Below are 72089 nucleotides of genomic sequence, written 5' to 3' on the forward strand. Positions count from 1 at the left end.
CGCTATATCATCAAGGATTTTAAAGGAGAATATTGATGTTTTGTGTGGTTCCTTATGCCATATATTTAATCATGCATTTTTCTCCAAAACTTATCCTAGTATACTTAAGACCGCCAAAGTAATACCAGTGTACAAATCTGGTGATCGAAATCTTCCGGACAGCTACAGACCAATATCTGTCCTGAGTAGTATTAACACTACGCTTGAAAAACTAATTTCGTCGCAATTAAGGCGCTTCCTGGGTGAACAGAATGTACTTTGTCCCCAGCAACACGGCTTTGTTGCAAACAGGTCCACTTCAACTGCTGTTTCGATGCTTACGCAATATATAATTCCGCGCTACATGAAAACAACATAGCAATAGCAGTGTTTTTAGAAATACGAAAGACATTTGATGCTATTAGCCATTCCATTTTACTGGAAAAAATGCATTCCTATGGGATAAAAGGTAACTCGCTTGATTTTTTTTCTAGTTATTTATCGGCACGCAAACAAAAGGTAGTCATTGGTGACATCAAGTCATCTTACGGTTATATTAAATGCGGGGTGCCACAGGGTTCAGTTTTGGGCCCTATATTGTTCTCTCTTTATATTAATGATGTCCCGCGATCCCTACAGAGGTCAAAGGCACTGATTTACGCGGACGACACTGTTTTAGTTTTCACAGGACACTCCTTAGCAGATTTACAAAATGACGCGATGACCGATTTATCGAACATTTCGGAATGGTTTGCCAGAAATCAGCTGACTGTTAACTGTACTAAAACAAAGTACAAGGTGTTTCACTCTCGTAGGAAACATATTGACGCTGAATCTCTTAACCTAACAACAAACAACGCTCCTATTCAACAAGTTCCTTGTTTTAAATATTTAGGCGTCACTTTTGATGAACATTTACACTGGCATGAGCAAGTACAGAGTGTGTGCGCAAAGGTAGCCTATGGCTGCTATTCTCTAATAAAAGCTCGCCAATATTTTCCACAAGCTATACTTCGCACACTCTACTTTTCATTGTGTCATTGTCACATAAGTTACTGTCTGGAATCGTGGGGTGTGACGCACAACAGTTATCTAAAAGTTCTTGAACGACTTCAAAAGCGTACACTGAAAATCATAAGCCAAGGTGAATCAGTAAGTAATATTTTTCAATCACAACGCATTCTCTCTGTTCCGATGTTGCGTGACTACAAAATTGCCGTTTTAGTAAATAACATAATTAATAGAAATCCATCTTTGCCTGCTGATCTTTTTTCAATTCCTAAACGCAATACGCGACATGCTTCGAATGGTTATTTCAATCTGCCCAAATGTTTTAATGTTTACGGAGAAAGACTGATACAGTTTAATGGAACAAAAATATGGAACACGGTTCCCCTAGAGATTAAAACGGCACGTAATTTCAGCATGGCACGTAAATCATTTTTTTCTGTGGAGTCAAGACATATAAGCATGTGAGTGATTCGATTTTCATTGTATTTTTTTTAATAAGTGCCTATCTATAGAAACTAGCTGCATGCTAATAAGTATGCATATCTGCAGGAAAAAATGTATTACTGTGTTATCTGTATTATATGATTGTTTTTTGTTTTTTGTTTTTGTTTTTGTTATCTCAGAGCTGACCTGTACACTTTTTTATGTTGCACATTGTATTGGACCATCCACTAGCCACTTTAGGCTATCGGTCCAAATAATCCCTGTAATTACATATATCTATTCATGAAAATAAAGTTTCATTGATTGATTGACTGATTGATTGTGTCCGCCTAGCAGACGAAATGTTTGCGGAGCAGCTGAGGCGGACGTCACTCTTTTCTGCGAAGAAGTGGTAAGCTGTGGCTTGATCTGGAGGGGACCGCGAGGTAGCACTACTGCTGGTGCTCCCAGCGGTGAAAATGGCGCGATTGCCGGTCGTTTTTGAATAGTGCTATCATCAGTTATACAAATCGATAAAAGTGATAGTTATTCATCCCCAAGTTACGTTTTAGGTCTCAAATCGCGGCTACAGGTCTATAGCTAAGCGCTGACACAAAAATGTGTGCATGGGTAAATTTGATGTCAGTGCTCCTTTAATTGACAATTGCACAAGTCTGAACGATGAATCTTGAGCAGTATTGGTTGGCGCTGTGGATAGGGTCGGCTGTTTGGAGTATCATTTCACCACTTTGGTGCCGTTTAGGGTACCTTGTTAAAGGTGATCAAACCGACAACTTTACAGACAGACAGACAGACAGACAGACAGACAGACAGACAGATCAAAAGTTTTGCGTCGAAGGTCTCCAAGAAAGACAATCATCTTTAAATATCACAATTGATCGATCTCATTCAAGTTGGGATATAGTGAATATACATTATACAAGAGCATACATTATCTTAAAAGTGCCACGAAGCATTTTGCAAGTATTCATGAAGTTACCTCAAAATGGCAGTTCATTATTGACCTCACGAGCCTATTTCCGCAAAATTTCTCGAATCAGTCCCAAACGAGCGGAGTTGCAGGGGCTTCTCGGGCGCATTAGGCATTTCTCCAGTCTCTAGGCTCATCAAAGCAGATTTGAAGCATGGGCGAAAACGTTAGGCGAGCACGCACCCTGACCTTGAGCGGCGTGCGATGAAACACTTTCGCTATATTCCACTGTCATGCCTGTGCGCGATTGTGACGCACTGTGTAACGTCAGAATAACATGGAGAGCTGGCATGTATGGGGTGGTATGCCGTGGCAAAGAGCGCACCTGACAAAAGCGCTGCCCTCAATTTACGCCAGATATTGTCTATTACCATGCTGTCTCCTGCTAAGCGTCAAACAGCAGGCGCTGGCAGACCCGAGAAGAGCGACACACAAAAATGCTCGCTTGTCTTGTACTCATTATACTATGTAGAAAACAATTGCGTACAATAAATTTAGGAGAAAAATGAGAAGATGCTTTACGTTTTCGAGTCATGCTAAGCGAAGGCATAAAAAAACCGTCAGGCCTGCACATTCACAGCGAAAGCGTGAAAATGGGCCTTTTAGAGCCTTTTCCAAACAATTTTCGAGTAACTGCTTCAAGCACATTTGCTGGGCAACCACTACGCTATAAATAATCATAATTTTTGTTTAGTAGGCCGGCACTCACTATGCTATCCATCGACATTATTGGGGGAAGGGTGGTATCCACTTTACAATTGCAAGGAATTTTGTGCCCCCCCCCCCCCCCGCCGCGTTAATCAAGTGGCACAGTACTTGGCTGCTGACCCGCAGGTCGCGGGATCGAATCGCGGCTGCGGCGGCTGCATTTCCGAGGGAGGCGGAAATGCTGTAGGCCCGTGTGCTCAGATGTGAGGGCATGGTAAAAAAACCATGTGGTTAAAATTTGCGGAGCCCTTCACTATGGCGTCTCTGATAATCATATGTTGGTTTTGGGAAATTAAACCTCACATATGAATACATTTTGTGCAAATTTTTGATGCAGTGGCTGACGATGACAAAGAATTATGCCAGAAGAGGCAATCCACCACAGTTAATAGGTGATCAAGAACAAGCTTTTGTAATGCGTTGGAGCATTCGACGACCAACGCGTTACGCAATTCCCAATATGTGACACCTGGTTGTTCCTTTGTTGTTCTAAAACACTTTATTAATCATACTAGCGCAAATTCTTTTCTGACACCGAGCCTGCCACAGGCAGGTTTGCACTAGAGTTCAAAGCATTTCCTATTATATGTGGTAGTGCTTACGTACACCGGTGGTGGTAGTGGCAGAAAACTACGGTGTGTAACGCGACCCTTGCGATCTCTTAACAGTTTTATATGTAATACTATAAGGCTATTGTACTATCACCACACCTGCGATACAGTAGTGAAGCAGGTGGGCCCTCCATGGCCCTTTTACATTCTGCACTATCACCGCAACGCTGACTATGAATTTTCATATGTAAGGTTTCTATATTTTTTGTTTAAAGTATAATAACTCACGCACCTTATAACGAAGTGTTTCCGTAGTGTCAAAAACCATCACCTTCAGCAGATTGTAGGTTTTGCCCAGAGTGAACTTGCAATGAAATTTGTCGTCGTCGAGTATTCGATATTTAGAATCAGTGCAAACCTGTGTGTTGAAAAAATACCACTGAATTGAAAGTTAATTTGGCGTCAATTATGCCTAGGAAAGAGCAGAAAGCGACGTCGCCATGCAAGTCTCATTAGTAAAAAATGAGGGGACCCTAGTGCTCCGCCTTAGTAGTTGAACGCGATAGCGATATCCTGATCCTATTACTTCATTTACTTAGTGCATGAAGCTTTTTTTTCCCACTTGCTGTGCACCCACTACGTGGCCTTAAGGAAATAGGCGCAAAAGCGTTCGTGCCTTTTGTAGTGGGTGACCGGCTTTAAACAACGAGCCTATTATGATAATCACACGTTATGACGCACCCTGGCAATGGGCGCTTGTACCATGCTATATTATGCAATATTTCATGTTGCATTTTCAACGATGTATACAGGGCGCGTGTGTTTTTAAAGCATAAAAGCTACATTCAGTGCATTTACAAGCGGAGAAAGTTGCTTTCACTGTGTTTGCAAGATTACGCGTGGCCGTGTGGTATACCATCCCTTTGCCACGCAAACGACCCGGCTTCGATCCCCACTACGGCTCATATTTTTTTTAATCTTTTTTAATCAATTATTTTATCTGCGATGGTCTTGATTTTTCGGTCACGCATAAGATGGTGAGTTTTCTCTCACAACCAACGATGCCAACGCCGGAATTTCTGCGAAACGAGCTCTTGAACGCTAATGCGTTGATATGTGTATCGACGTTGGCAACATAGCGGGTTTCTCAAACAATCATACTAAAGGTCCATTTTGATAAATTGTCCTCCACTAATATTTGCGAAGATGTTTTCAAAAGTGGTGACCCATGGTTAGAATTATAGTGAACTAGAATTACAATTAACGCGTGAGCTACAATTTATAACCAGTTGCAGCTCGTAGATTGGAGATAAGGCGTGGCCATATTTGTTTTAAACGTAGCGCTTTCTCTCAGAAATTTCAGTCAATCATAGCCACTCTAAACCGACAATGAACAGCACTGCTCTTAGGTGTTTGTTCAATGTGATTTTAGGCCATGCTCTAGCCTTTAATATGATTCCATGAGCACCAGCTGTTTCCTCCGTGTCTTTTTCGTCGTAGTTGTTTTCAAGATCAGTGTATATGACCACAGCTATAAACGACATGAAATAAATTATCTTAAACACTCGTTATTTTTTATATTTAGTAAACTGCTATGCAGTTCTGCAATTTGGTTCCTATGAGTACTTCAAGGTGGTAGAATAGTAATGAGAAAAAAAATGACATTCTTTGCGTTGATTTCTACAATTTTATATCGTACATGTTCCGCTACATGCAGATATTAACTAAACACTAGTGAAATGTTCGCCCTATAGTAAACTAAAAGCCTCAAGCTTATACTGAAATTCATGCATGTGTGTCACGTATCTTTCCATTGTTCATTGTTACATTCAGTATCTCATTGTGATAAAGTCTTGTTGGTTCCTCTTGCGTTTGCAATACGCTTCATTCGATCAAATATTCATTTCAGTAAGTTTACGCAATCCTCACGTGCTAATTGTTTCAAGAATCGGGTTACGTGTAAAAATGCGGCCAAAAATTATCTCACTGCGGATACACCCATTCCATTACGTTTGTTTATTCGCTCAGTGAGACATCCGCAACAAATCTTCTATTAATCAATACTTTCAACTTTAAATCCTATATAGGCTGATTTTCGCGCTGCATAAAAACACATTCAAAAGAAAGCTTTAGTGCATGGCGTCAGATGTGCTGCTCTTTTATAGCGGACAACCTAGAATTTGGTAGATCTTCCAAGAAACAAAAGTCACATGCAGCTTTGTCGCAAAGGCGAAGCAATGAGCGCGATAGCAACAAATTGAAAGATCACGCGCAGAATGGAGAGCCAATAGAAATGTGCCCCGGGTTTCTCACGCACAAATTCCACACGAAACGTACTCACAGGTTCAGATGCACCCGAATAAGCGTCTCAGTTGTTACTTTTCTGCGTCTGAAAAGCGCGCGCCTTTTGCAAATGGAGACATATGTGCGCCGGGTTACAACAGAATCATGCCAGGTAAGTCCCGAGGCGAGACAAGGGCGCGTGAGAGAACATCGCTCACCCTTCTCTAAGAGGGGCAAAGTACACGTGAGAAATTTGAGGGCGCGCCGCCGCGCGCTTTTTGCGCCATCTTTTTGGTAATGCTGAAAACACTATAGTTCCCCCGAGACGCCCGTGAGCAGTGGTAAGCGGCAGATATAAATAGCTTGCCATCTGAACATTGCAGGACGTGCTCCTCGGTGGCGCAGTGGTTAACGCCTCGCACTCACGATTCAAAGGACCCAAGTTTGCTGCCGCGTGCCGCAGTAATTTTCTGTGTTTGTTTATGTCTTGCATATATATATATATATATATATATATATATATATATATATATATATATATATATATATATATATATATATATATATATATACATATATGTATATATGCGTAAACTATGCGGTGAGTGATGGCGACGCCAACGTCAACATTTACGTCGGCGAAATCCAGCCGAGAGCGTTCATATAATTCATATTGGAATAAAATACAACCAGTACAAGCAGTTCTAGAACAAAAATAAGTAGACCATATATACCATATATACCGGGTGTAAGAAGAAATGCGCTAAAAATTCTCAAAAATCAAGATCGAAAATTTGTTTGAAAACTTCAAAATTATTTTTGCTTTGTCACCTACGCACATTAACATTACTCGACACTAGATTTCGGACAGTATTTAGGTACTTGGAATAACTAACGTTTTCCATAGTGGAGAGAGCCATCTATGTGAAACGAGAGCATAGAAGTTTCTCGGACAAAGCCTCTATGAAGGTTTGAGATCTCAAAAAGTAGTTTCTAGTAATAGCTGTGAAGTAACAAAATTCACCCAAAGTTGGCTACCAAGCAGAAACAAAAACACGAACGAGTGCAACTGCCATGTTCTTTTGAGACGTCCAGAATACGCGAGCGTCGTTACATGTATAAACCATCAAACGGATTGATTGTGTAGGTATGTGGAATTCGCATGTAATTATAGCACCCGCATTGAGCATTCGTTAACAAATGCAGCAAAACTACACCCCTGTAATTGTTGTTTTCAGCAGCAAAATCAGTCTCATCGTCATACTATGGCTCATCGGTGCTTTGGTTTCTCAACCGCCATTAAATTTGGTTTAACTTTGTTATGGTTGAATTAGACGATAACTAATAGAGGCCGCTTTTTCTGTATCTCAAAGCTGCAAAGGATTCCTCGCATGAACAACCTCAATTATCTAGTTTGACACAGCCGCCTCACTTGACCACTTAGCCTGTTATATACTGTCTAGACAGTTATATAGACAGTTATATACTGTGTGTGTAAGTAGACAGTTATATACTGTCTGGATTGATATCTTGATATATCAAATTCTCTGGCGACACAGAAAATGCAGTTGTGAAGGCAGCGAACAAATATCACACATTCCTGATTTTTGAGAGTCCAGACACATTACTTGTGAAACCTCTTATGCTCATGCGTACCGATATCAAGAAGTTTATTCATTAAACGGTGATTATCCGGGAACGAGCACAAACAAGAGAAAGAAAAACAGCATGAAGTGTACGAACTTGTATAGAACATACGTTCGCCGCCAAACTCCACTGAACGCGAATTCAGGTTGCATTGCATGGGGTCGTACCCTGAACCGATCACTTCAGTGACGGTGCTGCATTGCGTGACATGCGATCTCATTTGCACACTGACTGAACCGACGGCTTCTTCGCCTTTTCTTAGCCTGCCAGCCAGCACGCACTAAAAGCAATGTTATGGTGAAACCTCCAACTGAAAATACGGCACCTCGTTAGCACATACATACGACGAAGTTCACCAGGCACTCGCGCTTATTCATCACACAGACCTCGTAGATGCCCGTCTTTTGAGTTTTGGTCACCACTGGGCGGCACTGCGATCCCGGTCTGTGGTCCTCTAACTTTGTGCCCGCTTTGCTGTCCACGTAGTGCCAGCGACCATAGAGTCCCACCGAGACGGATAGGGAGGGCGCTTCCACACCCTTGTCGCGAAGCTTGTCGATGTCCGTGACATGCTTTGTTGCAGATTCCTGCAAGTAAACGAGCAGCGTGTGTTAGGAGCGAAGCGCCTTTGGTCCACGCTCCACCGTCGCCGTCGAAACTGCACCACAGAAAACAACACCGAGAAAAGTGCACCCTCGATAGAGGAATGAATGAGAATCCTGGTACAATTTCAGCAATTAAAGCATTAAAACAATAATGGAAATAATAAAAACCATAACTGAGCTCACGCCACTGCAGCTGCGTAGGGCACTGGAAAACTCAAAATATTTCCATATGTAACTACTCTTCCTACAGCTGTCGTCTGTTTCTGTTTTTACCTTCCTATTCAATCGATTGTGCCAAACATGACATGCCCAACAGCAACCCTGTGCACAGTCGGGAGGCCCCATTGCACGCGTAATCCAGAAGCGGGCAAGATTTGCCATTGCACCCGCTTGCCAGTCTTTGCGGCAATACGCGGCGGCCCTATTTCTACGACTAGATGTCGACGGGGCGCTGAAAGGCTTAAACTTCTTAAAAAAACTCTTCTCCTCCACACACACACAACGAAAGCCAGAGCCAAGAGGCGCCATCTGGTCGGAAATAATGCGTTTGTGAAAGGAAGGATACACAAAGACCACAGACACCTTAAAGATGAAAATTAGAAAAGGGAGAGAGATGGAGGGGGAAGGGAAAAGTGAAAGGGGGCGCCCGGGAGAACTCACCTTACATTCGCCTTTTTTTTTCTTCTTTTCCTTTTCTTCTTTTTTTCTTTCTCTTTCTCACCCTCTGATTTAGGATTGTATAAATCTGAGCACCAACAAACTGTATCCTCAATCCTGATGAAGGCCAGACTCTAGGCTGAAACGTCGAAATAAACCACATTGTGACCGCTCACGAAGGATCTACTTGACTTTTTGCAACGCTACGGTCCTTCAACCACCATGCCTGCCTATATATATATATATATATTGTGAGCATTATTCATATGAGTCATCTTATATGTACATACTCATCATCATCATCAGGGCAGAGGCTCGGCAAGTAAATGTGTCTTGCAGCCAAAACGTTGCCTCAAAAGTGGTGGAGAGTGCGTTCCGGTCCACTGGTCCTCTCCCTGCAGCACTTTTTCCTTATCTGCAACTACGAACCATCCCTGGAGCTCCGGTCGGGTCGCCTTCTGCGCAGTCAGCCTACGGTCATGTCGCAAGACGAGCACAACAACACGGCTCCATCCACCGTGCCTGCACCCATGGGCATGCCTTCTTGGACTGTCACCGCACCTCAAAAAGATCCACCGATGTCCACCGGCCTTCGCGGTGAAGACGCTGAAGACTGGTTAGATGAGTACGGCCGTGTGAGTCCGCTTAACTAATGGCATGATTCTGTGAAGCTGTCCCGCGTACCATTCTATCTGACGGGTGTCGCTAAGACATGGTTTCTCGACCATCAGCTGGATTTCCCAGACTGGCCTACCTTTAAGCAGCAGCTCCGTCAGATATTTTCTAACCCTTTTGTACGTGCAGACATCGCCAAACGGAAGCTTGCTGAACGTGTCCAGCACTCCGGCAAGTCCTATACTTCGTACATTGAAGATGTCCTTGCCCTATGCCGTCGCGTCGACAGCTCGATGGCGGAGCATGACCGCGTTCGCCACTTGCTCAAGGGCATAGGCGCCGTCGCATTTAATGCTCTGGCGGCAAGGAACCCGACCATGGTCACCGATATCATCAGTATGTGTCAGACACTCGATGACCTTCAACTGATACGTTTATAACCTCAAACAGCAGATATCAGGCCAACGCATGACGGTAGGCTCCGTGCGCTGATACGGTCCATGATCCGCGAGGAGCTGCAACTCCAGACCACCTCGTCATCTTGTGAGCTCCGCATGACAGCTTCTGCAGGCAACCTCCACAACCTTGTGAGAGAGGAACTAGCGTCCATGACGTGTGAGAACGTCCCGATCTCTCATACCACTCCAAAACCGACGTACTCTCAGCTGATTGCAGCGTCACCTCCTCAGCAATTACCGCAGTATGGGTCAACTATGCAGCCTTCACAAAATGTCCTCGCCCCAAGAGCAACGCCTCCTTCTTTTCAAGCCTGGCGTCCATCTTGACCAATTTGCTATTATTGCGGAATACGTGGCCACGTCTCACGGTTCTGCCATCGACATCAAAAGACGAAAGGCGTGGTTATGGTGACTTCGAGAGGGATGAGTTTGTCCCCTCTCCACAACATCGCCACCCATACCAACTGTACCAACGCCGCTCACCCTCTGCAAAGCACTTCGATGCAGCCAGTACCTGCTGCTCCTCGGGCCGTTGCTCCCCGTCACCTATGCGCCGTTCCTCGTCACCGCTTCGTCCGGCTACCACGGCGTCTGATCATCGCCCGGAAAACTAAACAGTGCAGCTTCAGGAGGGAAAGCTGCATTTCGCGGACTGCATCAACTCCTCCGGAACGCCCCTCAAATGTACTTTAGGTGTGTGTTGAGGGTATATGGACTGAATCCTTGGTGGACACAGGTGCATCGCTCTCAGTTATTAGTGTGGACTTGTGTTCCCGATCGCGCAAAGTGAAGACACCGTATGATGGCCGTACTGTACCATACTGCCTTCGCTGTGTGATGGCCGTACTGCCTTTGCTGTGCTAATGCGGTTTTGTTCAGCCTTCTGGTGTTGGCACAGCACGAGTTTTTATTGCGGGCATCCTTCACCATATACAGTTCCTCGTTCTGTCATCATGTACCAATGCGCTCATTTTAGGATGGGACTTTCTCTCCTCAGCTTCAGCCGTGATATCTTGCCGTCAGATGATCATTCGCATGTCAGATATTGCACCTTCGTCTGATAACTATGCCGATTGCCAGCGTTTCATCACCGCTGATGACTGTTTTATTCCTCCAGGTAATGAGCATATTCTGACCCTGACATCAGATAAGATCGGTACTAGTGATGTGTTCCTAGCACCGTGTGAAAGCTACTTCTCTGGTGGACTTACCATCACTCCTAGCCTGGTGCGCTTTCGTGATGGCAGAGCATTAGTTACGGCAGTTATCCCCACCTCATTGCCTGTTGCACCACCCCAGGGCACCAGCGTGGTTTGCTTCACAGATACCGAAACACTTTCCCTGGTGCCCCTTCACGCAGACTCGCCATCTCTCTCTACGAGTACTGATGACGATGCTACAACGGCTGCTTTAATGGCCACAATAAATCCCGATCTCACGTCAGCACAAAAGCAAGAACTTTTGGCTATGCTTCAAAAACACAGCGCTTCATTTGATGTATATTCCAATCTTCTGGGTCGCACTTCTGTCACCGTGCATCGAATTGAAACGAAAGGCAATACAATCGTACGCCACCGCCCATATCGAGTGTCGTCCGCAGAGCGGAAAATCATCGAGGACAACGTTGCTGATATGCTCAAACGAGATGTTATCCGGCCTACGTCCATACTCGTGGTCATCACCTGTAGTGCTAGTTCGAAAGAAGGATGGTACGGTGCGATTCTGCGTCGAGTATCGAGCACTTAATATGATCGCGAGCAAAGACGTCTACCCGATGCCACGAGTCGACGAGGCACTTGATTCTCTGCAAGGCGCTGAATTTTTCTCAAGCCTCGATTTACGGTCTGGTTTTTGGCAAATACCTATGCACGAAGCCGACAAAGAAAAAACTGCCTTTGCAACACCAGACGAGCTGTACGAATTAAACGTCATGCCATTCGGTTTATGTAACACTCCTGCCACGTTTGAACGCATGATGGACACAGCTCTACGCGGCCTAAAATGGAAAACATGTCTCTGTTATCTAGATGGTATTGTCATTTTCTCCTCTTCTTTTCGTCAGCATATTGATCGTTTGGACGAAGTTTCGACGTGTATTTCTAGTGCTGGACTTCAGCTGAACACAAAAAATGCCATTTCGCCAACAAGAACATCAAGGTGTTGGGCCACCTTGTCAGCAAAGATGGCATTCGTCCGGATCCTGACAAGCTTGCTGCCATGATACGCTTCCCTCGGCCAGAAAATCAGAAACACCTACGAAGTTTCCTGGGCCTGGCATCCTACTTCCGCCGTTTCATTAGTCATTTTGCTGCCATCGCGTCACCACTGCACAAGCTGCTGACATCCAGATCAACTTTCGCTTGGAACGACGACTGCGAGCGTGCTTTTTAAGCCCTCGAAAATGCTTTAACGTCCTACCCTGTTCAGTGTCATTTCGTCGAGAACGCACCTACATGTCTGCACACCGACGGGAGTGGTCATGGCATTGGTTCAGTTCTACAGCGGGATGCCATTTCACGGGAAAGAGTTATAGCGTATGCTAGTCGTGCTCTTACGGCTGCTGAACAGAATTACTCCATAACTGAGCAGGAGTGCTTTGCTGTCGTTTTGGCCATACAAATATTTTGACCGTATCTTTACGGACGCCACTTCACGTTTATTACAGACCACCACGCCTTGTGCTGGCTCTCGACACTGAGAAACTTGTCTGGTCGCCTCGGTCGTTATGTGATCCGCCTACAAGAGTACAATTTTGACGTCATCTATAAGTCTGGCAAAACACACCAAGATGCAGATGCTCTCTTTCGCGTCCCCCTTCCACTTTCATCATCAAGTACGTCAGCTTATTGCTCGTCTGGTGGGCAAGGCACTGCGTCACCTCTAACAATATCACACCTTGCGGTAATCGACATGCCGGATTCAAATCGCTACACCGAGTTCGCCAAACGCCAGCGTGATGATCCATATTGAAATCGCATTATCCAACGTCTACAGGGCATATCAGCTTCTCCGAATGCTAAATTGCACCGACAACTACAGCAACTTAGGCCCGAAAACAATGTGCTCCATCGTTACGTTTACACTTTTGATGGTCACCGCTGGGTTCCAGTACTTCCACGTTAATCATCAAGTACTCGAAGCCTTTCACTACGACCTATGTGCAGGACACTTTGGATTTCACAAAACACAAAGCCGCATCAGAAACCAGATCTTCTGGCCTGGCATCTCTACCTTTGTGGCCAAGTACGTTGCATCTTGCCATCTGTGTCAACGGCGGAAGCGACCAACTTCGTCTCCTACTGGCCTTCTGCAACCTATTCCGTGTCCCGAGACTCCATTTGCCATCGTTGGCATAGACCTATTTGGACATCTCCCCATCACGCCAGCAAGTAATCGTTGGATTGTGACTGCTGTCGACCACCTGACACGGTACGCAGAGGCTGCTGCTCTACACACACGTTCTGCTTCAGACGTCGCAGACTTCTTTCTCAACGCTATTATATTGCGTCACGGTGCACCTCGCGTCTTCCTGAGTGATCGCGGCAAGACGTTCCTGTCCACCATAATCGACACCCTGCTCACAACCTGTGGCACAGTACATAAGACGACGTCAGCCTACCATCCACAAACTAATGGCCTGACAGAGAGATTTCAACGGACACTAACAGACATGCTGTCGATGTACATCGCACCAAACCACGACAACTGGGATATGTTTTCGCCTTTTGTGACGTTTGCCTATAACACCGCTGTTCAAAGAACTACTGGCTACTCACCTTTCTACCTCGTGTACGGCCGTTCACCGACATTCACCATAGACGTCTCTTTTCTAAATGTTTAACTGACTCCCCGTCAACCGTATCAGAGCAGTTCATTGCAAGGCTCGAAGAATGTCTGCGACGGGTTCGCATTAATACAGAAGCCAATCAGCAAGATCGCAAGCAACGCTACGACAGCTCTCATCGCGACGTCTCCTTCAGTCCGGGAGATGAAGTGCTGTTTCGGATGCCTATTTGTACTCCAGGATTGTGTGACAAGTTTCAGTCATGCTTCATAGGACCATATACAATCAATGAACAAATGTCTCCAGTGAACTATTGTATCACTCCCATCGACCTTTCTTCGGATCGTCGCTGTCGTGGTTCGAAGATTGTTCACGTATTACGTCTGAAGCCATTCATTCGACGTTTCGTTTCCGTATAAGACGGGTCCGGGCTGGCCGCTTACGCGTGGGGGGGGGGGGGGGGAATTAAGTGTGAGCATTATTCATACGCGTCATCTTATATGTACATACTCATCATCACCAGTCTGCCCTGTGTTTTGGGGCAGAGGCTCGGCAAGTAAAAGAAGTGTCTTGCAGCCAAAACGTTGCCTTACAATATATATATATATATATATATATATATATATATATATATATATATATTTCATTTATTTATACTGTTAGCCCAGAAGTGGGCCGTTACAGGGATTGTGACTATATATATATATATATATTAATGTATTTATATATATATACATATATATATATATATATATATATATATATATATATATATATATATATATATATATATATATATATATATATATTGTTGGCATTTCTTACTTGCATCGTCTTCATCTCTGCATGATCACAATCACCATCATCCGCTTGTCTCTTTGTCCTCATTGCCACTCTAGGTCTTCATCATCGTCATCGTCTGTGTACTGGCTCTGCCCGTTCGTTTTGCGAGGTCTTTCCTCAATGAAACGCTGTCGCAATCAAGACTACCAAGACTTAATACGTAGTGGAGGTGGATGTTCGGTCCTCTTACCTCCCGCAGCCCGCTCTACCCACTGGAGCTTCGTTAAGGCCACCGATTGCGCTCACTGTCAGGCAGCATGTCCCAGACAGAGCCTACCGGCGCTGATGTCATCAACCACGCACTGACGCAAGCTGCCCCTCCTATTTACATACATGGACAACAGCGGAAAGCCGCCTCTTCGCTGGTCGTCGTGGAGAAAACGTAGAAGACTGGCTCGACGACGACGACCACGTAAGTGTCGCTAATCGGTGGGACGAGGCCGCCAAACTGCGTTACGTCCCTTTTTATCTGACCGGAGTCGCAAGGACATGGTATTTTAACCACGTCATTGACTTACCCGACTGGGCTACCTTCCAGCAGCAGCTGCGACACGTTTTTGGGACCCCAGACATTCGATCCGCCGTCGCGAAGAGGACACTTGATACTCGCCGACAACATCCCGGTGAATCATACACTTCATACATCGAGGATGTCCTCGCACTGTGCCGGCGTGTCAATCAATCCATGCCGGAATCGGACAAAGTTCGCCACATATTGAAAGGCATTGGGCCTGTTGCCTTTAATGCACTTGCTGCGCAAAATCCAGCTACCATCGCTGATGTCGTGACGACATGCCAGCGCCTTCATGCGCTGGACTCCGTTCACCTTCAACTGGACATTGGCGACCACCACTCCACGTCAGCTGGCCATCTGGGTGACCTCATCCGGAACATTATACGCGAAGAATTGCGGTCCATGGGCTTCACACCTCCTACACCACGACCTACACAGCCTTCAGGAATGCCCTTACGTGACATCATCAGGGAGGAACTTACATCTCTGACTGGCTCTGCGCCCATACAGCCACCTGCTTCTCACCCTGTATCCACGTACCCTCAAGTTGGTGCCGTGCCTCCCAGCGATGCCCACGCGACATTGCCGCGTCCATCCTACGCGTCAGTTGCGGCCGCTCCCCCGGTGAACTACCATTCCGTGCCCCCGTACCCTCCAGCCCACCTGACCGCGCTATCTACAAGTGCCCCGAATGCCTTCTATTCCCCACCGTGGCGCTCGTCTCGCCCTGTCTGCTACTACTGTGGCTATCGCGCCCACATATCTCGTTTCTGCCGAAAGCGCCAGCAAGATGAGCGTCGGAACAAAGTGCGTGAATGAAATTTGTACGCCGGGGCGTCTTGTCAAGGTAAGCGTTATTCGTCTCCCCCGCACCGTTCTACATCTCCTCCTGCATCGACTGCACCACGAAACAGCCGAAACACGAGACGCCGCTCGCCTTCGCCCTTCCGCCGTTCCACTTCTCCATTTCGGCCCGCCTCATTCACCTCTCATATTCATTCGGAAAGCTAAGTTATGCAGTTTGTGGAGGAAAAACTGCATTCGGAATTAGAACTGAAATTTCTGCATCAGGCCCGTGTTACATGGTTTCTGTGGAAGTGGAAGGAGTGCGAGTCAATGCGTTGGTGGACACAGGTGCGACATTGTCTGTGATACGTGCTGATTTGTGGGAACATTTAAGAAAAGTAATGACGCCTTACGATGGCCCTACGTTAGTTGCTGCCCAGGGGAACGTCATTCGCCCTTTCGCGTTTTGTACTGTGCGTGTTTTCATCGACGGCATCCGCCATCATGTCCAGTTTGCTGTCCTGTCCCGCTGCTCTCACCAACTAATTTTAGGGTGGGATTTTCTATCATCTGCTTCCGCGGCGATTTGTTGTGGACAACGCGTCGTTCACCTCACTGACACCGAATACATGCTTGACGACGACAATCAGAAGTCACGTCGTCTGGTCGCTGCGAAAGACATCGAACTGCCGCCACTGCAAGAGCAAATTGTCAGCATTACGTCCAACGACATCTATCACGGGGATGTATTGGTCTCACCGTCACCACTTTGCGTTCGCAAAAGTATAGTTCTTCCGTCCGGTGTCGTTCGTTTTTGCATTGGCTCGGCACTTGTCACCGCTGTCAACTCTACACCGGAGAGGATCTTACTGCCACAGGGCACTACTGTGGCCCGTGTTGCTGACTTTGAGCTTGTATTTGTCACGCCACTTCAGGCCATCGCATCCAAAGAACCTTGTCTCAGTGAACATGTTTCTTCCTTCACCTTTACCACCGCTATCAGCAGCGAATTGACATATTCACAGAGGCAGCAGCTGCTCGCATTGTTACAGAAACATGCAAATTCTTTCGCTTTTTCTTCGTCTATGCTCGGCCGCACTAATACTACAGCACATCGAATTCAAACTGTTGGGACATCTATCCTACACTGCCGACCCTACCGCGTGTCTCTAGCTGAAATAAAAGTTATAGAAGAAAACGTTGCGGACGTGCTTAAACGGGAAATCATCCGTCCCTCATCTAGCCCTTGGTCGTCTCCTTTGTTTTGGTTCGCAAAAAGGATGGCTCTGTGCGTTTTTGCGTTGACTACCGGGCGCTCAATAAGATCACACGCAAGGACGTGTACCCTATGCCACGCATTGACGACGCCCTTGATTCCCTACAAGGCGCCGAATTTTTTTCAAGCATCGACTTGCGTTTTGGGTACTGGCAGATCCCCATGCATGAAGACGATAAGGTGAAAACGGCGTTTGCAACCACCGACTGGCTATATGAATTCAACATGATGCCTTTCGGGCTCTGCAACGCACCCGCGACTTTTGAGCACATGTTAGATACCGTGCTGCGTGGCCTGAAATGTAAAAGTTGCCTTTGCTACCTGGACGACATTATTATCTTTTCGTCAACGTTTCCTGTGCACCTAGAATGACTGGATCAAGTTCTGACGTGCCTTGCCGGCGCCGGGCTTCAAATAAACACTAAGAAATGCCCTTTCGCTAGCAAATCTGTCAAGGTCTTAGGACATGTCGTTAGCAAAGATGGCATCCGGCCCGACCCTGACAAGACTTCTGCAGTCCTTCACTTTCCGCGTCCCGAAAACCAAAGGAGCTTCGCAGTTTCCTTGGCCTTGCCTCCTATTTTTGCCGGTTTATCCAGAACTTCGCTTCTATTGCTGCTCCATTACAACAACTACTCGCTTCGAACGTCCCCTTTCTGTGGTCTCAAGAATGTCAAACGGCATTCGAGCTGTTGAAGCGGGCACTCACGTCTGAACCTCTGCTCTGCCACTTGACGAAGCCGCACCGACTATCCTTCATACCGACGCTAGCGTCCTTGGTATAGGAGCCGCTCTTCTACAACGCGACAAGTCTTCCATAGAGAAAGTTGTTGCATATGCCAGTCGCGTACTCACCGCTGCTGAAAAGAACTACACTATAACTGAGCAAGAGTGTTTGGCTGTGGTTTGGTCGGTCCAGAAGTTCTGTCCCCATCTCCACGGCCATCACTTCACAATCGTTACGGACCACCATGCCTTATGCTGGCTTTCTACACTGAAGAACTTGTCCGGATTTTGGGTCGGTGATTACTACGCTTGCCGGAGTACGACTTTGACATAACTTACAAGTCAGGCAGAAAACATCAAGACACCGATGCTTTATCTCGTTGCCCGCTTCCAACTACCCATATTAGCGTTGGTGAGAACTCAACTGCCACATCTACCAAAGTTCATACGCTCGCATCAATAACGCAACCCTTTTCGGACGACGAGCCAACATTTATCTCCCGCCAGCGGTCCGATTCATACTGCAGACGCATGATATGATGGACCACCTTTCAGGAGTTTCTTATCCACCAAACGCGCGACTCCGTCGTCAACTGCTGCACTTTAAGCTGGACAATGGGGTTCCTTACCGCCACGTTTACCACCCTGACGGTCAGCGCTGGGTTTCTGTACTACCACGCTCTCTTCGACTTCAGGTGCTCGAAGCCTTCCACGACGACTTGACTGCTGGTCATCTTGGTTTTAAAAAACTCTTGACCACATTCGATGTCGTTATTACTGGCCTGGCCTTTCTTCTAGTGTAGCTCGGTACGTCAGTTCCTGCAAGCCATGCCAGCGTCATAAACTCCCCACGTTTGCACCTGCTCGACCACTACAGCCACTTCCGTGCCCTTCATTGCCTTTTGAGTTTGTAGGTGTTGACCTTTACGGGCCTCTCCTCGTCATATCTGCTGGCAAAGGATGGATAGCGACCACCGTTGACCACCTGACACGCTACGCTGAGACTTGCTCTGTTATTACAGGCTCAGCTGTGGGAGTTGCAGGCTTTACTCTTCACGCCATAATCCTGCGTCATGGGACTCCTCGTGTACTGCTTAGTGATCGCGGCAAAGTGTTCTTGTCACAAATGGTAAATGAAGTACTGCGCGCTTCTGGAACTACGCACAAGACAGCTTCAAGCTACCACCCTCAGACAAATGGTCTCACCGAAAGATTTCACTGAACCCTTGCAGACATGAAAGCCGTTTACGTTCAACCCGACCACAAAAATTGGGATACTCTTTTACCATTCCTGACATTCGCTTACAACACCGCCGTTCAGCGAACAACTTGCTACTCACCGTTTTACCTCGTGTACGGACGCACCCCGACTACCTTTCTCGACGTCTCCTTCTTAAGCAGCCATGAGCATTCATGTCAGTCTTCTAGCGAAGAATACATTTCGCGCCTGGCCCAGTCTCGCCATCAGGCTCGCATCAATACTGAAGCAAGACAGCACGAGCGGAAGATCATCCATGACGAATCCCACCACGTTGTTTCTTTCCAACCTGGTGACGAGGTGCTGCTTTTGACACATATTCGCATTCCTGGTCTCTGTGACAAATTCCAACCACGCTTCATCGGGCCATACATTGTTTTAGGACAGACTTCGGCGGTTAATTATCGTGTGACACCACTCGTCGCCCCAACAGACTGCCACTACCGCAGCACAGAGATTGTCCACGTTTGTCGCATGAAACCTTTTACGCGACGTTCCCCGTCACTTTGACTTACGGCGGCCAGGATGTCCGCTTCCAAGTGGGGGGAATTAGTGTGGGCATTTGTTACTTACATCGTTCTCATCCCTCCATGATCACAATCACCATCATCCGCTTGTCTACTTGTCCTCATTGCCACTCTGGGTCATCATCATCGTCATCGTCTGTGTACTGGCTCTGCCCGTTCGTTTTGCGTGGTCTTTCCTCAATTAAACGCTGTCGCAACCAAGACTACCAAGACTTCATAATATATATATATATATATATATATATATATATAGATATATATATATATATATATATATATATATATATATATATAGTCTAGTAGATCCTCCGTGAGCGGTCACAACGTGGTTTATTTCGACGTTTCGGCCTAGAGTCTGGCCTTCATCAGGAATAAAGATACAGTTTGTCAGTGCTCAGCTTTATACAATCTCAAATCAGAGGGCAAGGTAAGAGGGAAAAAAAGGAAAGAAAAAAAAGAAAAGAAAAGGAAAGAAAAAAAGAAAAAGAGAAAAATAATATACGGTGGACGCCCCTCGGGTGCCCCCCTTCCACTTTTCCCTCCACTCCCCCCCATCTCTCTCCCCCTCTCCCCTTCACCTTTCTGATGTCAGCGGTCTGTGTATATTTCCGTTCACTAGCGCATTCCTCCCGATCAGACGGCCCCTCCTGGCACTGGCGGTTCGGTGTGGGGCAAAAAGGAGCTTTTCAGGAAGTCCTAAGCCTTTAACTACTCGGGGTCCCGTAAACAATTCGTCGTAGAAGGACGGGGGCCGCGTTTTGTGGCAGAGGCTGGTCAGCGGGCATTTTAGGAAGTTCTAAGCCTTTAACTACTCCGCGCCCTGTCAACATTTCGTCGTAAAAATAGGGGTGCCCCGTATTGCGGTAGGCTGTGCAAGCGCGTGCAATGCGAATTCCTGGCCCGCTTCTAAATTACGCGTGTCGTGGGGGCCTCCCGGCTGTGCACATGGTTGCTGTTGGGCATGTCGTGCATGGCACAATTGATTGGGTAGTAAAATAAAACAGAAAACAGACGACAGCTGCACTTAGGAAGAGTAGTTACACTTGGAATTGTTTTAGGTTGTCCAGTGCCCTTCGCAGCTGCAGTGCCGTGAACTCAGTTACTATTTTCATTGTTGCCGTTATTGTTTTCTAATGCTTTATTGCTGCAAGTGTACCAGGATTCTCATTTATTCCTCTATCGAGGGTGTTAAATCGGTGGATAAGGTATGACTCTCGTTGTTCACGTTCTCGATTTGATTTAAATCCCGTCTCTAAGAGCGTTACTAATAGTTTGTCGAATGCATGGTCGGGAAGATTGAGATGTTTTGATAGAGGTAGACTTGGGGCTGATTTCGCATGGGCTCTGTGATTACTGAAGCGAATCCTAAATGGTATTTCTGTTTGTCCGATGTACTGCATACCACACACGTTGCATTCGAGTAGGTACACCACATTAGAAGAATCGCATGTTAGGTTTCCTCGTAAGTTAATCGAAAACTTGGATTGCGTGCTGGTTGCCCCACACCGAACCGCCAGTGCCAGGAGGGGCCGTCTGATCGGGAGGAATGCGCTAGTGAACGGAAATATACACAGACCGCTGACATCAGAAAGGTGAAGGGGAGAGGGGGAGAGAGATGGGGGGAGTGGAGGGAAAAGTGGAAGGGGGGCACCCGAGGGGCGTCCACCGTATATTATTTTTCTCTTTTTTCTTTTTTTCTTTCCTTTTCTTTTCTTTTTTTTCTTTCCTTTTTTTTCCCTCTTACCTTGCCCTCTGATTTGAGATTGTATAAAGCTGAGCACTGACGAAAAGTGTATCTTTATTCCTGATGAAGGCCAGACTCTAGGCCGAAATGTCGAAATAAACCACGTTGTGACCGCTCACGGAGGATCTACTAGACTATATGCAACGCTACGGCCACTCAACCACCATGCCTGCCTATATATATATATATATATATATATATATATATATATATATATATATATATATATATATATATATATATATATATATATATATATATATATATATGTGTGTGTGTGTGTGTGTGTGTGTGTTGCGGATACCCTTCAGACTTTCTCGTAAAAAGCCTCCGACTTCCATAATGACACCCTGACAATTCAGTTCCATATATATGACACAATACGTTTATTCGTATATTACAATATTTGCAACTGAGGAGGAAACTGAGAATCTATGAACATTCGTGTTCAAAAACTTTCTGTCACTAGCTCTTCGACCACCGAGTCTCCCTGCGCCGGGCGCGCTCTCTATCTCTCTCGTTTGCCGCACCATCCAGTCTAGCAAGAGACAGTCCTGTCGTGTAGGTCATGCCAATCCGCAAACATGCGCAGGCATCGCTACCACCAAACCTTTTTTCCGGAAGTTGAAGTGTCAGCCAGTGCCCCCGCGACGGTAAAGGTGAAAGAAAACATGTTTAATAGACTTTCATTGTTAACTTACAACAGCTTCCTTCCTGTATACAGCGGTCCTTCCTTGTATGCACTTTGTATAGACTGCAAGCGTATACTGCACATAGTTCGCCTGAAATGACTTGAGGGTCACGCATGCACTGCCATGTCTGACGACAACGAAAGCGACGACGAGTGGCGTAGTCTTACCAAGCCGAAGGTGTACTTATACTGTTCGTTGCTGTCGAGTTGCGGTGGTTGCAGGTAAGTCGCCGGCAAGAGTCTGCATTTTTCTAACATGTTGATGTCGTGAAATGCGTAATGGCCGATTGAAATGAATAGGTCCGGCATGAGAACTTTTCTAGAAAAACAGAGAGAAGGCTGTCAGTACAAGTTCAAAGTAGGCTTGGTCAAACTGAACAGCATGCACTAAGGGGAACCACAATCGTCAAAGACGTTTTATGGTAGAAATATTTTAGGCCAAATTTTAACGCTGCTTATGACACTCAAACAAGGAAATGGTGGCCACTGATAGTAAGGAGCGCTTACAAACGAAAAAAAAAATTGTAAGCTCGGCACTAGATTATAACCCCGGTAAAGTCTTCGTGTTGTAAACATGTACACCTGCCTGTGTGCGTTCTGAGAGTGCGTGCCGCAGCTCACGCCAAGGCAGTAACAAGGGCCAATTATCTTCAGGAAAGGTGCGACAAAAACAACAACGCAAGCATTTTTAAATATCTATTCGTTAATGATCTTCACATGTAAACCAAGCCCATACGTGACATATGATTATGAATGTACCCCACGTGTACGTATTGACGTGTGCGTCCGCTGGGCTGTACCTCGTCACCACGAATCCAGGGGTGAGAGCAGATCGTAGCCCTTAACATAGTTAGGAGGGCGCCACTAGTAATGGCACCTGCCTTGGACATCGATGTTGTTGCAGGGGCCCCGCTCGCGGTATATCAATAATCTGGTTATTAAATGTTGCGTGAAGACAACGTTTGTTAGCTGTAAGCATTTATGGTGCCTAAGGGGCCGAATTTGCGATCTGTTATTTTTATGTCCATTGTTTTAGCACGCTTGTTTATTCTGCGCTAAGAAGTAAAGGTGTCTAAGACAGTTTTATTTAGGGTACGTGCTTATATCAACAACTACGGGATCATAATATGTTATGGCTACTACTGGACATGTTTTACTTGCGCATGGCCTAACGTATGCATCCACTCCAACATGCATCTTCAAACTGCAGTGATACTAGACTTCTTGCACGTTCCAGTATGTTGCTTAATCTTACGTAGCACTCGCAAAACTTGCATTTACGCTTGTGTGTTCATGTTGGCAATTGAGTCAAGTTCAAGCTGGCGTTTTATTACACCCGTAACGTAGTTGCCTGATACGGCCAGCATCGTCGCTTTTTGGGCCACTCGTTAAACTTGAACTGTATTCGAATAATTCATTCACGTCTATTTGTGGTCGGGTTACGGTACCTAAGTTGTGCACCCTTAAAGGGGCCCTGCAATACTTTTTGAGCATGGTCAGAAAACGCTCACGATCGGTGATACAGGCTCCCGAAAACACGCGAACCATAGCGCAGTATGCGGCGTGGGCTTCACAATAAAATATCAAATTTAGCTGAAAATTGTTTTCTCTTCTCTCCACGTATGAGGGAGGAAACTGGAAAATCACTCGTAGAAGGCTCTCTATCAGCCATTGGGTGATTTGAAGATGGCGCGCTTGGTCGTTAGAAGGATTGCCAAAGGAGGCCGCCAGTTGTCCGCGCGTGCACGCACAATCACCCTGACAGAGTGGCGTATTTGAAGAAAAAAAAACACAAAAAGTTCCCAAGGTCTTGAAACACGCGTGACGTATTTACTTCGCCCGTGCAATGCCTTCCTGCTTAGATTCCAGCGCCTTCGTTGGGACGAGAGACGGGAGCATGCAATTTAAACCTTTGACAAGTCATTGTGACTCCGCTCGTACTAGACAGATTCTTGAAATTTTTGCGACTTTGAATTTATGAGGAAATAAACTCTTATAGTGTATTCGTTCCATGGTTACTTGAAAAAGTGTTTCAGGGCAATTTCGTAAAATAGTAGACAGCTTGTAAACACAAGCGAAGAGTTAGCAATAGGAGTTCCTACTAATGTTCTTGGGCACCTACTAAATTTGGGACCTTTTTACTACGTAATCAAGCAGACACTTAAAGGAGCATTGACATTAAATTTACTCATATTAAGATTTTTGTGTCAGCAAGTAGCTATAGACCTCGTAGCAGTGATTCACAACCTAAAACGCAAATGAGGGATGAATAACTATAACTTTTATTGATTTATATCACTGGGATCTAGCATTATTCAAAAACGCCCGGCAATCCCGCCATTTTTAGCGCTGAGAGCACCAGCAGTGGCGCTACCTCGCGGTCAACTCCAGATCACGCCACAACTGATCACTTCTCAACAGAAAAGAGTGACGTCAGGCTCAGCTGCTCCACAAATATTTCGTCTGATAGGCGGACACATTCAGTCATGCCTTGTCACCTGCATTGCTGTCATCGTTGTACAAAGTGTCGACTCTTGTTCAGTACGATAGTCTCGAGCTTGGAATCCCTGCGACTCGCGATATCGCGAATTAATTTTGCTTCGATCGACCTTTTACAGTGCAGTGTTCCAAAATGCACGCCGTTCCAAACAGCACTAAGAGATGCCCGAGGATGCACGTTTCAGCCATGTTGTCTCGTGTGTCTCGGTTACCTATACTGGTGTGTTTTGTCGCGCGAAGAATTCCAGTATACGCAGAGAGGTAAATTCAATATAGATACCGCGAATGTGCATAAGCGGAGAAGTAAAATAAGTTTCCTGCGTGTCAGGTCCTTTTTTGCGCCTCCAGATGGGCCCACCTATCCAGATTCTCGCGGTTTACACGGTACTACCACTTTTACGTGGACGCAAAGTATACAGATGAATTAAACTTCAACGATACCTGCGTGTCACTTGTTAGCGATGATATCCGAGTACACGCTCCTCCGTGTTTGATAGCTTGCGGTCGTGTTGATGTGTAACACGAACGTGATATGAAAAGACACCCCGACTGCACGTTTTTCCGAGCTTCAAACTAGACGACTGCAACTCACCTGCAACTCTCAACGATTCTCCGACATGCTGACCGACAAGCACACGTTTAATGGTGCTCTTTTTTTATATTCTTTTGAAGATGGTATTTATCTTGATAATTTCACGTAATTATTTAAACCGGTGCGGTGAAGGTCAGACGCGACGAGCCATGGCTTGGCTAGACTGCACCTGCGCGCGCTAGCCCGGCTGTGGATGAGCGAGTGCGTTTCTGCAATTCGGCGCCAGTTGGCGCCCCGATAAGAACACTCTAATTGTACACGTAATCGCTACTAGGGCATCGTCACTCAGGATGGTACTTGTGGAATGTATCACACCGAACACGTAGCACTAGTGTCGATGTCGCAGGGCAGTCTATTTTCCGTTTTTTCTCCTTATCTTTTCTACGCTGTTTGAGATCAAATTGAAATAACTTCCACGCGATGGATGCCGTTCAAATTTGGCCAAAAAGACCTTTGTATACCAAGCTATCGAAGGACGGGCATATCTAAATCTTGAAATTGGATGTCAGTGCTCTTTTAAATGTTGCAACTGTTCTTTTTGCAGACTGTTACAACTTTTTTCCACCAACCCGTTTACAGGATTATTTTTTCAAGTGATTGACTTTCCCTTTCTATGAATTAAGATCATGTTGGCAATATTCCTAGATTCTGGCAGCCTCCCAGCAAGAGACACTTCTTATACAGGGTGTCCACTTTTTCTAACTCAATCTGCCCACCGCCTTTCAATAGTTTTCATGTGACCTTATCCTCACCAGCGGCTTTCCTTTTTGCATTCCTTCTAGGGAATTCTTTACTTCCCTGCCATTACTGGGGGGATGTGCGATTCATCTGTGGTATTACTGCTCTTTGAGTTATCATGCGAATTCTCTCGGCTGTGGTACAGATTTCTTTATAACTCCTCTGCTATTTGGGCTATCGTTACCATATTTTTAGTGCCTTTGCCTTCCTTGTGCCCTAATGCATACACCATTTTTTGTGTATGTACACTTTTGTCTTCACAGCTTTGAGGCTTCCTCCGTTCTTTAGAGCATGCTCATTTTTGTTGATATAAATTATGTCGGCTACCCACACCCATTGATTACTTTCCAAAGCTTCACCAGCTCTATTTCGTATTTTGTTTTTGAGGCTTTCGTGGTTTCGTGATTCTGAATGAGGTTTCAAGTCACCTCCAGTTCATTTCTTGATGGCTGTACTCCCGACTTCTTTGCACACTCCTCACTGATAGTAGTGAGATTATCAATCATTGTGTCAACACCAACGTCTCTTTTCTCGGTTAGAGCCACGTATCTATTCCCAAGAAAACAATCCAAGTTCCTTCACTTTGCCTCTCAGCACTATCTCAACAATTGCCTTCTTGCGTATCAGTTTTCGCCATTCCTCAAGACTAGGCTAATTAGAGACTTTACCATTCTATGCTCACTGCATTGGATGTTGCTAACTACTTCTACATCAAAATGACTGAATGGGCACGACGTAGGAAGTCTATTCAACGTTTTGTTTCACCTTTAGGACTCCTGTACATCCACTACCGGTTAGCCTGTTTTCTGTAGAAGGTATTCAAGATCCGTAAACTACTGCATCCTGTGAACTCTTCTAGAAAAATAACCTCTGAAAGTTTTAGAACCGATGCCGTATTGACACACTGCATGGTCTCCAGCCTGCTTCTTGCCTACCATTGCATAAAGGTTGATTTGAATGATATGGGGGGTTTAACGTCCCAAAACCACTATATGATTATGAGAGACGCCGTAGTGGACGGCTCCGGAAATGTAGACCACCTGGGGTTCTCTAACGTGCACCCAAATCTGAGCACACGGGCCTACAACATTTCCGCCTTCATCGGAAATGCAGCCGCCGCAGCCGGGATTCGAACCCGCGCCCTGCGGGTCAGCAGCCGAGTACCTTAGCCACTAGACCACCACGGCGGGGCATTGGATAAAGGTCACGCCTCATTACTGCATGGTTCAGTTTTAAATTGACCAAACTTCACAGTATATGCAAGAATGCAATTAGGCGATGACGTGTTTTTCGCCACGGCCTGCCATTGGTAACTGGCTCTCCGGGGGTAAAGGAGGGAAGTAAACAGCTGTTTCGATTCAAGGCACTAACGCAGTTGAGTCATTATTGAACCAAAGAACTAATGACAGCACTATGCGTAGTAAGTTAGATAGTATTAGCTATAGTGTAATATCAGCCAGGCGAATTCATTTCCGCATAAATTTCATTCTGCGAGAGCGTGGTAGCAACCATGGAGTCGCAGAAGCAGGTAAAAGAGCATGAAAGTTAAAGTACTTGCGTTCCTTCAGCAGAATGATTGGCTAGCACCCGATTATTCAGCTTAACTACTTGACTTTAGCAGAAAGGAAGACATTACACAGGGTGGAATGGCATGGCTTCAAATTTATATTGCACTCAGGGATTTCAAAACGCAAAAAAATCCAAGACAAAGTGTGAAAAATAATATTCAAATAAGTTACTTATAAATATGAACTTTTTATAGACATATTCCGCATGTTGAGTGCGGAAGATTTTTATAATGTAAGCGAACTAAATGGTGCTGATAGTACGCTATCATAAAGAATTCGGCAATATCGCTGCCCAGCAACACCATAATTATTTATAGCACATTGATCATATTATTGGCAGCAATACTGTTGTGATTATGTTTTAAAATATTCATGGCACTGACGATACCATTGATCGTTTAACCATAGCAGTGCTATGAATAGTTTATTTTCCTCAATAATAGCTCAAAAACTATCGATACTGTTAATAGTACATTTACCTGTAGTTTTGCATCAATGCAACTTCGAGGTCCTTTGGCCATCATTATCACAGATTACTTCGTGGCTTTGCACATATCACAATGACTTGACCAATCCGACTGAGTAAATTTATCGAGCATAATCAATGCTCATTTTTAGACAATCAGAGGGCCTGATTCCCTAACGTTGATGGCGGCTGGAGCAGTCGATTAGGGCAATTGCTGAAGTTTTCCGTAAATTGCCCTTCTCTTTGAAAAAATAACAGAAGGAAACAATGTCTTTCTCGTTCTTCTTGCAAAATCATTCGACAACATGGCTTATCTTGCCTTTTATTGTCACTTCATCACACTAAATACTTGTTTTAAGTTTTCAAATTTTGTGAGGTTCAAATATTTCAAATAGTAATATATATACTTCGATTCAGAGCGAACGACAAACTGCATTATTATTATATTCGAAGTTTCGCATGTTACCACATCGCTGATTTGTTGCCAAAGGGAACCACAGTGCGGTATTTATTTAGGAACATGTTGAACTTGATTCGAAATGAAGATGCATAATTGTAATTCAGTTTCACACTTAGAATTCAGCTTTTGCAGGCGCCTACTGTATTACTAACAGCGCATGACAAGAAAGCTTACATCGCTTCTCATAACTGTTAAAACAGATGTCGATGAGAATGTTTGTACGCTTCCTCAAACAGCTGCTTTCAGATATTAGGAGGGCTCACTTGAAATTATTTAACCATATGGTGTAGTAGCGCAATTTTCACGGGGACGAAGAGGACAAGAACACACGACACTCGCTACGAGTGTCGTGTGTTCTTAGTTGCGAGTGTAGCGAGTGGCGTGTGTTCTTGTCCTCTTCGTCCCCGTGAAAATTGCGCTACTACACCATATGGTTAAATGATGTCTCACCAACTAGCCCAGCTCTCAACCCTACTCACTTGAAATTGTTGGTCGCATCTTTAGCTGACACTTCTTGTGCCCCCGACAGCGCTTTCCATGCAGAAGCCACAAAAGTGTAGATTGGGCGGTTGGGATTCTGTTTGTCGACGAGCAAGCTTATAATTATCTGGAAAAGAATTTCTTAAAATTGAAACATGCTATTGTTTGGTGGATGAGGAAGAGTAGAACGACGCGGCACTGCCTCGCGAGCAGCTCGGTCAACTGCTTTGAACTTTGAGCTGTACCTCTAACAATCAGTCGCAATACTGTAAATAAACGGGTTCATCGTCATAACTGTTAAGAAAGGTACTGCGTAAGCCAGCTACTGCAACCGAGACGGGGAGCAACCGCGTACAAACAACAGTGTAAATAGCTTGGTTAATCATCGCAGCCACGTGAACTAAGGCCTATGAAGACGTGTTGAGGAATTTCGCCGGACACACATCACGAAAGTGCGGTGGCGCTGTTGTCGGGCGTTTGGTTTCGCTTGGCAGGCAAAAGCCACTGCCCCGACCGCAGAAGTTGCTGTGTTTTAACTAGTGTACGCGCTGTTTGTGGCCGTGCAAAGAAGAAAGAAAATAGTGTACCGGTGAGCTTTCACTGGGATTTGCGCAGGAAGGCACTAGAAAGATGGGACAAGTCTTTTAAAGACGATACTCTTTTTTGGGGACCTTCGACGCGAAAATTTTTGTCTGTCTGCTTGTGTGTCTGTCTGTACATTTGTCTGTTTGTCCACATTTAACGTCATCGGGCACTTGAAACGGCCGACCCCATCCGCAGCGCAAACCTATGTTGCTCAAGGTTGAGCGTTCATGCTTGTGCGATTGTCAGTTAAAAAAAAAGCAATTATTGCGCTTGTCCGGAGCACCATAACAACTCGTATATATTTTGTATATGAGCGTTTTACTAGAAAAGGCGTACATAAGTAATTTTAAGGACCGTACCGCTTATCGCGAAGCGCTGATCATGCAACGCTTGCATGGAAAGACGAGTGTTTCCAACGCTTTGCTAAAACGAGACGGTGGTGGCACCTGCCCGTCGCCTTGCGTCTACACCTTATCACCTCTGAGATGGGCGCGCACACCCGTCTCAAGAGCCACGCACTCTGTTTTCTAAAAAATGCCAGATGGCGCTCATGTCTCACGTGTGACGTGACTTGATGCGCTCATTCGCCTCCGCTGCACGCTCAAGGCACTCTAACGCAGTGCCTTCAGAATACCATTCACCCATTTTCTTGCGCAGAACATCAAATAAATATCTTGTTCACTCTCTCCACACGCAAGACTATCGTCTTTTGACGACATTTGCAGATTGCATGCAGATACGGGGCCAGTTTTTTCTTTGTTTTTTCGCTTCTCTGTTGACGAAGACCGTAGCAGATCAGCCGCACCTGTGAAACGCGAGAACTTGCCTTTGAAGCCAATTCATCGATCCCCCAAAAAAGCGATTCGAACCCAAAAAAGGCGATTAGTTTTTCAGGCGTTGGAACAACTTGTGGAATTGCACATTTTATAATAAACCGTGAAGGCGTATCGAGCCCGTTTACCTCAAAACACGTTAACGTTCTGGATTGCATTGCCATACGCGAAGCACGTTTGCCATTATTGATGTAACTGCTACAGTCTTCGACACGTCAGGACGATTTCGTCATACTCACATGAACTAAAGGGTCACTCGGTCATCGAGCCAGCGATCGATCATGAGTTTCTTTCTGCGTGGGTATGGTTCATTAAAGTGTAGCAAACGAAACGATTATTTAGACTATGATTTTTTATTATATTTGACTGCGATGACACACCTGTCACGAGTGAATCGAATAGCACGATTGTGCGCTTCACGAGATTTTCATGTCTTTGTCAATTCACAGAGAAACATCACTGGGGAAACTTGCCGAGTATGTCTACGGTTCGTACGCATTTCACGGCATTAGATTGAGCGTACAAACTGAGCCGCGGATTTGCAGATACGTAACCGCATTGTACACAACGTGTTATAGAAGCTTTGTCGCAAGCGCACTGCGGTTGAAAGTATCGCGGAGGTCTCCCTGGTCTTCTCCGGCACATTTATTACATGCGAGAATTTACCGAAACGATTCGTGACGACATTTTGTTACCTCGTGCATTCGTATATTGTACACCAGAACTTCTTGCTGAACTCGGTCTGCCCTTGCATTAGTAGAACTTAAAATGTGCACGTTTCATGTAGCCTGTTGTAATGACAATCACTCTTCACCATCGAGCTACATTTACGCCATTCCGATGCGTCATATGTTTTGATGGGGTTCTCGAAGCTAGAGCTACACGTCAATATAGCTCATATGTTCTTTTCTGAACTGCTCTACAGCCCCTGCAACTTCCTCTGTTGTGGCCGCCGCTTCTAAACATGCGAGAGGCGTCCCGATGCACTTTTTTTGAAGGCAGCTGGGGAACCTACTGCGCTTGTCGTCAAGTGATCATATAGGCTTAAGGCAAGCTCTTAGCTGCGACGAGTTTTAGATGAGCAGAGCCAACGCACCATGACGTCAAATGGGGCATACCATTTTTACAAACTTTGAACGCACCATGACGTCACATGGGGCCTACCATTTTTACAAACTTTGAATACATCTATACGAAAGCAACTATGTTTCCAGCACCACGCTTAGCGCATGAAAAAAATAGTCTAATATGGACGCCCTACGTTTTAAGCGAATGGTCTCTGAAGCTTGCGACAAGAAAAATCTGACGTCCGGCGCCACCCGTCGCGACCCTCTGAGCCTGTACACGCGCTACCACACAACCGCTACGCACGTGTCGGAACCTTTGCTGCACCCAAGTGGAGGGTGAATGAGTGTCGCCGATTCACTCATTTTCCCCTCGCTTGGTTGCGGCAGGTGTTCGGGCAGCGATCGCATCTCGGCAGGGTATTTTGTATTGATGATGCGGCAGCGCACGCAGATGAGCGATTCTTTATTCATTCAAAAATTAAAGAAGAACTACAAGGATGTTGGAGGGATAAAGTTGCGAAGTGCGGGAGAAGCACACGATAACTGTCTTAATGAGGACACCATAATTCCCCCCCCTCCCAAAAAAATAGACGAGAAGATGAGGGGGGAGGGATAAAATAGATGGCGAGAGGGAACAACAAACGGTTGAATGAAAAGAAGAAAGAAGTAAGACAAAAGGTTCTGACTCGCGAGGACGAGAAGTGCTGGTTAAGCATGGCGAGGGGCTTTAAAAAATGCGATTGCGCTCATTGAGCCCTTGCTGGAGAGGGGAAGGGGGACACAGAAAGGTGGAAAGGAAAGGTAGAGAAAGTGTGCGGTGAGGCATGGGCGTGCGCTGAGTTGGCCTTCAAGGTGGGGCGGGGTAATGAGTGAGTTGCCAGTGAGTGAGTGAGTGAGTTTGTGGGTGCGGATGCTTGTGCGCCTTTATGCGAGTGGGTGCGTGCGTGAACGGGTATGTGCGCACGCGTGTGTTGAATAGCGTGCGCGTTTGTGGCCTTCACGTGTATTTCTGGGGGAGTGTTTGCGTGGGTGAGTGTGTGTAGGTGCGCCCGTGTTTGAGTTTGTATGGTCGTGTGTGCTTGCGTGTGTGTATATGGGTGTGTCTGTATATGTGCGCCTACGTGTTTGAGGGCGTTGTTTTTTAGCAAAGACGTGTGCGTGTGCGTGAGTGTGCCCATGAATTGGTGTGTCTCCTGATGTGTGTGTGTGTGTGTGTGCGCGCACGTGTGCGTGTGTGTGTGTGTGTGTGTGTGTGTGTTGATTTGGTCGGCTTAGTTCTTCGGGTTTTTCATCTTCTCTGCGTATCAACCCAACCAGATGAGCCTCCCCCAATATATTAACTTTTTTGTGCGTTCATCTTTACTAGGTGGCAAACCATGCAAGAAGACAAACTTCCGCGTTTTGCGAGGGACGCTGTAGCTGAATGCGACAAAGCCCTCTTCCCAAACATTCACACGCTTTTTAAGATATTGTCGAAGCTCCCAGTGAGTACAGCTGCTGCTGAGCGCAGCTTCTCAACACTGAAAATGGTGAAAACTTATTTGAGGAACTACACAGCCGAGGAGAGTCACCAAATACAAGATACTATCAACGAAGTTATCGCTGGGTTTATGAAGAAACAGCGACGCATGAATATTGTAGCGTCAACCGCTCTCTTCGACCAGACTATATTTTTTTTTTCAGTTCGTTTTTTTATTTCTATTGAACTTTACTAAATGGTGAAACCATTGGCAATGCCATTCTTCAAAATTGGTTGTAAAATAAATGTTAACGTTCTGCCTCTTCTGTGTCACAGAAGCATCTGTGTATTAGTTATTTGTTGTGCAATAAAATTTTTCCTAAATGTGTTTTTTGTTTGAAAATTTGTGCCATAAGAAGGGAGCCGTTTTTCTAGCAGGCCTATTGGTAAAAAAAATGCGTGAAAGGTTGAGTAGACTAAACGTCCAATATTTTATTTTTTTGCAGCAGCAGAAGCGTGAGATACGATTGGTTTCCTTCCATGCCAATTTCCTCACCCACCCTTTCTTCTTTTTTTACAATCGTTTTCCTGTTACTGATTCTGTAAGACCCTTGTAGGTCGAAATCATGTGGTCGAAAAGTACTCTTTCTGGGGCACACTCACTAGCTTTACTGCAGCGTCGAAACTTGCTTTCTATCGCTGATTAACTCGCCTCTTGTGCTGCATTATAATTTGTTTTCATTTTATTTTATTAATTAGGCACCTTCTATGTTCTCTGAACATATTTTTTTTTCTATTTGCTGCGAAAACACTTTCTTTGAGACAATTAGGCCTCGCCCCCACCTCCAAACAAACGAAAATTCTGGCTATGGGCCTGTTCACACCTTAACGAATCTGGCGAAGACATTCACGAAATGCAGTGGTGAAATTGACTATCTGTATATCGCTTTGCTTTATACAATTCTTCTATGCTAACGGGGACACCTTCTTTCGGGCGCTATCTTGAATCGCACAGCATGCTACCTTCAGTTCACGGGAATTGGGAATATAAAACACTTGTGTTTTTTAACAGTTGCAGGAAAATACAACTTCGCTCAGAGTAGCGAAATGATTTTACGATTGTCTGTCATCTCAAACTATGACAGAAAAGCACGTGCGAGGGCGTATCTACAGATGCGTGTCCAGATAATAGGTGCGCCACCGCTCGTGACCATGCTCCTATTACCAAATCCTAAAAGCTGAGGAGGCTACTTCTGGCACAACCTAATAGGACCTGCCGTGAACGCATGAACAGAGGAAATATTTATTTATAGTTATTTCACTCTGCATCAGGAGAGGAACGTACCTTCAACAAACCAAGCAGATGCGCCATTGATGTCTCGTTGAATAGGTAAATATCCGTATTCATAAATCCAAAATGAGAAATTCTATTTTTGTTCAAGCTCTCCAAATTATTTTTGGCGCTTGGATCTGTTAGTGATTCTTCAACAGGCGCATGTGAGCTGAAACATTTAGAAAAAAACAACTTTAAACCACTCTTCCCAACAGCAATCATGCTTACTCCGTAAGTACGTCTGCAAAACTAAACAAGTTAGGAAGCCCTAGAGGACATCAGGCAGCTGTGTGTGAAAGCCAGCTTAGAACACACCTACAGTTTCGGACCTCTTTTTACACCTGTTATGGGATAGAACAGCTATGCCTTAACCACTAACCAAGCTCAGCAGGTCATTAAGACAGTCTTAACCGAGTAATCTTCCAGTTACGACATGAACCACGTCGGGCTCGAGAACACCTTGGTACGGGCGTGAAGTGGTCTTAAAAGAAACTTCGGCAGATGCACGAAATGCATAATGATGAAGGAGCTTGCTCCAAAGGTTCAATTCGGTGAACCGTGAATCGTCAGTACATATGCTCAATCATCTTCATATAAGGGCGTAACAGCAGAGTTGTTTGGGTGTGATTGTGTATACACGTTCTATACATAATGTTAATTATTTACATATTAATATATAATATACAAATACTTACATACTGATGCAGTGTATAAAATTTCTTCAGGAGCTCATTTACAGATCGCATAAGCTAGGAGGAACATTTTTTGGTATAATGATTTTGTGATCCGTAAAGTACTCAGCCAGAGGATATTGCAATATAGGATGTAGTAGAAAGTTTGAGAAGGGTCCTGACGCCGAGCCCGCACTGCAGCCGCATTGCAAGCCATCCGCGCTGCCACCTTGACTGCTGCGGTGTTCGTAGTGGGTAGCGGTATCGACGCACTTTAAGTGATGTCCGGTGAAAGAAAAACCAAGCTCGTCAAAAGCGAGCGCTATATATATATAGGCCTAATAGAAGTGTGAAGTCCCCCCAGCAGTTGTCTGAAGGCTAAGTGCGACACCTCAGCAGTAGCTCACGAGGTGATTGGATGAGGAGGTATCAAATGTTATAGAGTTAGAAGTAAAGATTGAGGAAACAAAAATTTTGAGACATGGTCGAAGGAGTCCGAGGACGTGACACGACTCAGCGAGAGCTACACAGCGTCAGGAGATCGCGAACGGTGGGTCAATCAATGAGAAGAACGCTGGCGTTGGAGATCGATCACCAAGCAAGTTCCCTCAACCCACGGCTACTAAGTGAGTCTCCTTGCCAAGCGAGTACCCATATCCTACGACTACCACGCCATGCCTACCCCAAGAGGCTCAATCGCCAAGAACCACCCTGGTGGAGCCCGCAGGGCAGCTATGACATGGGCGCCGAATTAGAGTACACAAGTCCAGGCGAGTCTTGTTTGCCGGGCAAGCCCGAATCCTGCCTCCCAGCGTCGAGGCGGCTGCACGCTAATGACAGTGCTGGCATACGTCATCAAAACGCGCCGTCCTTATAGGCTGCACGTGACTGCCCTCGAGCCTTTTTTTTCCCTGGAGCATTCTCCCGGCTGGCATTAAGCTGCTATGGGAGATAAGAACGAGCTCACTTTAGTGAGTGGCTCGAAAAGAAAAAGATCACTGTGATTAACCAGCTTCTTTGAACGGCTCATTGACAGTTCGATATCCCGTCACTGGAATCTGTAACATGCACGACGCATACCATAGTTGCTTGGCTTTGATGGGAAAAAAGACACATGCTCCATTGAAACTAACGAGTCACAAGTACTATCAATTAAACCCTAAGAAAAAATACGTACTATGCCCCAGCTTTCCCCGTAATATATTGGAAAAAATAATTGACATAAAGTGGTACACTCGTTCATTCCAGCGTATCTTTTGAGAACAATTGTACTAAAACAATCTGCTAATTTCTGCGTACCATAGTTCAAAGTTGGATCCAAGTGGCGATTGCCTCTCGTAGCCGAAAATTCCGAAGGCTAAATTTGTGTTTCAAACATTCAACACATGACAGTCATGCCGTATTTTCGGCGCCGCAGCATCAGGGGCAATACGATGTTTGGAACTGGCCTACTCAGCCACTCAAAGGAGGCGATGAGCTGGTCAAAAGAGCTGGCCCCCTCCTGAGCAACTTCTTTTATTCTTCACGTGAACGCTGTCTCGGAGACATTGAGCGGCAGTGAGTCGCCAGTCCTAAATCATGAGGAGGAGGACAGAAATAGGCGGAAGGACAGGGAGGTTGGCTAGTTCTCAGACCAGCTGGTTACCCTTGTGCGGGGGAAACGGGTGAAGGTTACAAAAGATGATAGAAAAGAGATGTTACAAAGACACAGAGAAAGAGAGATAGAGAGAGAGAGAAGAGGGTAAAAGATAACAAAAGATGAGAAGAAAAATAAAAAAAAAGAATACGACCCTTAAGTCTGTCTCTAAAGCCAGTTGTCCACAAAATAAAAAACGTAATAACGCTTTCAAAGTCTTCAGAGCTGAGAATGGACTTGGCCAATGTCCCGAAATCCTTTGTTCAAACAAAGGCCGATCATCTAGTCCATCTAGAGTTTCGGTAAGTTCTTGGCTTGGTGTGTGGAAATGGGTACACTCACGCAGATGATCCACCATTATTTCTTCGCAGCTGCATTAGTTGCATGTAGAGGGTCTGGCCATTTCAATAAGGAATGAGTATGCGTTCGTGAAGGCTACGCCAAGCCACAGGCGGCACAGAAGGGTCTCCTCAGCTCGAGATATTCCTCAGAGAAGACGAAGCTTGAGATCAGGATCCAAGCTATGCAGGCGAGTGTTTCTGGATACCGTCGAGTTCCACTGTACCAGTATGAGATCACGTGCAAGCGAACGAAGCCTTGTAGCGGCATCGGTTCTTAAGAATAAGGTGGCTGTGTATTGCGTACCGCCGTGCAGCTATCTTGTGTGAAAGGGGAGTGAAGTGCTTGTGCAGCAATGAAGGTGACGAGGAACAGTACAGAAGCAGAAATAGAGTGATCATCAAATATATAGAAGGGGAGGAAGGAGATGGCAAGGAGCGTACGGCCTCTCCATCCTTATTTGACGTTTCGGCCATGCCGTGTGCATGACGCCCAGCGAGTACCATGTTTTAAGGAAAGAAGAATAAACTTATGGGTTCGTTTTATATTGCTTTTTTCTTGGACACAATATTAATAAGAAATGACAGATAGTTATGCCAAAGAAGGTATAGGGAATATTGTTAGAAGTAATTGTATTGTAATTGTGAAAAGAAGTGGACAAAAAGATTACTTGCCTTGCGCAGGCACCGAGCCTCCAACCTTCGGATAACGCAACCCATGCTATATCAAATGAGCTACTATGGCCCCTCTACTGTGTAGAGTATCCACTGTGCAGGGGCGAAGGTACACGGCTGCTGACCCGCAGGTCGCGGGATCAAATCCCGGCTGCGGCGGCGAGACGAAAAACGTACTCAAACGACCGGAGCAACACACCAACCATGTGCGGAAGTTCTACAAAGAGCGCAGCGCAGTCGCTGAACATGCTGAGACGTTGGATCACCGCATAAATTTTGAAGCGATGGCCATCCTTGAAAGCAAGCCGAACTGGAGAAGGTTATTACTCGAGTCGTGGTACATACAGAGGAGAGCCCATAACTTCAACCGCTCTCTCGGAACCCTTCCCCCAGTGTATACATATGGACTGCGCTCCATGACAAAACGAGACAGAGAGGGGGGGTCATTATCCGTCCCGTGAGGGCTTTGAAGACGCCGCTGCTACATATTCTCCGCAGTCACCCCTGAGGAAGGAACCAAGTCGGTTTCGAAACGTCGGGTTTCTTCAAAACTTTTGGTAGGAGTCTAAACCATTTCCCAGGGTATATATGTGCATTAATCGTGGGAGCGTCAATCAGCGCCACCTGTTCTTATTGCGGCGAATGGGGTGCACTTATTTTCTGCCTGTTGGCGTCTTGTGCTACGTTACACGAGCAGGCAGAGCATCGGACGCGTTGTTGAAAGGTGAAAGGTTCAGTCCATGCCCAAAGTGACTAATCTTTCCATCCAATTTTCTTTTTTCACTTTACATTAGAATTACTTCTCACATTGTCGCCTATACTATCCTTGGCGAAAGTGTTTGTCACATTTCATTAGTATAGCGCCTGATACGTTTCGTATTGGAAGCTCTGTGGTTAGAATCATATGAAAGAAGTCCCGAAGTGGTGGTGCTACACATGACAGACATGGAGGCGCAGTATAATGGAGAGTAGAGCTGTAGGCGAACAGGGCTTATCAAAAAGAAACGAAGGGCGTATAACAGCCTTGAACCAGACGCTATTGCTTGTTTATACCTGAATAATATCTGCACTAAATGAAATCTACAGAATATGAAAAAATGAATTAACTCATTATCCTTCGAAGCGGTGGCTCTAAAGTCTGAATGCTTATGTTGAAATGCAAGGGCAGGAGATGATTCTTTCGAAGTTAGCATTGATGTAATTCAGTTAGTGCTCCTGAACTCCAGACATGAACCACGCTCTACAACGTCTACCTCAGTAAGATATTTGAGAATAAGAATAGATATACAACTTCCTGTCATAAGAAGCCAGAAAACCTTTCTATAAATTTAGTGTTGATCTAGTACTTGAACGTGTGAACTCGGCTTCATACTCACTCGCTGTCGAACCCCATGCCGTATTCAGTGCGACGATGCTTCGAGGCGACATCGAGGAAGTGCTCGACTCTTTTCGGGTAGGGGCCACCCAGTTTGATGGGCAACACCTCGAGCATAATGTAGTCACACAGGCCGTCCTCGGGAAACACAGTGGTCTCGTTCATATCGTTACCCACGGTGCACACCAGAGAGTACGGTGGGATCGGGGTTTCTGGAACGAACGACACGTGCAAGCTCACAGAATCTATTTTATATATTCTGTTATGGGAGTGAGGATGGGCTAATGTATCCACTATTGGACAGGACAGAGGGAAGCTCGGGTAGTTAGATCTAAGTGATTAACCATCTACACCTCTTCAGCGGTGTAGAAACTGATCTGTTCTGCAGATTTCTCCCTCGTTCGCATTTGGCTGCTGTACGACAGGATTCCACTGCCAGTTATGTACACACAACCTTTCATCATTTCCATGATGCAGGTTTTCCTTTCTTCTTTCTTAATGTGACCAGCGGGCACCGCCGCAGTAGTCTAGTGGCTAAGGTACTCGGCTGCTGACCCGCAGGTCGTGGGATCGAATCCCGGCTGTGGCGGCTGCATTTCCGTTGGAAGCGGAAATGTTGTAGGTCCGTGTGCTCAGATTTGGGTGCACGTTAAAGAACCCCAGAAGGTCTAAATTCCCGAAGCCCTCCACTAGCTACGGCGTCTCTCATAATCATATACTGGTTTTGGGACGGTAAAACTTACATATCCATTAAATCATACTGTGACAAGCGGCACACCCTCATGCGAATGTTAAGCGGGCTGAATGATTAAAGTTAACCGAATTCCCTTTCGTAAGCAGGTATTACGACAAACGGCGTATGGATGGAATTAAGAAAACACGGGCACAGTGGCGTAACCAAAGGGGGCGGGTGTTGTTGGGGGGACTCAAATCCCCGAAAGTTTTCTGTTTTGCTGGCATATATACGTACACATACAGATGCGAAAGCAAGCACGCATATAGATAAAGCATGGTTTAATCCCCCTCCCCTCAACCAGAAAACAATCTGGCTATGCCCCTGATTGGGCTAGCGTGCAGACTGACGTCGAAATCAACCAGTGGCACATCGTCTTTAAGAATTACCTTAAGGAAAACACCCAAGGTACTTCTGTAGCCTTCACAAATAAATCCCAATATCCGAAATTTCTATCAATAATTCTGTACACGTGGGAATTTGCTGAAACTGAAATGTTCTAAGCTTTAATACTTTACAGAACCGTCAACGCTACAAGAGGAAACTAATTTTTCTATTAAGGACATTTCGAGATGCTTCCAGCTGAATCTCAATCAGTCCTACTAAAGGATGCAAATCTAACAATAATATAACCCTAATTTATTTCTAAAAGGTGTTCAGTGTTCTGTACTTGTTGTCTTATAAAACCACAGCTTACATTTAAAATAAGCAACTAGTTTTCGTCATACAATGAAGAATTCAGGCTGTGTCCGAAATTCTACTTACTTGGCGTTCGTTTAGGTACAATCCCTGAAAAGAAATTTTTTCATCCTATTAGTTATGGAAAAGTTTACTGTGATGGAAACGCAGTAATAAATCTGAAATTAGGCAGTAAAAACTATGGATCATGAGCAGTAAAAATTATGGACCAGTAAACATTTCGGACCAATGCCGTTGAACCCGGCTGAAACGGGCGTCGACGCAGGTGCTGGAAGAAGTTTGAAGCGAAACACGGTGTAGCCTTTACTCGAGAAAACATTTCTTTGAAACGCAAAGCAAAGATACGCGAAGCAGGTTAGGTTTCCAGTAAGTTTAATCGCATATAAGCAAACTGAAAGAGCGTTTCCACTCGAAGTGTGGTCAAGCGTTGCGGGTGGTGGAAAGGGTGAAGCAAGCGAGGAGTGTGTAGCGAGCGGGCGGAAGAGTAGCACCACCTTTGTGTGTTGAGAGGAGCCCGCCACTGCTGCGTCTGAAGGAGAGAGTGACGTCAACACGCAGCTGCGCCTTGAAGTTCGCTAAAAAATGCTTCGCATTTGAACCGTTTTGAAGCGAAACTCGATGCAGCCTTTACTCAAGTAAACGTTTGTTTGAAACGCAAAGACACGGGAGGCGGGACGCATTGAAGACGCTTGTGCTCAGCTTCCTTGGCTCACGTCTCGTTGGTGTTACCGGCGCGCCGTCTGTATTCTCAGACGCGATCGGTGCTCTTGATTCACACCACGTGGGTATCGCTGGTCTTCCACTGCCGACGCTTGCATTTCGTTTCCCTGGCTGGCGCCTCGTAGGCGTTGACTTCACCATTCGCGAACGCGATCGGCTTTGCTCAACCTCTCAATGCCGGCGACAGCCGGGAAAGGTGCGCGCGCACTAGTGGGAACTTCAGTATAGTACATTTATTTAGAATAAAAAAAACAGAGGTTGCTTGGGAGACTGGGTCTAAAGGGTCAGCCTCCCTGCAGTACTAGGTGGAGTCCCTAGTCAGGGACCTCATTGGTCGTGGCCGCTGTCCTGGCACGCTGGACCATGGCTCGTTGGGCTGCAAGGTCCTGGCAACCGAGCAGGGCCGCCTGCCAGTCCTCTCTTGTTAGATTTGGGTTCGGGGGTAAAGAGGGATTGAGCTAGTGGGAAGCATGCCACAATGGTGTCCCACCCGTCGGCGCGATTGCGCGGCAAGCAGCGATGAGCTCTCCACATTTTCGCTGCCGCGAGGTTCCTGAGGCGTGCGCAGCGCACGCACCCGCCGGCTCGCGGCTACTTGCTGACTCATGGAGAAAGCTGGCGCAGGTGAGATGACGCCCACTCGAGGATTGGGCTCCAGCGTTACGAGCGGTGGAGAGGGTAAAACAAGAGACATGGAACGTGGCGAGCAGTGACAGGCTAGGGAGAGAGTGATGTCAACGCCCGCGCAAGGCGAGGAAAGGCGTGACCTACTTGCCACCATCCGAACACCTGCGCCTATAGGAGTGCGGTGCGGACGGAGGGCAGCGCTACCCAGGCTAGTCAAAGAGCTGTTTTGTATCTAAATCTGGACGCTGTAAATGGCAAAGTGTGTTCGACGAACGCCTGAGTCCATTGAGATGGGGTCGGTCGCAATAGAACGCAATGCCCGCCGCATTTGTCTTGCATGATGAAACACGCTGAGCACAGGGTGTCTACTTCTCATTTTTCACCGCCTCTAGTTCTTGGCACTGTGACACTACCCTTGCTAAACCTTGCTAAACCTTGCTAAAATCAAGCAAGTTACGCCTAGCGAGTTGAACGTGGCAACCTTTTCTGGTCAGATAGTGCTCCAGGTGCATCTCTCTTATACTAGTTATTAAATGCGAAGCATTTCTTAGAGAACTTCGGCGACTTTGAGTGTATCTATTCTATCTACCCACCTAGCCGCCTACGGTTTTTAGCTCTCCAGGATGTTTCGATAACGGCATAGATACCAAACTTGGTATAGCATAACATGACTATATGAAGAACATATTTGACTAGTCATAACATGAAAATAATGACATATATGTCATGAAGGCCATTGTTCAAATTTTATGGTTCTGCAGCTCTTGTGGTGGTTTCGTTCACATGGCACGTTGCAAAACTCGTATGGTATGACATGATAGCATGGCGAACACAAGCGACAGACCCTAACATGAAAATAATCACATGCGTATCATGTAACCTTATGACTATAAGCCACGCTCATGATGCGCTCGCGGCCGTTCCGCTAGCTTCACTTTTACCAAATTTGGTATTTCGGGACGTGAATTGATGCCGAAGGTATACTACCGCTGCAAACATGATAAACAAGAGATGTGTGTCATGTAACAACATGACTATATGCTACACTCATGATGCGCTCACGACCATTTCGCCAGCTTGACATGTACCAAACTCAATATTACGCGACGCTAACGGACGACACAGGTAAATGACACAATATCATCATCATCATCATCATCATCATCATTAGCCTGACTACGTCCACTGCAGGACAAAGGCCTCTTCCATGTTCCGCCAGTTAACCCGGTCCTGTGCTTGCTGCTGCCAATTTATACCCGCAAATTTCTTAATCTCATCTGCCCACCTAACCTTCTGTCTCCCCCTAACCCGCTTCCCTTCTCTGGGAATCCAGTTAGTTACCCTTATTGACCAGCGGTTATCCTGTCTACGCGCTACATGCCAGGCCCATGTCCATTTCCTCTTCTTTATTTCAACTATGATATCATCAACCCCCATTTGTCCCCTAATCCACTCTGCTCTCTTCTTGTCTCTTAAAGTTACACCTACCATTTTTCTTTCCATTGCTCGCTGCGTCGTCCTCAATTTAAGCTGAACCCTCTTTGTAAGTCTCCAGGTTTCTGCTTCGTAGCTAAGTACCGGCAAGATACAGCTGTTATATACCTTACTCCTGAGGGATAGTGGCAATCTACCTGTCATAATTTGTGAGTGCTTGCCGAAATGACACATACAAACATGATAATCGCGACATGCGTATCATTTAACAACATGACTACATGCCGCAGTGTTGATGCGCTCGCGGCCGTTGGGCTAGCTTCACCCATGCCACATTTGGCATTACATGACGTGAATGAATAACGCAGTTATGTGACTCGTACAAACATGATAATCATGACATTCGTGTCATGTGAGAATTTGACTACATGTCACAATCAAGGCACCAATACAATTCGACGTGACACGGTGCTCGTGCTTGCCGGCGTTCATTTCGTGGCGTAACGCTGGCGTTGCCACGCCAGGTGCCGTTGCCCCCCCCCCCCTTCCGTCCATACTCGCTGGCGCGTGCCGCACTGCGTTGCTATGACACATATGCGTTTCAGCGCGTCCAAAGTCACTCCGTAAGCAAAAGAGGGAGACGCATTGTTGTCTAGGTAGCGAATCGGCGCAAAATGCAACATGTTGCATTTCGCGGTGGTTGCTGTCGGCCGCGCCGATGGACGCTGGTTACTAACGTAGCGTCGCGGTGCCCAACGTGTGCGCGCGTCAACGCTACATTGGAACATGTTGGGCGCTTCATGATGCGCTCGCGACCGTTTTGCTAGTTTCACATATACCAAATTTGCTGTTATGTGAAGTCAATAGATGACTAAATGTATATGATTGGTGCAAACATGATTATCCTGACACGCGTGTCATGTACGAACATGAACACATACCACGCTCATAGCATTTCCGGAGCCATTCACTACGGCGTCTCTCATAATCATATGGTGGTCTTGGGACGGTACACCGCACATATCAATCAATCAATCAATCAATCACACTTATAGCGTGCTCGCGGCCGTTTCGCTAGCTCCACATATACTAAATTTGATTGATATGAGGGGTTTAACGTCCCGAGACCACTATATGATTATGAGAGACGCTGTAGTGGAGGGCTCCGGAAATTTAGACCACCTGGGGTTCTTTAACGTGCACCCTATTCTGAGCACACGGGCCTACAACATTTCCGCCTCCATCGGAAATGCAGCCGCCGCAGCCGGGATTCGTTCCGCGCCCTGCGGGTCAGCAGCCGAGTACCTTAGCCACTAGACCACCGCGGTGGGGCAGATATACTAAATTTAGTATCAGTGACATGAACAGGTGACGAAGCTAAACGACACATCCAAACATGATAATCATGGCACAAATAATGTACTGACTCATTCACCTTCACCTTGTAGTGTTGTGCTATTTTTAAAACGACATATCACCCTTTATCATTCGTGCTTCACATATCATCCATTTGCACTGTACTTGGGATCTGCCAATTTTTTTCTTGAAGTTGACGTTCTGCAAGAGTATGGCGCTACTATTGACCTGCAAGAGCATCACGTCATGTATCGAGTCGACCAAGCAATTGATGTACAAGACGACAACCGTCGTCACGACGTACTTCGTGTTTCTGCAGACAGCGTCACGCTTCGTCCTCGAGCAAGCGTCATCGTCGACGTCAGACGCAGCAATTTGGGAGGCGTAGCAGCTAAAGCAGCATCTTCACCGGTGGCGCAGTGTGCTGGAGGCTATCCGATTCTGCCCCGCCATGGTGGTCTAGTGGCTAAGGTACTTGATTGCTGACCCGCACGGCGCGGGTTCGAATCCCGGCTGCGGCGGCTGCATTTCCGATGGAGGCGGAAATGTTGTATGCCCGTGTGTTCAGATTTGGGTGCACGTTTGTTTCAGAAGGACCAGAGAGACCGTAGAACCGATACGACTTCGGTTTATTGTTGACAGAACAGAAAAAAAATATATGCAGAGCGTGACCCTGGCTACTTCTTCCTCGCCTCCGAGCTCCATCTTCAATATGTTTTCTACATCTTCCCGCCGGCCAGATTCAACCGAAGCAACCTTCGAGCGAATACAACAGTTGAATCGGCCTCTTGACTAATTTTCCTTCAGGTGTACGAAGCAAGCATGTTCTCACTAGTCCATCCTTGCCTGGGAAAATCTTTTCGACCTTGCAGAGTTTCCACTGAGTTCTTTTTCGCGCTTCTCCAAGCAGAAGTACATCTCCTTCTTGCACATTTGTGGGACGCTCTGTTTTTCTGCTGGCACACTTAAGCTCCCTCAGGTACTCCTTTTTCCATCTGGTCCACCATGTTATCATTGCCCGTTTTCTTGCACTCCAGTAATTCAGCAAACTGTATTCTCCGAGTCTGTCTTCTTCCTGCTTGTTCATTGCTTGCCTGCCTCCTATAACGTCCGCCGGTGTGATGGGTTGTGGCTCGTTAGGATCGTCATACACATAAGTAAGAGGCCGGTTGTTAAGTACTCCGTCTGCTTCAACAACCACGGTTCGTAGTTCTTCTTCATCCAAAAGTCGAACACCTATAGTTTTTGCCATGGACGTCTTAAAGCTTCTGATCAGTCTTTCATAAAATCCTCCCCACCATGGAGCTAACTCGACAATAAACTTCCATTTTATTTTCAGGTTACTGGTATACTATTGCGCCCTTTCATCTTCCATCTTTAATATCTTGTTCATCTCTTTCGCAGATTTCTTGAATGCTTTTGAATTATCACTGTAAATAGTTGTACACAATCCTCTTCTAGCTACGAATCTTCAGAATGCTTGTATAAACGCTTCTGATGACATCTTCTTGACCAACTCCATTTGTATGACTCTTGTTACTGCACACGTAAATATCACAATGTAAAACTTAGTAACTTTTTCGCCTTTCTCTTCTCGAGCATTTAGCGATCCAGCAAAGTCTATACCGATTGTGTCGAATGGCCTCGTCTGTGTTATCCTGTCAGCTGGTAGTGGTGGAATTTCTTGTGCCATTGGTCTAGAATTAAATCTCCTACATGTGATGAATTTCTTTATCACATATTTCACCATCTGTCGGGCACGCAGAATCCAAAACTTCGTTCTTAGATGTGTCAATGTTGCCGCAACGCCACCGTGCATTGTTACTTGATGCGCGTTCAGAAGTAGGAGTTCTGAAAAGTGACTTTCTCTTGGTAAAATAATAGGATGCTTCTCATCAAAGCGCGAATCACTCCACTGAAGCCTCCCTTTTACTCTCAGGACACCTTGATCATCTTCGAAGATGTTCGTGCCGTACAGATTCATGTTGTCATATATTCGTGTCACTGCATTTTGTAGCGTTTTCTGCTCCTGCTTTATCAGCACAAACTCTGCCTTGTCCAATTCTTCTCCTGTCAGTGAACCTGTTTTCCATTCTTTTCGTCGGTTTCCTATATAACGCATCACCCACGCGGTAACTCGTAACGCTTTCTTGTATGATCCAAATCTGCTCACATCAATCATCTTTTTTTCACTCGTGGTGGTAGTTAAGCATGCCACTGTCTTTTCTTCGTCTTTGTTGTCATCACTGTCCGATTCTTGCGTGATCAGGGCAAGAAACGGGGCTTTGTTTTTTATTCTTGATCCACGTGGGGCCTTTCCACCATAATTCACTGTCCAGCAAACGTTTCGTCTTCATCCCCCTTGTCACCAAATCCGAAGGATTTTCATAACTTTCAACATAACCCCATTGACTCTCATCGGACTTGCTCTTAATTTCTGCTGCGCAGTTGCGAACAAACAGATCTTTGGTCTTGTTTGACTTTATCCAGCATAACAAAATTTGAGAGTAAGTCCAGAATTTCACACTCCTCAGTTTCCTGATGAAATTCTCAGTTATATGACTGGCCAATCTGACTGATATTGTGGCCGCCAACAACTCCAATCTTGCTAGTGTGATCTTTTCGATTGGAGCGACTCTACCCTTTGCAATGAATTATTTGGCTTCATTGCTTCCATCGGAGTATTCTGTTACAATGTATGCTGCTGCTCCATACGCCATTGGACTCGCATCGGAGAACACGTGTAGAGTCGACGCTTTCACTTCAGATTGCCTGTTGTCATAGCATCTGTTAACGGTGAAGTCATCTAAGTGCTGAAGCTCCTCCGACCAGTCTTTCCAAGCTGATTTATGCTGGCTTGGTAACGGGTCATCCCATTTCAGTTTATCCATCAAAATTTTTTGCAGCAATATTTTTGCTCTGACTGAAAATAGTCTCAAAAAACCTAAAGGGTCATATAGCTTTGCCGTGTCCTGCAAAACCTGTCTTTTTGAGAGTTGTCTCATGTCCTTGTCATTTCGCAATGTAGTGTCGGGAAAGCTCAACACGTCGTCTACGAAAATCCATTTCAGTCCCAAAATCTTGATTTCTCCCTCTTTTCTTATCCCTCGATCCAGATCCTCTCCTTCTTCATCAAATAGTTTTCTTAGCTCGGCGTCATTTGAAATCCATTTTCTTAAATTCATTCCCGCATAGCGAAAAATATCTCGTGCTTCTTTGTATATCTTTGTCGATGTCGAGTATTCGTCGGCTCCTAGTAAAACGTCACCGACGTAGATTTCTTTCCGGAGTTGCGCTACAACTGCAGGATATTTTTCTTCGAATTTATCCAAATGTCGATGAATCGTGGCCGCTAGAAGGAAGCTACTTGGTGTAGTTCCGAAAGTAACCCTCGTCATCCTCCATGTTTTTATCTTCGGGGTTGGCATATCTTCGCTGGGTATTCTTTCCCACCACATGAATCACAGTGCGTCTCGGTCATTTTCACGTATCTTTATCTGCAAGAATGCTTTTTCCACGTCGGCTGACATAGCGATATTGTGATGTCGAAAGTTCATCAGCAAGCTTGTGATGTCGCGGTTTAGGTTTGGCCCCTTTTCCAAGTTGTCATTTATGAATTCACCTGGATTCTGGCTTGACGATGCGTCAAAGACGATCCGTATTTTCATCGTTGTTCGGTCCTTCTTAATTACTGCTTGATGCGGCATGTAGTATACAAATTTGTTCTGTATATCGGATCCAGCATCTTCTTCGACGTTTTCTGCTTTTTCCCGCTCAAAGTACTCTCGAATAGCTTTGTCATAGGCTAGGAGTTCATCTTTATCCTTGCATAAATTTTTGGTCACCTGGATAAGCCTCTTCTCTGCAATGGTGTTGTTGTCGTCCAATGTCACGTTTTTCTTCCGTGGTAGCCGCACTTGGTATTTTTCTGCCTTGAACTCCATTGTTTGTCGGACGTAGTCTAGCACATGTTCATCGTTCATCTTTGTTGCTGGTTTCTCCTTGATGCCCATGTTTTCCAAGTCCCAGAATCTCTGCAGTTCGTCCACAGTCGTGTCCGACTTGGCACTGACCTTGAGTACCATAACCGTCGATGATTTCATTGGCACACAATGAAGTCCTACTGGACCTTGGACTGTCCATCCCAATATTGTTTCTATTGCCATTACTTTTGGATGAATCTCGCAAATGCGACCAGTGACTACAGTCCAGTAATAATCTGCTCCAATTAATATATAAGTTTCCATATTTTTTCTTTCCTTGTCCGTCTTCTGGTTGTTATCAGCCAAACAAATTCCCATCGATCTTGCTCTTTCATGTATTGTCAACGGTGGCAATGGTAGCACGTCACAGGAATAACTTCTATCTCCAGTGCCTCAATCGTGACTGGCTCCGAGATGGGATCCTTCCTCACGCTGACCTCGACGACTTTCATGTCTAGTTCCATCTCTTCTCCTCCAAATGATCCTACAGTAATCCTTTCGGATCTTTTTACCTTGCACGCTAGTTTTCTTGACAATATTTTGAGGATGAATGTCCTCTGACTCCCGTTGTCCAGCAGAATCCGTGCGTAGCACCCGCTGTCTTCTCCCTCCGTCCACGAAAAGGCTGTCTGCAGTAGTATGTACTTGTGTTCATCAGACTGCTGTGCGTGCATGTTGCAGGACTTGCTGGTGTCTAACCGGTCAGGTTGCGCGCTCTTAGGCACTTGCTCAACATCATTACCGCTTTGCTGCTGTGCTGACTTTTCTGCAGGCGTACGTGGTCGACACATGGATGTCGCGTGCCTTCCCTTGCATGTTTTGCAGCGTACGTTAGCGCGGCATATCTTCACCGTGTGGTGAGGTCTGGCGCATCTGAAGCACCTTCGTTCCCGTTGCAAGGCTTCTTTCTTCTGTTGCATACTAATGCTTCTTCTGCAATCTTCCGTGAAGTGTCCAGTCATCTCACAGAAGATGCATTTTTTCATCGAGGTGCTTTGAAGCGCAGATGTTCTAGTCCGCCTCATACTGTGCGGTGACTGGGTAACGTCGTATTTTTCCTCTCGAGTTTCTTCTCTGCTGCGTATATACATGTTTAAAAACTCCATAATTTCTTTCAAACTGCTCGTGCTGTCTCTTCACGCTGAGTCCGATTCCGTAGTTGCTGGTCTGTTGTCACCTTTCTTTAACTCCTTCATCTTCATCTCAATCCTCATATCCACCAGTAGCGCAGATTTTACAACAGGAGCTATCACTGTGGCGTAACTACCCATTTCCACTCCTAATGACTGCAATGCTCGTGTGTTCACTTGCAACTTTTGGAAGAGTTTCTTCAACCCATCTACATCTTTAGGACTCTTCACTGCTACCAAATTTGCAAGCTCTTTTAAGTAGTACTCTTTTAAATTATCTTCTCGTCCGAAGGTTTCTTTCAAAAGAGCGACTGCATGCTCGTAATTCTGATCAGAAAACTGCAAACCTTCCATGAGGGACGCAGCCTCCCCGCTCAGAGACGCCAGAAGGTAATTAAAATTTTGATTCTTCGGCATGTTCGCTCTTTTATGCACCGATGTCTCGAACTGAAGCCAAAACCTTGGCCATGCTGTTTTTTTCTCATCAAACTTGATCATTTCAAGGCTGGCAACTTAACAAGCTCTTGCGTCTCCGAGATTTGGTTAGTACCTTGCACCGACATCGCCTGTTCTGTGACTACTCTCGTAGTCAGTTGCGTCGCTTGTTCTAACTCGCGTAGATGCTCCTCTATTTTTGTCGTTGCAGCGACGATCTTCATCTCATAATGCAAAACTCTTTCAAATTCTGCCTCCGCGCTGTTTTCTTCAATGAATGGTTCTATCTGTTCTTTAACTTGTCTTAGCGTCTGTGACACGCTCTTAATCTGGTTTAGAAGCGTCATAAATTGCGCTGGATCGGCGTCTTCTTGTGTTGTCTTATCGATTTCGCTTGAAAGCGTCGTCACATTTGCTCGAAGCGTCTTCCGCTTCTTCGACAGGACCTCTTTATTCATGCTTAAAACGTGTTGAAAGAGCTCTTGCCTTTTTATGTGCGTCTCCAACAGTCGTCGGTCGTGGTCCTTCTTTCGACGGTTCGTCCTTGAGCCAGACGCCGCTGCTTCGTTCTTCAACCCGTTGTTGCGAATGGGGTTGAAGTCTGTGCGTCTGTCTATAGATCCTCCTGGTCACGGCACCATGTATCAGAAGGACCAGAGAGACCGCAGAACCAATACGTCTTCGGTTTATTGTTGACAGAACCGAAAAAAAAATATATGCAGAGCGTGACCCTGGCTACTTCTTTTTCCTCGCCTCCGAGCTCCATCTTCAATCTGTTTTCTACAACGTTAAAGAACCCCAGGTGGTCTAAATTTCCGGAGCCCTCCACTACGGCGTCTCTCATAATCATATAGTGGTTTTGGGACGTTAAGCCCCACATATCAATCAATCCGATTAGCAAGAATCACACTAAAGCTTTGCAGCCACTTCTGTTAACAGGAACTTAGATTTCTAGGAGATTTAGTTAGCACCGCAGGGGTCCGTCCCGATCCAGACAAGCATGCCCCTGTTGCCTAATTTCCAGCTCCTCTTGATAAGAAGGCCCAATGGCGCTTTTTGGGTTTGTGTACTTGCTATCGCAGGTTCATTCTCGGCTTTTGACGGATAGCGGAACCCTGACTCTCCTCAAAGAGGACGACACACCTTTTGTGTGGGAACACGAGCACCAAGCAGCGTTTGCCGCGCTGCGACAGCGCATGCACTCAGCGCTCACTCTCACTTATTTAGACGATGATGCTGACATGGATGCGCATACTGACATAAGTAACATTGGTTTCGCTGTACTGCTCGCTAAGCGTCAAGATGACATCGCAAGAGGCATAGCCTACGCCCGCCACTCTCCATCCCGTGCCGAGGCAAATTATTTCAATACAGAAAAAGATTGTCTCGCAATAGTGTGGGTAATCACCAAGTTTCGCCCGTACCTTTATCATCATCCTTTCGAGATAGTGACGGACCCTCATGCTCTCTCTTCATTGCAAACAGGCGAGTCCCTTCGGGACACTGCCGGAATTCGACGTCACCATCCTTTACAACTACAGCCGTAAGCATAAAGACACTGACACACTGTCGCACGCATCACATCGTCTCGTCAGTCAGGGAGCAGAGGACAACGAAGGCGTCCTGGGAGCCATTAGCTTGCCGGACATGAGCAGACGACAGTGTGACGACGAGAAATTCAAGCAATCATTTATAAATAAGAGGGCAACAGAACCATACCACGTCAACTGTCCCGTTCGTTCATGTCCTTTTGCCTGCGAGACAGTGTTCTATACATGAAGAACACGCGTTCGAACAACCACGCGTACCTCCTGGTGGTTGCTCGGGACACGCGAGACGACGCCCTTTTCGCTTGCCATGATGAACCAACGTCTGACCACCTAGGCTACTCACGTACACTTAACAGAGCGAGCAAGACGTACTTTTGGCCCGCACTTTCAAATACATCTAACAGTACATCAAAGGCTGTGGGGAATAGCAGCGTCGAAAGCAACTATCTGTTAAGCCAGCTGGCCTACTTCAGGAAATTGAAGCACCCTGCATGCCATTTGAACAAGTCAGAATGAACCTCTTCGAACCATTTCCCCAGTCTGCTGACAGCAACAAATGGGTGATCGTAGTACCGACCCTTTAACACGCTACGCTGAAACACAGGTAATCCCAAGAGCCACAGCCTTAGAGGTACCGCACTGTTTCATGCGTGACATCGTGTTCCGTCATGGTTCACCTTCTAGCGTAATAACGCACATAGGGACAGCATTCACGACACAGCTTATGGATGAAGTTTTTGAACTAAGCAACCTCAGCCACTGAACGACAACCGTGCACAATTCCGCAATACAACGGCTTACCAAGTGGCTGATAAGACGCTCGCAGATATGATCACAATATACTACATAGACGTACCGCCCAGAATAAAGGACCGCATCTTGCCTTACGTGACCTTCGCGTATAACACCGCTGTGCAAAAGACCACGCAATTCACGCCATTTCGACTTCTCTGTGGCCGCGAAGCGCTGACCATGCTCGACTGCATGCAACCGTGTCAAGACAACGATGAGTTGGCAACTGACGCCAAGGAATGCACAGAGCGTGCCGAGGAAGCTCGTCAGCTCACACGACTGCACATCGGCCAGCAGTGCCAGGCAGACGCACGGTGTTTTAATACTCGCCACAGGGATGTTGTCTACAACTCAGGAGACCGAGTACGGGTGTGGATGCCTGTTCGCCGCCGAGGTCTCAGTGAAAAGCTACATAGCCGGTATTTCGGCCCATACAAAGTGCTACGCAGTGTCAGTGACGTGAAGAACAAAATGGTCCAGGACTCAACACCGCAGGCACGGACCAGGACACGATCGAGCCCTGATGTCGTTCATATTTCGCGCATGAAACCATTCCTTGCACGTTTGTAACGTTCTAAATGTGAAGTATTTCTTGGCAAACTTCAGAGACTTTGAGCGTATCTATCTATCTATCTATCTATCTATCTATCTATCTATCTATCTATCTATCTATCTATCTATCTATCTATCTATCTATCTATCTATCTATTGATTGATTGATTTGTGGGGTTTAAAGTCCCAAAACCACCATATGATTATGAGAGACGCCGTAGTGGAGGGCTCCGGAAATTTTGACCTCCTGGGGTTCTTTAACGTTCACCCAAATCCGAGTACACGGGCCTACAACATTTCCACTTCCATCGAAAATGCAGCCGCCACAGCCGGGATTTGATCCCACGACCTGCGGTGCAGCAGCCAAGTACCTTAACCACTAGACCACCGTGGCGGGGCTATCTATCTATCTATCTATCTATCTATCTATCTATCTATCTATCTATCTATCTATCTATCTATCTATCTATCTATCTATCTATCTATCTAGTCGCCAACAGCTTTTAGCTCTCATGGCCGTTTCGATAATGGTATCAATACCCAACTTGGTATGGCATAACACGGCTGTATGAAGAATATATTTGACTAGTCATAACATGAAAATCATGATATGTATGTCATGAATGTCATGATTTACATTTCATGGTCGTGCAGCTCTTGCGGTGGTTGCGTTCATATGGCATGTTGCCAAACTTGTATGGTATGGCATGATTGCAAGGGAACACAAGCGACAGATTCTATAGCATGAAAATCATGACTGCGTGTCATGTAACAACATGACTACATGCCACGCTTAAGATGCGCTCGCGGCCATTTCACTAGCGCCACATATACTGAGTTTGGTATTACAGTTCCTGATTGGATGACGAAACTATGTGACTGGTGCAAACATGGCCCCACCATGGTGGTCTAGTGGCTAAGGTTGCGGTATCAAATCCCGGCTGGGACGGCTCCATTCCTTATGGAGGCGGAAAAGTTGTAGGCCCGTGTGCTCAGATTTGGATGCACGTTAAAGAACCCAAGGTGGTCGAAATTTCCGGAGCCTTCCGCTACAGTGCTTCCCATAATCAAATGGTGGTTTTGGGACAGTAAACCATACATATCAATCAATGGTGCAAACATGAAAATGATGAGAAGTGTGTTTTGTAAAAACTTGACTACATGGCTCATGATGCGCTGGCGGCCGTTTCGCTAGCTGCACTTATACCAAATGTGGTATTACAAGATGTGAATGGATGACGAAGGTAAGATACTGGTGCAAAATAATAAACATGGAATGCGTGTAATCTAACAACATGACTACATGCGACGCTCATGATGCGCTCGTGGTCATTTCGCTAGCTTCACATGTACCAAACTCGGCATTACGCGACGCGAATGGACAACATAGGTGGCTATCTTGCCACCAGTTCCATATCATCAATGGCCGGTTGTTTTGCTCACCACTAGATTACGAGAATAGAAGCTGTGGTTGCTATCGCACTAGCTTGATACGCGCTACAACCAGCCGCCGGGGAGCGCGGGCCAAGCGTTCACATGTTCCCTTTCATAAAAATTTACAATGTACATTGCAACACTAGGATATTTCAACTAAAAAGTATATATCATATAATAAGCGAAGTGCAATTGTTCCTGCAGATTAATTAGCGATCACTCATTACATCATAAAATTGTCATGGCAACTACGAATCAGAAAAACATAGAGACATTAACAAATCACATACGAGGACCTACGCGATATCAAAACTTAGCCGGTACCATATACTGTAGCAGCCGCTTGACGGCTATTTACGCTACTCCTTTGAAATAGCACAATATGTGCTGGTTAGCAGCCATTGAGTTTAGAAAACTAATAGACGTTTTGTACACATCATCATCTGTCCTTATTATATACGTGTGTGACAACACTCTGCACACACTTTTTATTCCAAAGAAGATCTAAAAAATCAAGATTTGTCTAAAATTTTCTCAAGGGTGTCACGATTACTGCAAGATAAACAGTGCTGTTTGAGGAACATCTGGCAACATATGTGGTGCAGTAGTTACCTAGTAAAAAGGGCCGAGAAAGCATCGCTAGCTAATAATAATAAAAGTTTCAAGCTTTACAAGCTGCTTGCCATAGCGAAGGATTACCACGAATGTAGTAAAACACGCTCAAAATAAGTAAATTCGTGCGTTGGCAACTGTTTACTAATTCTTTTGTCAGATTGTGCTGACCACGCGTTTACTGTAAGTAGTGGGATAACTGCGCCTCGTGGAACTAGTAGTGTGGTTGTGCTGCACGAGATAGGTCAGCAAGCCACTATCTCTCGACCGTGATAACGTGTTTAGCGTAGTTTCGCAGCTGTTATGCATCTTATGACATCAGCTTTATGATGTTAGAATTAATCTTAGCTCAATCAAGCTATCAAAATATACTTTTCCTATTTTAAGAAATTGTAGGAATAGAATTGACCTGCCTGATCATTCCTGGAGTGGGAATGGCCTTAGATTTTTTTTCATTCCGAGGGATTCAAAAGAATGCAATTACGGCAAGTTGCGATTTCCCGGAACATATGTGTAACGTAATGAAGGGGCCCATTCCGAAACACTGGTTTTGTGTGTATGGCTCGTGAACCAGAGACAAAATATCCCACACATTTTTTTTCTCAGGAGGACGATGACAGGGTTCCGCGGGCAACGGAGGTCATTTGTCGCTCGAGCTGAAAGTGTTATCTTTAATTACATTGGTGTGTTAGCTTCTTGACAGACATCACTAAATTTATTCGACACTGCGGGCGCTTTGAATAATTCTCGTGCTACTCGGGCATAAGTGCATTCACCAGGCAGCGTTTCACGTCGTTTTTTAGGTGTAATTAGCATCGAAATAAATTCTATACCACAAATATGTTTTTCATTCTTCCGATTTCTGGCTATTGCTTTTCCCGGCTTTTTATTCTATTCATTATGGTTCCTTCAAAAAGGGGTCACCAGCATTTTATAGTGTTTTCGTTTTTCTCACCTTCTTACCAATCTACATAAGTCAGAGCTCGACGCGGGTTTACCTTTCTCATCTTTTGGTTCTCTATGACCAGAATTGGGTTCTGGGCCCTTCGCCTTGTTATCGCCATGTGTACCTGTAAAGGATAAGTTTTCTTCAGAATTAGACCATTTTACAGTAACATTTGACGTCGTAACTGAATTGAACTCATGCAAACTAGCCTGGCATTATTCATTCAAGAGCCGTTTTCATTCAATAACTTTACTTTAGCGTACACTGAAACGCATACATAGAAAGTACGTAAAACTACGTCAGATTCCACGCATTATGTAAGTGCGAAGGAAAAATCAAGTTCTAGCGTAAGCCACTTTTTTGTTCATTTCTTCTTTTAACCAAGTGTTGCCAAGTGAATCGACTATCTCCGCACTTTGATTTGTTGTGTGCATACAGTGAACTTTTCAAACACATAGACTACACAGACGTTCAAACTGCACCTCATCATCCGGCGTAGCACGGCACTCAAGAAGAACTTAGATGGCAGTTGCATCGAATCGTAGAGCAAGCAATGCTGCGACAACGTGCATGTAGTTCTGTGGTCGCAACTCTTAACAAGGTGGGACTCGGGCACTTAAAAATGAAAGTCTTTATTGCACAACCTTGTGTCCGGGAAGTCAAAGCACAAACAATAAACGTTATAAAGGGATAGAGGTAACGACAGCGTCACCCGTCGTAACTCCGATCATGGGTAAAACGCGCCGGCATTGAGAGATGTCGCATCGAAGGTTCCAGACGTGCCTTTGATGGTCGCGATGGTTCTGGGAGTACTTGCACTGTTCGTGTTGTAGGCTCACGAATATCGGAACAATCTACATTATCAAGATTGTTCCCAGATACTCCGGAGTCATGTGCGCAATGCAACCGTTACAGGTTTATTGCGTCGCTTACATTAAACAGATATAATTCATCCCCTTGTCGTAAGATTGGCTATCACATTGGAGTAAAACCTCTCGTTGCAGAAGCATTTGAATGTCCCTGTAAATATACATCTGAGAGCTCGCACAATGTATATCGCTCTTTCGCTGCTATAGAACCATTAAACGTAGATGAACCCATGTTAACACTGAAGCAAAACTGCGATTCGGCCTAGTTGGAATCTATCCATCCTGAAAATGTATGCGCAGGCGAATACGATGCACATAAGAGATGTAGCATAAGACATAAGCTCAGGTTTGTTGAATGTGCACACAGTGTGGTGTATTGCATACCTTTATCATGCGGTTGTGTATATATAGGGCAGACTGGCAGGTGCATTAACACGAGGCTAAGAGAGCATATGTCAAGCCTGAAGGGTCGGCCTGTAACCCATTTGGCAATGCATTGCAATGAGTGCGCATGCTCTCCTTGCTTTAGCGACACTACCTTGCTGTATAGGAGTAGAAACAAGACGTCAAGGGAGATAATGGAGGCATATCATATAGACAAGCAGAAAGACAACTGTGTTAGCCACCCTTCAGTAGCTTTACTAACAAAAGAAATCGCGCTCCTGTCTGTCAATCAATGAAACTGGTATCGTTTTTATGTTTTTGTTATCGTTGTCGTAAGTGCGCAGTGCATTGTGTGTTTTTTTTTAGGTCACCAGGGAGCGCTGTTCCGAGGGTTAAAAAGAGTCAATGTTTTTCGATTAATAAATCAGTTGTTAGATTGCGCCAGTTTGTATTCCTTTCTTTGTCCTTGTTCGCCTGCGCATACATTTTCAGCATGTTAACACTTGGTGATACACTTACGCCTCGTCGACCAACTTCCATACTTAACTTTTAAGTTTTTTATTGGCTGTAGTAGTCAATGGTGTGAGCGTCAACCGGGAAATCGTGGACGGACGGATGAGTGGACGGACGGACGGGCAGACGGAAGGATGGATGGATGGATGGATGGATGGATGGATGGATGGATGGATGGATGGATGGATGGATGGATGGATGGATGGACGGATGGATGGATGGACGAATGGATGGATGGATGGATGGATGGATGGATGGATGGATGGATGGATGGATGGATGGATGGATGGATGGATGGATGGATGGATGGATGCCAAGTGTCAACAGTACGCAGAGAAATCCTTCGTATTTAATACATTTCTCTGAAATCATGCGGGTTCTTGAAGAACGGTTTCAAGCGAAACTCGGTGTAGCCTATACTCGAGTAAACGTTTGTTTGAAACGCAATTACACGGGAGGCAGAACGTGTTGAACACGTTTCATCTTGGCTTCCTTGGCTCGTGTATCATAGGTGCTACCCATACGCCATCTGTATTCTCGAATGCGATCGGTGTTCTTGACTCGCACCTCGCCGGTGTCACTGGTCTCCCACTGCTGACAGTTGCATAAACCTTCCCTGGCTGGCGCCTTTTCGGCGTTGACATCGCCATTCGCGAACGCGATCGGCTTTGCTAACCCTCGCATCGCCGGCGGCAGCTCGGAAAGGTACGTGCACACAAGCGGGAAGCATGCCGCGACGGCATCCCACCCGTCGGTGCGATTGCACGGCAAGCACCAGCGCGCAACATACATTGTCGGCGCCGGAAGATTCTCGAGGCGCGCGCCGCACATACCCGCCGGCTCACGGCTTCTTCTCGCCGACCAATGAAGGGAGGTGGCGCGGGAGAGATATGATGCCCACAAGAGTAGCTAGGGAGGAGTGGGCTCAAGCGCTGTGAGCGGTGGAGAGTGTGAAGCGATCGAACATTGCGAGCAGTTTAGACGGTGAAGCGAGAAAGGTGACACGTGGAGGGCAGCGACAGGCTAGGGAGTGAGTGATGTCAACGCACGCACACTGTGAGGAAAAACGTGACCTACTTGGCACCAACCCGAAATCTGCGGCCAGGGGGCACGATGTGGACGAGAAAACAGCGTTACACTGGCTAGTCAAAGATTCGCTTCACATTTAAACTGGACACTTTGTAAATGCCAAAGTGTGCTCGATGAATGCCGGAGCCCATTGAGGCAGGGTCACACAGAACGAACGCTACGCAGGCAAAGTGCGACCGATCTCTGTTGGCGCACTTCGGCGGCCACCTGGCACTGTGCCACGGCAGAACGGATTGTCGGGTGGACGTGGGCATGAGCCCTTAAAGGCTTTCGCCCTAAAAGAAGTGTGATAGTAATAATAATACGTGGGGTTCTAAGTCGTAAAACAAATTAAAAGAACAAAGCAGATGGTCTTTTCTCTCGTACGTTCACGAACAAAGTAGCATAAGGATGTGCTGACATCGGGCCTTTTGAATGAAAGTGTAAACATGTCTTTTCCTTCGTATTTGATTCACAATCGAGTCGCGGTATAAGGAAGCGATGGAGGACCAAACAAAGGGGAAAAGAGAGATGACAGTGGTGTCCTTTTTCCTTTTTTATGATTCGTTCTTTAGTATTGTACTATACTATGTTCAGAGTAAACCACTCATCTCACTTTCTGTTCGGTTACAATAAGTCAGTAGTTATTTATACAATTTATGTATGCCGAACGGGGTAAAAATTGCACCAGAGAGAGAGCTACAATAGTTGGTTTGCGTTTATACTGCAACAGCGTAAAGACTAAAAGAACAACGAAAGCCTGGAAGACACGTCGGCTGATTTATTGACTAGACAACAAGATTCCAATACTTGATTACGAGTTGACGTACCTGAAGAGCACGTCATGATGCTACATGTGCCTTTTCTTAGGCGCATAGGTTGCGCGCGCACATTTTATTCTTCTTTCTTCCCTTTCTTTTTTTCAGTTCAATAAAGCAACGAGCTGGTAGTGCTCCTGTTGTCTAGCCTGTCTTTGTGCTTCGTCTTAGCTGCATAGGTACTTACTATAGTACTAACCCTACGGAGAAAAAAAAGACGTCCACCATAGGAATAATGGAGTACACCATCCATCATTATGAAAATATGATGCTGGAATTGTTGGTGGAAGATGCTACATGTAACGTTAGGTGAAGGCTGGAGTGCCGGCTATTCTGGAGAGCAAATCGACGTCATGATGAGCTGCCGCAAAGAAGAAAAATTATAGAAAGCGACACAAAGAACACTTGCAAAAAACAATCACAGCACACCCCCGAGGGGAATTATTAAGAGTGGGGCAAAGCGGACGGGTCGACGGAAGGAATGATGGACGCTTCGCTCCGGTCATCCTCATTCAGTCCGTGGATATGCTACGAAACCATTTTTATGGACATGCAATGCAACTGGCTAATCCGACTATGACGACACGGGAGATACGATTCAAGCCATAAGGGGCTTCGCCCCTAAAAACGGGACCACGGAGATTCGAACGTGCGACCTCCATATTCTCAACTGAACACACTAACTACTGCGTCATGCTAACTTATACAATGCGCGCTGTAAAATAACTTGCCAGCTTACTATTGACCATTCAACTTCAGTTCTCACCTACTCGAGATAAGTGGGATCTGTACCTGCTACTAAAACTCGTACGTTTATTAAAACGCCAACAACTTCTGCCTGCAAGAGTTTCCACTGCCATAACGGCAACAGGGCCATGGTTTTGTCACAATTAACAACAGCAAAACAGAATCAAGTGGACTTAAAAGCAGGTACAGTTTACCGGCGGTTACTCTTAATTATTCGTTCCTCCATTGTTCCAAAAGGTGACATCTGCGCACGCTTTTTGACGCCTCCAGCCTCATTAGATGGATACGCTCCCACAATTCTTCTGTATTCTTGTTTTTCGTCCAATGTACATCGCAATCGTGTTCGCGCTGCTGTCGCTCTATTGTTCGCAGCAACTACATACCTACCAACTACATACCTACCAACTACAAAATGAATGCAGTGCGCTGGAAACATTGCGCCATTTTAATGATTCACTAAGCATACGGATTGACAAGTCTGCGTTGTCGCCTAACAGCCAGAAAAGTGCCGGCGAGTGCGACCGGCAGCTGTCGGTTAGTGAAGGTGTACGTTTGCTGGAAGAGCTGCAACCACGTCGCATCGATGTTTGTTGCTTCTTGCGTGAACAGCGTACACAATAAAAATTGCTTCATTTAGGTTGAATGACGCTATGGCTGTGCTTTGTTGTCATTCTCGCTCGTCTGAATTGTGTATTTTGGAACCTTGAAGCACCTATCACGCTTGAATGAGCTTGGTAGGTAGGCCTAACCTTTCGCAGAAATCATGGTGGTAGAACAGAATTGTGGAAGTCAAACTCACCGGGACTCCTCTCGACGCGTGATAAAAAGAAAGGTTTGTGCATATTAGCATCACACGCCCTTTCTCAGCTCTAAAGTACGGCTCAGGTGATTGAGTGTGCGAAAATTGCCAAAGTTTCGTTTCTAGCGTGGCGACACCAAGTGACCGCTGATCCTTGTCTACCGTTGAAAAGGAAAGTTGCGAACTAGAGCTCAATCATTTCTCAACAATGGCACGGTGATGCAAAACATTTACTCTCGCTGTTCACAGTGATACCTCTAGTTTCCTTAACATCACAACAACGTAGCACATCACGCGCATGTCAAGCTGATGTAGGTACGTGCACGAAGTTTATATATTCACGACCACATTCTACGGTCAACCGAAATGGAGGCGCTAATTGTTGACACCGCAAGAAAAAAAGCCACGCTAGAAAGCATATTTACTGGCATTGGTTTATTTCGACTGCAAACATATTGTCTGCGCATTCCAGTGCAAAACACTTAAAATAAGTTATTTCACATACTTCGATATGCTTTTAAATGCGAAGCATTTCTTGGCAAACTTCAGTGACTTAGAGCATATCTATCTATCTATCTATCTATCTATCTATCTATCTATCTATCTATCTATCTATCTATCTATCTATCTATCTATCTATCTATCTATCTATCTATGAAGAGAAGAAGGATTGAAAGAGGAAGGACAGGGAGGTTAGCCACTATCTATCTATCTATCCGCCTATGGCCTATAGCTCTCCTGACCGTTTCAATGATGGAATCGATACCAAAATAGGTGTGGCATAACATGACGATATCACGAGCATAACTGACTATAACATGAAATCATGACATGAATGTTATGAATGTCATAATTTACAATTCATGCTCTTACGGCCCTTGCGGTGGTTGTGTTCACATGACATATTGCAAAAATGGTGTGGTATGGCATGACTGCATTGCAAACATAAGTGGCAGATCCTAACGTGGAAATCCTGACATGCATGTCACGTGAATCATGTCTACACGCCATGCTTATGGTGCACTCGCGGACGTCTTGCTAGCTTCACATACATCAAGTTTGGTATTACGGGACGTGAATGGACGGCAACATATATGACTGGTGCAAATATGATAATCAAGGGATGCGTGATATGCTAAAGGATGACTACATGTCACGCTTATGATGCACCAATGGTCGTTTTGCTGGCTTCACATATGCCAAATTTGATATTACATGACATGAATGGACGGCGAAAGTATGTGACTGGTGCAAAAATGATAATCAGGAGATGCATGTCATTTAACAACATGACTGCATGCTACACTCATAGTGCACTCACGGTTATTGCGCTTGCTTCACATATTTGGTTACGTGACGTCAATAAATGATGAAGCTGTAAAGAGGTGCAAACATGACAATCATGACATGCGTGTCATGTAAAAACATGCGAACATACCACTTTCATGATATGCTCACGGCCGTTTCGCTAGCTTCATAGAACAACCTTGGTATTACGTGACGTGAAAGGACAACGAAGATGAATGACACCTTCAAACTTCATAATCATAACATGCGTGTCATGCAAAGCATGTCTACATGCTACTCAAATAGCGTGCTCGCGGCCATTTCGCTAGCTTCAAAACGCCAGATTTGGTATTGCGTGACGTGAATGGACAACGAAGGTAAATGACACGTGTAAACATAATAATCATGATGTGCGTGTCACTTATGCAACACTCATAGCGTTGTGGCGACACACTGCGCACAAAACGGCGCACCCAGCGTGACTCGGCCGTATGCTGCAACGCGCGTCCCATAACAAACAGCACCACTGTGCTTTCACCGAAGGCTGCCGTCACCAACCACAGGTAGCTAGATAATCCAAGGTAAACAGTGACGTATCAACTCTTTCGCGAGTGGGGGGGGGGGGGCACACTTACCTCACTCATGAGCAAGGATATATATATATATATATATATATATATATATATATATATATAGTCAAGTAGATCCTCCGTGAGTGGTCACAACGTGGTTTATTTCAACTTTTCGACCTATAGTCTGGCCTTCATGAGGATTAAAGGTGCAGTTTGTTGGTGCTCACCTTTATGCAATCTCAAATCAGCGGGAAAAAGGGAAAAAGACAGAAAAACGAAAAAAGAAACAAAGAAAAAAGGAAAGAAAAGGGAAAAGAAAGAAAAAAGAGGAAAAGAATATACGGTGGACTCCCCCCTGGAACCCCCCTTCCACTTTTCCTTCAACATCCACCTCCATCTCTATCCCCTTTCTCGCCTTCACCTTTCTGATGTCAGCGGTCAGTGTACGCTTCCTTTCACTAACACATTCTTCCCGACCAGACGTCGCCTCCAGGCTCTGGCAGTTCGGTGTGGGGCAAAACGAGCTTTTTTACGAAGTTTATGCCTCTATCTACTCAGCGCCCCGTCGACGTTTTGTCGTAGAAAGAGGGGTGCCGCGTTGTGCGACAGAGGCTGGTAAGCGGGCGCAATGCAAATTCCTTGCCCGCTTCTGGATTACGCGTGCAGTAGGGGCCTCCCGACTGTGCACAGGGTTGCTGCTGGGCATGTCATGCTTGACAGAATTGATTGGGTGGTAAAGTAAAAGCCTAAAACAGACGACAGCTGTACTTGGGAAGAGTAGTTACACTTGGAATTGTTTTGAGTTGTCCAGTGCCCTTCGCAGCTGCAGTGCCGTGAACTCGGTTACTATTTTCATTATTGCCGTTATTGTTTTCTAATGCTTTATTGCTGCATGTGTGCCAGGATTCTCCTTTATTCCTCTATCGAGGGCGATAAATCGGTGGATAAGGTACGATTCTCGTTGTTCACGTTCTCGGTTTGATTTCAATTCCGTCTCTAAGAGCGTTACTGAGAGTTGGTCGAAAGGATGGTCGGGAAGATTAAGATGTTTTTATAGGGGTAGATTTAGGGCTGATTTCGCATGGGATCTGTGATTACTGAAGTGAATCCTTAATGGTGATTCTGTTTGTCCGATGTACTGCATACTACACACGTTGCATTCGAGTAGGTATACCACAATAATGGAATCGCATGTTAGGTTTCCTCGTATGTTAATCGAAAACATGGATTGTGTGCTGGTTGCTTTGTGTGTTTCTCGCATCGCCTTACATACGAGACATCGTGATTTTAAACAAAACTGGCATGAATTATTGGGGGGTGAGGTACTGATTTGAGAGTGAACAAAAGTGTCATTGAGGTCAGGTGGTCGTTGCTAAACGACGCCGGGAGCGAATGGGAATGCGCGTTTCAGACGTTCACTTTGTTCCAGAATGTTGTAATGTCGTTTAAGCATTTTGTTGACATTCGGGAAGTTTGTGCTGTAAGTCAAGCAGAGGTTTGTTTGTTGTGGGTCTTCTTGCGGTGGTCGCTTCATAAGTCATCACGCTTCAGCTTTCTCGCTTTTTGAACATCGTCATCAATTACATGTGAAGGGTATTTTTGTTTCTCGAGCATAAGTTTTAGCCTCTGTGAGCTCGTGTCAAAATCAGCTTCTCTTGAGCAGATTCTCTTAAACTGCTGAGCCTGGCTGTATGGGATACTGTTTTTACAGTGGGGCAGGTTATCGCCTTGGTAATGGAGGTATTGTTGTCGATCCGTTGGTTTGCGATATAGAGTTGTAGAGAGCTTGTCCTTTTCTATCCTTACGGTGACATCAAGAAAATTTACGGTTACTTGCGAGTACGTGTGTGTGATGTGTATGTTCGGATGTACAGTACTGTAAGTGTCGATAAAGCTGAGAAGTTCGTCCTCGCTGTGGGTCCCAATAAGAAAGATGTCGTCTATGTGGCGACGCAAAGTGATGCCTCTGTGTGTGGTTCAGAGAGCGCATGCGCCCGCACGAGAAAGTTATCTTCGAGAGGAAGGGTGATAATAAAAGTCAGTTGTTGTTTGGGACGCGAGTTGTTCACTTGCGCAGCTCTGCCGAGCGACGCGTCTCAACATTGGTGACCCGGACTCGGAATACAGACACAGCGACAGGAGTGTCGAACCAGCCGCAATATGGATTCAACGTCCACGACCGACGCCCCTCCGACAGTCTCCTCAGTCGACGGCAAGCTGCCCCCTTTTTGGACTGCGGACCCCGCATTTTGGTTCGTACAAGTGGAATCTCAGTTCGCGGTCAGACGAATCACCGCAGACCTTACGAAATACCACTACGTAGTCAGCAGTCTGCAGCCCGCCATAGCCAGTGAAATCAGGGATCTGTTGCTCGCACCACCTGTCGAAAACGTACATGCAACGCTAAAAGAAACCCTTATTCGCCGAGTTACGCCCTCCGAACCACAACGACTGCAGCAATTGCTTCGCGGCACGGAACTCGGCGACCGTACTCCTAGTCAGCTTTTGCGGCACATGCAACAGTTGCTTGGCGGAGTTGCTTGGAGAAGGCCCTTCCAACAGATCGGAATGGACCTTCTGGGCCCGTTCCCTACATCCCGATCCGCGAACAAATGGATTGTCGTAGCGACAGACTACATGACGCGCTACGCAGAGACCACCGCTCTTCCTAGGGGAACTGCACAAGAAGTTGCAAAGTTCTTTATTAACTAAATTGTGCTGCGACATGGAGCCCCTGAGGTCCTAATCACGGACCGCGGAACGACCTTCACTGCGGAGCTCATGCAAGGAATCTTACGCTACAGCAACACAGATCACCGAAGAACGACGGCGTACCACCCCCAAACGAACGGACTAACAGAACGGCTCAATAAGACAATCGCGGATATGCTGTCTATGTACGTCGACGTTGAACATAAAACGTGGGACAAAGTCCTCCCGTACGTCACGTTTGTGTACAACATGGCTATTCAAGAAACCACGCAGATGACACCGTTCGAGCTCGTCTACGGAAGACGGCCGACTACGATGCTCGACGCCATGCTTCCGCGCGTAGAAGACGACGACCTCAACGCCGACGTCCAAGGATACCTCCAACGTGCGGAGGAGGCCCGCCAGCTCGCTCGAGCTCGTATAACGGACCAGCAACTGGTGGATGCCGGGCGCTACAATCTCCGACGCCGAGACGCCGAGTACGATCCTGGAGATTGTGTGTGGGTTTGGACTCCCATTCGACGACGTGGACTCAGTGAGAAACTTCTACGACGCTATTTCGGACCCTACCAGATTCTACGACGTATTGGCGAACTAACGTACGAAGTGATCCCCGATGGGGACTCCCGTACATCACGACGATGCACGCGGCCCGAAGTCGTCCATGTGGTTCGCTTAAAACCTTTCTACGGACGATGACAAACTTTTAATTGGTGTGGACTTTCCCTTATGTTAGCATCGGGTCGATGCACTCTTAGAGGGGGGGGGGTAATGCCGCGAACGCATGCATTGGGTTTGTTTATTTGTGTTTTGTTTTTTCGGCCTGGCTGCGCCGGCCTGTGCTATCGCCGTTTTCACAGCGTTTCTAACAAACGCTATCACGGCGTTCTCGATACAATTCGACTATTCGAGAAACACTCGCGCTGAGGGATATAAATTCCCGCACAGCCGATGCCGCGTCATTCGATCGCTGACGCTCACTAGCGTGGCCGTCGTTTTGCCGGCCGCTGCTTCGCCGCCTGTGTATTCTTTCAGTTGTTAGGGGAGCACAGGCTCGCTCCAATAAACTTGTTTCCCTTATAGACAACTGCGTCGTCCTTTGCTGCGTGACATCTGATAAACATCTGGTAAACGAGACACATTCGATAAAGTGTTGTGGCCACAACACTTTATCGATACTTTCAAGTGTCGATAAAGACACTCTTAAGGCGGATAAAAACAATTTAAAGGCGGAGACACTTTAAGTGTCTCCGCCACAACCCTTTATCGAACGAAGAAATCACCGGATTGACAGAATTTGAACAGAATAAATACCAAGCCATCGTGAGCACAAAAATGTATAAACTTAAAACAGACCACGTGCTGAACCCCGCGTTCCCTGATATAGTTGCTTATCACTACAACACCACCACCCAGGAAACCACTAACGGTACAAGCGAGCACCCATCTATGAACACACCCTGTGACACTGTGGTTGTAAACCTGTCGGACGCGAGCTTGTCGTTTGACGAAGAAAAGCTGCTTTCTAAAGGACAGGGCTTCTCCCGACAACAAAATTTTTCAATGAATTTCACTTGCTCCGAGACCTCGACAACTTCGCTAGAAGCTTAAGGTTGCGCGAATATTTCTTGGACGGGCCCTCTAACAACAAAACAATTCACCGTCGTAAAACAAATGTTTGGACACCGAACAGTAATCGAGACAAGTGCCTGGACCTTCATATCGCCGCAGTACAGAAAAATATAGTACACAAATACTACAGACAGAAAGGAAACCGAGAAAACTTGACCAAATCTGAAAAAAACGAGTATGAGAAATCTGGCATCTAGGACAGACATAACAATAAAACCCGCTGACAAAGGAGAGCAATTATAGTCCTTAATACAACCAACTACTTACAAGATGCATACCACCAACTAGACGACTCAATATTTTACGAACGCTTCCCAGGCGATCCGACAGACGAATACAAACGTTCCGTATCAACAGAACGAAAGAAACTGTTGGATGCAGAAAAGATAACCAACACTGACCACAAATTGATGCGAGCAGCATACCCTCCTCCAGGTCGCTTCTACATCCTCCCGAAAATTCATAAACCCGGTAACCCAGGTCGACCAATCATATCAGGCATCGGTACAATAACTGAACCCATTTAAGCGTACGTGGACAAACTAATTAGCCACACTCTATGCACCCTCGCGTCGTACATAAATACACCACACATTTTCTTCGAGACATTGCAGGTCTGTGTGTGTCGAAAAACTCGTACTTGGTTATTCTTGATGTCTCTTCATTGCGTACAAATATTCCTCACGATGACGGCATAGCTGCATTACAAAACATGTACACAAAGCATAGACAATCTAACACCCCAGAATTCTCTGCCATCGCAATTTTGACGAGAATGTTCCTCGAATTTAATTCATTCGAGTTTAACCAAGAGTATTTTCGACAAATCAGCGGGACCGCTATGGGCACCAAAATGGCACTCAATTATGCCAACATATTTATGGGAAAGCTAGAATCGGAATTTCTTGCACAAAGTTTCTTGAAACCACTGCTATAAAGGAGCTACATAGACGACATCTTTCTTATTTAGACCCACAGCGAGGACGAACTTCTCAGCTTTATCGACAACTACAATGCTGCACATCCGAACATATACTTCACACAAAGATACTCGCAAGTAACCGTAAATTTTCTAGATGCACCATAACGATAGAAGAAGACTAGCTCTCTACAACTCTATGTCGCAAACCAACGGATCGACAACAATACATCCATTACCAAAGCGATCACCCGCACCACTGTAAAAACAGTATCCCATACAGCCAGGCTCAGTGGTTTCAGCGAATCTGCTCAAGAGACGCTGATTTTGACACGATCTCACAGAGGCTAAAACTTATGCTCGAGAAACAAAAATACCCCCACATGTAATTGATGACGCTGTTCAAATAGTGAGAAAGCTGAAGTGTGATGACTTACTTATGAAGCGACCACCGCAAGAAGACCCACAACAAACAAACCTCTGCTTGACGTACAGCACAAACTTCCCGTATGTAAACAAAATCCTTAAACGACATTACAACGTTATGGAACAAAGTGAACGTCTGAAACGCGCATTCCCATACGCTCCAGGCGTCGTTTACCAACGACCACGCAACCTCAATGACACTTTTGTTCACTCTCAAATCAATACCTCACCCCCCAATAATTCATGCTAACCTTGTTTAAAGTCACGATGTCTCGTATGTAAGGCGATGCGAGAAACACACAAAGCAACCAGCACACAATCCAAGTTTTCGATTAACATACGAGGAAACCTAACATGCGATTCCTGTAATGTGGTATACCTACTCGAATGCAACGTGTGTAGTATGCAGTACATCAGACAAACAGAATCACCATTTAGGATTTGCTTCAATAATCACAGAGCCCATGCGAAATCAGCCCCAAATCTACCCCTATCAAAACATCTTAATCTTCCCGACCATCCATTTGACAAACTATCACTAAGGCTCTTAGAGACAGAGTTTAAATCAAACCAAGAACGTGAAAACGAGAATCGTACCTTATCCACCGATTTATCACCCTCGATAGAGAAATAAATGAGAACCCTGGCACACATGCAGCAATTAAAGCATTAGAAAACAATAACGGCAATAATGAAAATAGTAACTGAGTTCACGGCACTGCAGCTGCGAAGGGCACTGGGCAACTCAAAACAATTCCAAGTGTAACTACTCTTCCCAAGTATAGCTGTCGTCTGTTTTCTGTTTTTACTTTACTACCCAATCAATTGTGTCAAGCATGACATGCCCAGCAGCAACCCTGTGCACAGTCAGGAGGCCCCTACTGCACGCGTAATCTAGAAGCGGGCAAGGAATTCGCATTGCGCCCGCTTACCAGCCTCTGTCGCAATACGTGGCACCCCTCTTTCTACGACGAAATGTCAACGGGGTGCTGAGTATATAAAGGCATAAACTTCCTAAAAAAGCTCGTTTTGCCCCACACCGAACCGCCAGAGCCAGGAGGCGCCTTCTGGTCGGGAAGAATGCGTTAGTGAAAGGGAGCGTACACAGACCGCTGACATCAGAAAGATGAAGGGAAGTAAGGGGAGAGAGATGGAGGGGGAGTGGAAGGAAGAGTAGAAGGGGGCGCCGGGGGAGAGTCCACCTTAATTCTTTTTTTTCTTTTTCCTTTCTCTTCTTTTCTTCTTTTTTCGTTTTTCTTTTTTCTCTTTTTTCCCTATTTCCCACTGATTTGAGACTGCATAAAGGGGAGCACAAACAAACTGTACCTTCAATCCTGATGAAGGCCAAACTCTAGGCCTCAACGTCGAAATAAACCAATAAACCACGTGACCACTCACGGAGGATCTACTACACTATACGTAACGCTACCGCCATTCAATTCAACCACCATGCCTGCCTATATATATATATATATATATATATATATATATATATATATATTTGGCGTTTCAGAGCGGAAGAAGTTACACATCAAAAATGATTCGTCGCACTAATCCGCTCGCAACAGCTTCAACAGAGCAGCGGTGATGATATACCCTTTTCGAAGAAAATTATTTTACAGTCCATAAAAGGTTTGCTTGTTTTAATCCGTAACTATACATCAACAAGTCACAGCAGAATAAACGCATCAACAATTGATGTAGCATTATTGGGCCCCTGGGCAGCACTTGCCTTCTCTGTAATACTACAGCGCAAGACACGAAAACGCCGCATGGGAGACCCGCACCGCAAAGAACCTACAAGAAAAGTCATCATAGCGGAAATATTAACGAAATTTCACTATGTTCTAACATTGCCTCGTAACATTTTCCTTCTACTGTTAGAACATATTGAGTGATTACTGTTGTGACGAAAAAGCTTCGTCTTACTTGTTCGTCTTACCTCATCCTGCTACCAAAAGCGAAAGCTTCGTCTTATCCCAGCCTGCCACCAAGAGCGGCCACTGTCAAAAGTATGGGGGCTCAGCCCCCTACCCCCATTTTCCTAAAAGGGGGGGGGGGCTTGGGCTTTTCTTGCTCCCTCCCCCGGCTGGTAGGCCTTTGGCTACCGAGCTTGGTTTTTTTAACCGTTCTAGCGCAACATCGTCACGATTGCCGTGCTGTTGCTACCACGTTAATAAACATAGTCATGTTTTACATCGGGATACGCCCTTCACCGACTCTGCATCCGACATCTGGTGACCCGGAAATTGAGCTAACCGCACCGCCTTGGCTGAGCTAGAAGGCCTTACCGCTCTTCGCCAATAAGAACAGCTTATTCAAGAGCTGCTTTAGACCCAACAACAGTCGCGCTCGATCCACGCCCACCAAAGCTCTGTTCCAGCAAGTGCCGTCATTCCTACGGCCACAGCACCCTGCATCCTCATACCACCGGAGTTTCTCAAATTCTGGCCAGGAAACCCAGCCACCTGGCTCCTCAAGATGAAGCCTACTTTCTGGCTGCGCAACATCATCTCGCAGCAGGAAAGGTACGCCATCACGGTAGACATGATTACTCCCGGTCTGTGATCCGTTGTGCCTCCTCCGAGACCACAGGCATACGACAGGCTTTGAGGTTTCATGCACTTCTACATCCACCAACAATGCCACGGCACTTACTACCTGCCATGCAAAACGTTAGAATCAAAACTCGGGCCGTCACTACCCCTGTGCCCATCACGGTAGCTAATTTTACCACGTCTGCCCCTCTGACCTTCGTGCCGTCTATTCGTCCCACCTAGGTGGCCGCCACTTCTGAACCATTGCTTCTTCCTTCAAGCAGCCCAAACAAGTCAAATCCGATTTTACCAGGTTTGGGTAACTTAGGATCAACCTTTTCGCAGAAAGCCTTGCAGTCGTAGCAAGACATTGTTTTAGGCGGTTCAGAAGACCGTGCCATGCACATCCCTTGACACGAATGAGTCTCGTCTTGCGTCAACAGCTTTGTCTACTACACCTGCTAACACCATTGCAAGCGTCCATCTACCTGCGCAACTCGGCGAAGTAGCACTGACATCATTATATGAAGTGACAACACCAGCAGCCGTTCAAGAATTCGCCGTAGCTACTGACCACTCTCAGTCATGTGATAAAACAGCTTTGTCCTCGGACGCCGCCACGCCAATGAAGCGTTTTAGGGGCGAAGCTCCTTATGATGTGGCTCGTGCGTCCCTCGTAGTACGTAACCACCAGTGGCACATACCCGAAAAATGTATAGCATTTGACCTCCAAGGTGGTGCCGGTGAGAGATTTCTTCTGTGCGTTGTTTAACAATAAAAATAGTGCTCAATGTACATGCCAATCGCTGCTAATGAGGAATGAGAGATAGGAGCATTCGGTTTTTAGTCAACGCGCACGCTGCGATCCCCATTAGCAGCCATTGGCATGTACATTGAGCACTATCGGACAAGAAAGGGTTGCTACATTATACTCGCTGGGTGTAACCTCCT

At 45.8% G+C, this 72089-nt stretch overlaps 1 protein-coding gene across 1 annotated transcript; it reads right to left on the bottom strand.

Annotated features, from left to right (window-relative positions):
* Positions 1-7922: 7922 nt before the first annotated feature.
* LOC142817599 (uncharacterized) lies at positions 7923-39017 on the bottom strand. The gene is made up of 5 exons (XM_075894657.1): positions 38854-39017; positions 37478-37502; positions 28880-29007; positions 22246-22396; positions 7923-8180 (listed from the first exon to the last, which is right to left on the bottom strand). Exons 1-5 carry the CDS (start codon positions 39015-39017, stop codon positions 7923-7925), a joined length of 726 nt encoding a protein of 241 aa, XP_075750772.1.
* Between the last annotated feature and the right edge of the window lie 33072 nt (positions 39018-72089).

Source organism: Rhipicephalus microplus, chromosome 5, assembly GCF_043290135.1.
Source record: "Rhipicephalus microplus isolate Deutch F79 chromosome 5, USDA_Rmic, whole genome shotgun sequence".
Classification (NCBI taxonomy): domain Eukaryota; kingdom Metazoa; phylum Arthropoda; class Arachnida; order Ixodida; family Ixodidae; genus Rhipicephalus; species Rhipicephalus microplus.

Bases quoted from the DNA above. Each gene is read 5' to 3' on its own strand.
- LOC142817599 (XM_075894657.1), bottom strand. From the start codon at position 39,017: ATGAACGAGACCACTGTGTTTCCCGAGGACGGCCTGTGTGACTACATT. The intron at 29,008-37,477 runs GCAAGTAATCTT...ATTCTTTTCCAG, and splicing joins AGGCTCGGTGCCTGCGCAAG to ATAATTATAAGCTTGCTCGT. The intron at 22,397-28,879 runs GTGAGTAGGGTT...CTGTTTTTCTAG, and splicing joins GATGCGACCAACAATTTCAA to AAAAGTTCTCATGCCGGACC.